Source organism: Lactuca serriola, chromosome 1 (assembly GCF_051521515.1).
Source record: "Lactuca serriola cultivar US96UC23 chromosome 1, Lser_US96UC23_V15, whole genome shotgun sequence".
Classification (NCBI taxonomy): domain Eukaryota; kingdom Viridiplantae; phylum Streptophyta; class Magnoliopsida; order Asterales; family Asteraceae; genus Lactuca; species Lactuca serriola.
This window is the reverse complement of record NC_136408.1, coordinates 63,643,517-63,715,605: the sequence shown is the minus strand read 5'-3', so window position 1 is coordinate 63,715,605 and position 72,089 is coordinate 63,643,517. Positions and strand designations below refer to the sequence as shown.

The 72,089-nt window shown below is 36.1% G+C and overlaps 2 protein-coding genes, 1 long non-coding RNA gene and 2 other non-coding genes across 5 annotated transcripts; 2 read left to right on the top strand and 3 right to left on the bottom strand.

Annotated features, from left to right (window-relative positions):
- Positions 1-17,665: 17,665 nt before the first annotated feature.
- Positions 17,666-19,215, top strand: LOC145068933 (uncharacterized). The gene is made up of 3 exons (XR_013689178.1): positions 17,666-18,205; positions 18,307-18,334; positions 18,446-19,215. It is a non-coding gene; the product is annotated as an uncharacterized LOC145068933 (long non-coding RNA).
- Positions 19,216-28,778: 9,563 nt separating this feature from the next.
- Positions 28,779-30,618, top strand: LOC145089799 (sequence-specific DNA binding transcription factor). The gene has a single exon (XM_079028195.1). The coding sequence runs from the start codon at positions 29,056-29,058 to the stop codon at positions 30,322-30,324; it is 1,269 nt and encodes a 422-aa protein (XP_078884321.1). The 5' UTR covers positions 28,779-29,055; the 3' UTR covers positions 30,325-30,618.
- A 19,369-nt stretch (positions 30,619-49,987) lies between these two features.
- On the bottom strand, positions 49,988-50,060 carry TRNAR-UCU (transfer RNA arginine (anticodon UCU)). Its single transcript has one exon. It is a non-coding gene; the product is annotated as a tRNA-Arg (tRNA).
- Positions 50,061-51,635: 1,575 nt separating this feature from the next.
- TRNAR-UCU (transfer RNA arginine (anticodon UCU)) lies at positions 51,636-51,708 on the bottom strand. Its single transcript has one exon. It is a non-coding gene; the product is annotated as a tRNA-Arg (tRNA).
- A 1,279-nt stretch (positions 51,709-52,987) lies between these two features.
- Positions 52,988-56,773, bottom strand: LOC145089794 (pyruvate kinase 2, cytosolic-like). The gene is made up of 14 exons (XM_079028190.1): positions 56,513-56,773; positions 56,253-56,349; positions 55,647-55,744; positions 55,373-55,528; positions 55,219-55,296; positions 54,969-55,100; positions 54,780-54,860; positions 54,599-54,670; positions 54,367-54,456; positions 54,092-54,236; positions 53,919-54,007; positions 53,672-53,835; positions 53,423-53,582; positions 52,988-53,346 (listed from the first exon to the last, which is right to left on the bottom strand). The coding sequence occupies exons 1-14, from the start codon at positions 56,579-56,581 to the stop codon at positions 53,194-53,196; spliced, it is 1,584 nt and encodes a 527-aa protein (XP_078884316.1). The 5' UTR covers positions 56,582-56,773; the 3' UTR covers positions 52,988-53,193.
- Between the last annotated feature and the right edge of the window lie 15,316 nt (positions 56,774-72,089).

The window sequence follows — 72,089 nt, the reverse complement described above, 5'->3', positions numbered from 1 at the left end:
GTACGATTGTTTGGTATGGTGATATGTTAGAACAGCATGCTAGTGATAGGCTAAGTATCATCAAGAATTCCGTGATAGAATTTCCTGATTATATGATGCTTGATAGCCTAGGGTTCTTGTTTATATTAAATTGACATCATTATTGTAGTTGCTTAGTGTATGAATCATAGTTGTACATAACTAAGACCTTATAGCCTAAGAATGTTTGGTTTGACCTTATTTCCTGTTCTTGTTTGATGAAGGCCTTAGGGTAGGATTAGATATTCGAATATCTATAGGGTCCAGCGTTATGTATGGCTAGTATACATGAGTGTTGCAGGGTTGATGAAAGTTTCATTGATGAGTTGTGCAGGGTCATTCGGCCAGTTGTGAGATGTTTAGCCTTCCTTTAGGAGTGAGGATTGAGTGCTCGCCTATGCTTATGTATATTGTGATGGGTTTTGAGCACAATAACAATCCTATGGTGCACATTCAACCCTAATGCTTTGGATCTAAGTTTTCCCAAGTTATACATGCAATTTTTATTTTTCCAAAGCGTGAACCCTAACTAGCATACAATATAGATATTTACAACATAAATCAAGTTAGATGAATACCTTTTTGTTGTAGCTTGTAGATCTTCGCCTTTCAAGAACTTAGTACCTCAAATATGATACCTCAAATAAGTCACAAACACCAAAAGCAAAAGGAGGATTATAAGAGAGAGTTTAGGAAGCACCAAAATCAGCTAGGGTTTCACCTTGGAATGATTGGTTGATTTTGGGAAGGCTAGGGGCTCAATTTATAGTGTGGAATCCGTAGGGTTTCTTACATAAAACCCTAATTTACTTAAACCTTTAAGTATTCCAATAATCCATATGATAGGCCATTTGGACTAACTCTTCATGGACTCTCACATAGATTTAGCCCATCCCTAATCAACATGGATCATTAACACAAACTATAAGTATTACTGATTTACCTAATCAGTCCCTGTAATTTTAATCAGTCTCTTTTGATCACTAAATTAATTCCAAATTAATTCTTGATTAATAACAATTAAATAATAAGATTTCTCAATTAATATATTATTCTTATAGTATATTAATAAATCACAAATAACCTCTTTCTCAAATATCCATCCTATCAAATTGCTCCGGTGAAGGCAACCCAAAAGGACCATGTTACTTTTGGGTCAAGTACACACCAATTATAGTTATGGGCTTAGACACCTAATCCAACATATTGTTAGGGTGATGTGATGATCCTTGAGACAAATATGGGTAGGTATGGAAGGTAGTATGGGCCCGTACTACTAAAAGCACAAGACCCATACGCGCAGCAAGGAAGTCATAACCCCTAGGGTTTTTTTGGGAGTTGGATCCTCATTATTATATGGAATGTATTATGTCTTCCTTGTATATTTTCAGTATGGTGACTACGAGGCGATTTGAGACCGGATCCAGGTCAGGATCAGGAGCTGGCAGCCAGGATAGGCCAGCATTGACGGAGGATCGCGTCAGTGAGATCATCCGTGATGAGGTGGTTGAGATTGTCCGGGATCAAATCCCGGAGATGTTCGGGTCTATCAAGACCGCGATGATGGAGTACTTTGATGACAAATATGTAGCCATTGTTGAGATTGTTGTTGTTGCTGCCTCTGTAGCTGTCGCGGCTGCGGGTGTTGGGCCAGTACGGGTGTTTCAGTATCGGGACTTCAATAACACGAAGCCCCAACCTTCGATGGATTTCAGGACCCGATTGTATCCATGAGGTGGTTGTCTGATGTGTTAGTGGATCCGCGGGAGCAAGCAGTACAGAAGGGAGCATATTGCAATCTTTCAAGGTTCTTTGAGTCATGTGAGTTTCGTCTCACTGTACCTGTGGGTCGAAGGCAACCATGTTGAGCCACTAGTTTTGATTATATTTAGTAGAAAGATGCCATAAGGATTGTATACAGTCATGTAGGATAGACTGAGGACTCTTGATTTACACTCTTTCACATGTTCCTTGTTTGGTTGTGGTTCAAGAGTAGGATCACCTGTCCGGGTATCTATCTCACCTCTGAGTATATACAGTTATGCATTCCTTGGATTATTGGTATTTAGTATGTTGCTATGTTGTGGTGACCTGTTAGATCTGTATCCTAGTAGTTGGTATGTTGTTATGTTGTAGTGACCTATTAGATTTGTATCCTGGTAGTTGGTATGTTGTTATGCTGTAATGACATGTTAGATCTGTATCATGGTAGTTGGTATGTTGTTATGTTGTAGTAATCTGTTAGATCTGTATCCTAATAATTAGGATGTTGTTATGAGGTAGTGATCTGTAGATTTGTATGTCTACCTGTACTTATTGGTTATCATCTGGTGGAGTGCCTTAGAGACTGTATGTGGTCATGTAGGATAGCATGAGAACTCTTGATCTAGGATTTATTGAATGTTACTTGTTTGGTTGTGGCTATAGAGTAGGATCATCTGTTCGGGCATCTATCTCACCTTTGGTTGCTTATGGTTACGCATTTTATGGAGGATAGTTGGTAGCGGGAGAGTGTGCGATATGAGGAATAGTAGGCGGTAGTGAGATGTATGATTTTTGTTCGCATGTATTATGTGTCTATGTGATCCTGATTGTTTATATGTCGACATATGGTAGTAGTGGGTTAAGGCGGTTGTCACACCCCCAGTCAGCGGCGGAAAAACCGAGCGGTGTAACGTCATCTTTGTATCACAGTTATATAACATACATTGAACAATACTAAAGAATTCTATAAACTACATACGTTTATTGATGATCGAAAGTTATATTATTATTGTTTCCTAGTATTTATTAAATAGTATCCGAACTATTGCATACGTCTTAAGGGATATATGTTCCATACGAACATAAAGGATAATAGTAAAACTTCTCATGTTCGAGAAATATTCAGCTTATCAAGTTCCTAAAAATACACACATTTTTAAAATACATCAACATAAAGTTGGTGAGTCCACATGTTTTGACTCCATGTAAATAGTGCTTTTCTGAGTTTAAAAAGTATAAAAACACAGTATAAAAAAGTCATCCTGACTCATATCTATCTCTAACATATAGTATATATCCTATATATATTAGTTTACTTATCAAATAAGTTATATACATAAAATCTCCATATACTTAAATCAAGGAAGGTTATTACGTATAAATCATATTTCAATTATATACGAGTATATATACTAGGTATAACTATTTACTTAGTGAATAAGTAAAATACCTATAAATTCCTTTTACCTAGTGTATGAGCGATTGGGAAACTTATACTTAACATTTATACTTGCATATCAACAAAGTATAAATTTTCTAATAATTTGATACCATGAGTCCGTAACCACTACTATGAAATACAAGACCTCTGACAAAAAGATCCCACCAATGGTTCCACGAAGGCTTTCCACCATTGATGCCATAAAAGATTATGTCTGGGCTACCACGAAGGATTTCACCCATATAAAAACATTGTGCGTTTCATCGACCCCGGATCAATAAACAAATAAAAGGACACTTCACCACTCGCTAAATATTGGGTTGTAGCTAACAACAACGAGTGGGGTTGTCAACCTGTATAGTTTTATACACGACTTCCTCGCTCACACGAGATTAACGGTTACAGGTCATAGGATTTCCCCTAAGATTCCTAATCTTAGTTGATGAATATAATAGCTCATGTTGACTTTTTCGTCCTCCTAAAGCTCTAATAACAAAAGAATATTCGTGTCTAAAACCCTAAATTACTAGACTATGCTTTTAAACATTACTCCTAATTTCATAATACTTAGGCAGTACAACAACTATAGCTTGAAGTAAAACCAGGTTTTAGCTTAACATAAAACCAATAATAATAACATACTTAACAAGTATATATAGAACTCCCGAATATAAATTTAGGGCTATATTAATAACATATTAGGTTTTATCTTGACATAAAACCAATAATAATAACATGCTTAACAAGTATATATAGAACTCCTGAATATAATTTTAGGGCTATATTACACATAATATATATAGAACTCCCGAGTATAACTCAGGGTCAACATTAGTATAATAACATGCTAATAATTTTAAGATAGTTGTATGTTTTCAATATATCAGATATATTCTAGGTATATATGATACAAAATAACTATATCCCGGTTAATATAACTATCCATGTTGATACGAACATACTATCATATAAGCATAATATTATGTAATGCCTGGTTCCTAGTACACATTTAAATTATAATTTATTCATTTTTGTAGAGCAACTCGACGAGTTGGGAGCCCCAAACTCGTCGAGTAGAAACCAGAATAGACGCGGGTTTTATGTAACCTACTCGACGAGTTGGGAACCCTCAAATCGACGAGTAGGGCTTCCAGATTGAAACCCTAATTTCGGGGTTTTACACCCTATTTAAGCATCCTAATACCCACTTGCTGGCCTCATTTCCAGCCTCCAAGTCCCAAACCCTAGATTCATAAACCCTAATGCAATTGTGAGCTTGTGAGCCATTTTTGAGTGAAACTTCGTGTGTTTTGAAGCTTGTGAAGGAAGGAGAAGCTTGGGGATTCAAGAAAAATATAGTAGATCCGGAGACTTCATTTCATCCTCATCATTTTCTGGTAAGCAATTCTCAAACTTTCTTAGTAGCTTCTTAGATCTCTTTATCATCATCTTATTGGGTTTTTGGTCCAAGAAGCTTGACCTTTGGGATATGGACGTCCTAAGTGAGTGAACCATCAGATTTGGAATCATGGACGGCTTTCATGGCATAAAGGTCCAACTTTATGACCATTGAAGCACCAAGATAGCCATAGGATGACATTTTGGCCTTTTAAACTCTAAAAGTCCATGCATGGAGTGAAAGGCGGAAGCTTTACATGTTCATGTAGTGTTTAGGGTCTAGATGTCTGTTTGTATGCTTTAGTTTGGAGTATGGATGACTTGTGGACCAAGATCTAGGTCCTAAAGAGTTAGGGTTTGAGCTAAACTCATTAAGTAAAGGTATTATTAGGTAAAGTTGGAAAATTAACCCTTAAAATGACATTTTCAGTGTATGTGGGAAGCATGAAGCTTAGATCTGAAGAGTAGGGGCTTAATCCATTAAGATGATCCAGACTTACTGAGGAACTCATCGAGTCCATAGAGGAACTCAACGAGTTTAATCGATTTGTCCCGATTCTGAATAGGGTAGAGCTCGACGAGTTTGAGGAGGGACTCGGAAAGTTTACTCGCTTTATCACGACTATGAGTAGCAAGGGAACTCGACAAGTCAGGAGAATGACTCGACAAGTTGGATCGCGATTTCAGGGCTTCTGATTTATGGAACTCTGTGAGTTAAGTCAACCTAGAATGTTGACTTTGACCAGGATTAAAATAGTCATTTTACCCTAAGAAGGATTATTGGATTTTGGCTAAGTGTTATTGTGATAATGAATTAATGATAGCCAGGGAGTCGCGGGAGCAGCCGATAGAGATTCCTTACCGAGAGGTTCAGCAGCCAGATTTGTGAGGTGAGTTTTCCTCTAGTAGGAACGGGTCGAAGGCACCAATCCCGACCCGTTTATGTATGTTAGCATATGTCGGACTTCGGTCCGATGCCGGGGATAGTCCGATGTAGGTTATACATTTCCGGAGTTCGGTTCGATGTTGGGGAAAGCCCAAGGAATGTTTGTATGCTTGTTGTCTTCGTGATTCTTGCATGTGTTTGTTTATACATTTCGGGCTTTGGTCCGCTGTCGGGGCAATCCCGAGGAATGTTTAGCTTATATGTTATGTTTATATGTTTCGGGCTTCGATCTGATGACGGGGAAAACCCGAGGAATGTTTATATGCTTATCTTATGTGTTTATATTATATGCTTTGTTGATATGTTATATGTATACCGGACTTTAGTCCGATGTTGAGTGGGGCCCGATGTCGGACTTCGATTTGATGTTGGGCGGGGCCCGAAGCCGGACTACGGTCTGATGTCGGGCGGGGCCCGATGTAGCGGGCTAGGCACAATGTATGTTATTATGTGATTATGTGTATGGTATGTGGTAGTTTGGGGAGACGCACTAAGCTTCGTGCTTATAGTTTTCAATTTTGGTTTTAGGTACTTCCGCTAGTAAGGGGAAGAGCTCGGGATGACTGCATTGCACACACCTTAACGTTTAGCCTGGGATGATTTACTCTGATATATGGACATGTGATTTTGATATGATGTTTTGAGATATTCTCACTTATGTTTTTATAAGATGATGTGGATTACTATGGTTTTATTTAAAAATTAAAACGAAATTTTTGGACTGTAGTTTTGGGATGTTTCATATTAACTTTTATATAATATTTAGGAAGCATTTTTGTAACATCCCAAAAATCAAGGCTAAAAATATCATTTTTAATTAAGTAATTCATAACATAATTTAACATTACCAATATCATATCAATTTATAAAAGTCATAACAACGTGTCTGAAAACCATATCATCGAAAGTAATAAAATCAGAGCACAATCCCAGAAACCCAATGCGGAAACCAAGTGAGTGTGTGTGATGCGTTGCTACACTGCCGGCTCCTTCCCCTTCGATGAAAACGTACCTGAAACCAAACCAAAAACCGTATGCACAAAGCTTAGTGAGTTCCCCCATCATACCGCATACCATATAATATCGTCGATATCTTTCAGCCGGTAACCTCCATTGGTATCTTTCAACCGGTATCTATCATCAGTATCTTCCAACCGGTAACCGCTATCGGTATCTTTCAACCGGTAACTACCATCGGTGTCTTTCAACCAGTAACTGTCATGGGTATCTTTCAACCGGTAACCGTCATCGATATCTTTCAGCCGGTAACTGGGGACTATTTCACCCCCTACCACTAGCATACAGAAGCAAGATATAAACATACAGTCAGGCATATCAGGTGCTGACCTACCCCTTGGTCCTAACGACCTATGCCAAGGAAAGACTATTCCATTTAACTACCACCGACACAGATATCATATCACGCAGACATATCTCATGACCAAATTCACATAATCAAACCAAGATAATTATCACAAAGACAATTATGTACTCAATACCCCTATTGGTGGGTCGGCATCGTGGCCTTATATCCACCCCTACTGAAAGGTAACTCACCCCGATGTCGTGTAGTGTCTGAACCGTCCTCTGCGCGAAGATCGACTATCCCCGACTCCTCAATTCTTACAAGGCAATTCTCAAGTCATCAAACAGAACATGCAACCCTAACCAGTGTCAATGCCTTAACCAATCGAAGTCAACCTTAGTCAAAGTCAACATCCAGTTGACCTGAATCGCCGAGTTGGCCTGCCAACTCACCGATTCCATTCTCCACTAATCCGATACAACCTCGACACCACTCGTCGAGTCTAGCGAGAACTCATCGAGTTTTCCTTTATTCAAACCATCGGGACCCTCTCCATCCGACTCGCTGAGTTCTTCCTTCAACTCGGCGAGTTCATCTCCCTCATAAGAACATGTCCAGACTATGACTCGCCGAGTCCATCTTCAAAGGTTGGGAGATTGCCTTGAAATCAACGAGTCTGTTCATATACTCATCGAGTCCCATGATTCTCATGTCCTTTTTTCACGTCTAAATATCTATTGGACTTTCCTCCCTAACAATTGGTCCATTCGTAGAATGGATTTGGTGGTGATTACGCCTCGACTCGCTGAGTCCCAAGAACAAGTCGGCGATTCCATCCTTGAACATTACTATGCAGTCGATTTAAATGGGTCTTAACACACCAAAACCATAGATTTGGCCTCCTAATGTCCATTTTATACGTAAAGTTCCAAACTTGGTGCACATACATGGGGTCTTTGGCTCAAAAATCCATAAAAGGTGCTCTACAAGATGCATGGGGATCTCATGGCCATAAAGTTGGCACCTTTATGCCATGAGACCCCTCTAATGGCCCATATCTGAAGTCAAAACCCCAAATGCCCTTTCACAATTCTGAAAATGGCTTAAAAAGCCCTAAAGATACTCAAAATCCAAGCCCTGAGGATAAATACACACATGGAAGACCAAGACAGGGGCATTTTACCTTGAATGAGCTGGAAATGGAACAAGATCTTTGGATCTCCAAGCCCCAACTCGGACTCCCAAGCTTCCTTCCTCTTTTCAAGCTTCACAATCCACCAAAATGCACCAAAAGTGGCCTTAGATCACTCAAAGCGGCTAGGGTTTCGATAAGAGGTGTTCTGGGAGCATAAGGGATAACGAACGCTGCAATAAGGCGTTTAACTAGGGTGCAAACCCTCGGATTTAGGGTTTCCCTCAAACAGCACCTACTTACCGAGTCAGTCTCCCTACTCGTCGAGTAGGTCACTTAAAATGTCCGCGGCACGACCCTACTCGACGAGTTGGGCCTCCAACTCATCGAGTCCCAGAGAAAATACATAAATACTTTAAATTAAATGCGTACCGGGAATCCGGTGTTATAATTTTCACCCAAAAACATTAAAAGTGGGGTTGTGAAACTCACCCTAGTAGCATAATTTTATAGAATATAACTAGAAACGGTCAGCGGTTCGTGATCGTCAGGCTCGGAATGTAGAATGCCTTCAGTAATCGAGAGAAAGGAAAGAGATTTAGTTGTAAGAAGTTTTAGGTTCGAACTTGCTATTTATAGGCTGCCCAAGACAAGTCCACATCATGAAATTATATGTCCACATCGTGGACTTATATGTCCACGTCGTGAAGCATAGCTGCATCACCTCAAAGACTTACCATTTGGGTGCTAGCTTCAGAAGGTGTCAAGATATTGATTTCACGTCGTGAACCTTTATGTACACGTCGTGGAGTCTTAACACCTCACTCCCGTAGACTTTCCATTTGCATTCTAGCCTTGAGAAGTTTCCTAGATCACATTCACTTCGTGAACCTTCATGTTCACGTCGTGGAGCATGGCTGATTAGGGTTTCTGCCACATGTCATGCTCTTAGACTGCTACATCTTCGGAAGATCATATATGTTGCATACGAACTTCGTTTTTGACTCTCTTTATATCCACACGTAGGTATTTCCGAGTAATACAACTTTCTTTTAGATTCCTATAGCTAACTCTCACTATATTTTAACTTTTTCTTATTATAGGGATTTATAGTGTTAGAGTTTATCATAACTTCTTCATGCGAAGTTTGGTTGAGATTTATATTATAAAGTATGTATGAAAATTCAGACTTGCATTACATAATAAGTTTATCACATTACTTGATTGACATAATCACATGTGATTGTTGTTGACCTATTTTGATTGGTGTTACAACGGTCCTGCTTTGTATTGTAGGCCAAGATACCCGGTGTAGGCCAGCTGTAATCCGTAGGCACGGAGGCTCGGGAAGAGTGGTTGGATTGAGGAAGTAGGCCAACAAACCATGGGTATTCCAGCCCGATGGCTAATTGGACCCGTTACATGTTGGCATTCCAGTCCGATGACTGATTGGGCATGGGCATTCCAACCGGGAGGTTGTGGTCCGTTATGCATGATTGTATGTTTATCGTATGAGTATCTTGGGTGAAACTCACTAAGTTTTATGCTTACCCAGTTGTTTATTGTTTTATGTATCATCGGTGGCTATGGGAAGGCGAAGGCGGGACTGTACACACTCAACAGCAACATTGAGGATTTCGCGTTCATTATAATACTCTGGCTTTTAATAATTGTAATTGGGAACAGATGGTTTTCTTAAAATGGTTTTACAATTAGGAAGTTTTACTTTAAATAAAATGAAAAAATTTAGTTCATGAAAATGGGACGTTACATTTAGAGCAGCTGATGATGATTCTCGGTTTTGGGGTGAAATGGGTGTCACGGATTCGCAGGGTGTTGGTGTCGGCTAAATCCACGGTGTTAGTGAATATTAGCCCTTCTGATGAGTTTAATATCGAGAGAGGTCTCCGTGAGAGTGGCATATTGTCCTCGTTCCTCTTCATTTTAGTAATGGAGGCTTTACATGTTGTCGTGGAGGATGTCATTGATGTGGGTTTTATCAAAGCATCTAAAATTGGTAATATGATGATTTCTCATCATATCTATGTTGATGACATTATTTTTTTTGTTGACTAGTGTAGATCCAATGTTGTTAATGTGATGTAGCTTTTGGAGTGTTTCTACGTTGTTTCTGGGTTAAAGATTAATCAGCATAACTCTTTATTATATGGAGTGGGGGTGAATGAATAAAATGTGAGCTTTTTGGCTGCATTGACAAGATGTAAACCGGGTGTTTTTCCTTTTTTGTATTTGGGTCTTCCAGTGGGGTCTTCTATGGCTCGTATTCAACATTGGAACCCCATTGTGCAGAAGTTCCGAGTTAAGTTGTCTCGTTGGAAGGAAAATATGTTATCGATAGGTGGTTGTTCTGTTTTGATAAATTCGGTGTTAAGTTCCATTGGCACACATTTTCTCTCTTTGTTTTGCATGCCTGTTCAAATTAAAAAGAAGTGGGAATCATTAACTTCACAATTTTTTTGGGGAACCACGAAGCGGACTACTAAAATTCCTTAGATTTCTTGGAATATGGTGATTGCATCTAAAGATAAGGTTGATCTTGAGTTTCTTAGCTTAGAAGCTTTGAATTATGCCTTATTAAAAAAATGACGGTGAAGATATTACCAAAGTCCTAATTACATTTGGGTTAAGTTGGTAAATGCAATCCTTAGTACAAAAAATTGAGATGTTTTCGTCTTCAAGTTGGTCGTGGTGGTGGGGTGTGGAATACGATGCATGAAAAAGGTATTATTTGTTAAATACCCTTAGGAAATATGTTGGAAATGGGTGTGATACGAGATTTTGGACATAAATTTGGGTGGGAGAAACTAGATTCATGTCGAGGTTTGATAGATTATTTGCTTTGGAGATCCATACAGAGTGTTCTGTAATCAAAGGTGGGGTGCGATGGACGTCTGACGATGGCGTCGACCCATAAGAAGTGGTGATGAGCAAGTGCAATTTGATGAGTTGAGGAGGATTTTGTTTGATGTGGTCATTTCTGGTGTCAAAGATAAATGGCGATGGGTTTTACAAGGTTCGATTGACTTTACGATTTCTCATACTAGGAAAATTATTGATCAAAGGCTGCTTCCGAATGCGGCTACTCCCACTAGATGGAACCATACATCCATAGAGAGTTTAATATATTTGTGTGGCGTGCATTATTGGATCGCCTTCCTACGAGATGAAATTTAAGTCGTAAAGGTGTTAAAGTGGCTTCTTTGTTATGTATGATTTGTTCTTCTTCAATGGAAGTTTCAGATCATGTTTTTGTTTCTTGTGAGCTTGTAGTGAGTATTCAAGAAAAGAATTTTTGTTGGCTTGATATGGTTCAACCGATTTGGACGGGAATGGATGACACTGTTAATTCAGAAGGTTCCAAGAAAAGGAGCATGGTAGAGGTTATTCTCTTTGTAGTTATTTGAAGGATTTCGCGGTTTTGTAATGACCTGATGTTTGGAGAGTTGGTGCGTCAATGAGATGAGATTTTTGACAACATTGGTTGATTTTACATTTAATTTGTTCGCATTTAGAAACTTAATTATACATTTCTATTAATTGGGTTGATTGACTTAATAACCCTTATCTAATTATTTCCTTGTAACTTCTTGTTTTTTCAATTTTTATTCAATTAAGCCGCTCTAAAAAAATAATAAAAAGAAAAAAATAAAATTTGTGAGAAACTCCTAAAAATGACATCTTCTTATATAGAGGGAGACCATTTAAAAAGAAGAAGAATTTGATATTTGAAAATCTTTACTTCAAGAATATTGTACTTTCGATACATTTTCATTTTTGAAAATCATGATTAGATAGTTGATATTTCCATAATACTTGTAGGCGGTTATAATGTTAGACACTATTCATACTATTGTTTGATGACAAAACTTTAAAAATGGTCCATATGGTTTCACAAAATTTGAAGTTTGGTTCCTAATTTACAAAAACCTCATGGATCGTCCATGTGGTTTCAAAACTTTTAACATTTAGTCCTTCCGGCTCACTCTGTTAGTATTTCACCGTTATCTCATTTTTAATATTATATTACAGGGGCAATTCATCATTTCAGTTGTAACCTTCTCTCTTTAATATGAAATGATTACCTATTGTTTGCACGTCAACTCCATTACCCGTCCCTCTCCCAAGAACATAACCAGTTACATTTGTAATCATCGGGTTCATTCCCATCGTAGAAGAAAAAATAGAAATTGGGATTTAGGGTTTAAGATGAAGGAATAGCAATGGTGCTATCAATATGGTGTTTTCGAGAAAAATTTGCAACCATGCAGGATTTGGGAAAAGGATACGGTACGATACCACAACAAAACTTGTTTTTTCTTGGTCGATTGTGTTCACGTAGAGAAATCATCGACTTTACCCTTTCTTTTTTTGTGTTTGCAGAAGGATATGACAACTATTTCACATTAAAGATACACTATAGTGGTGTCTTCACTAAAGCACCTGGAAGGAAATATGTTGATGGTGTTGTAGCATATGTAGATGATGTTGACATTGATTTAGTTTCAGTTCATGAGCTTGATGACATGGTCCGAGAACTAGGGTACAAAACTGAGCAAACCCTTTACTACCATTTCTGTATCCCTGAATACCCTTTAGACTATGGCTTAATGCCTTTAGGTAATGAACAAGATGTATTTAAAATGGTATCATATGTCCCTAAATACAAACTTATAAGGATGTATAGTGAAAATGGTCAGACAAGGGTAGCTAGTTATTACAAGTCTCCTTCTAAAGTTGTTAGTGAAGAGTTGGAGCCTGATAGTGTGTCACTTGAAATGAATAGAAAGAAACCTTGTAAGAGAGAAGCAGGATTATGTAGTAGAAAGCTTGATTTAAACAAGTCTATGAACCCTGATTATGAGTAGTCACAAGTATTAGATGTTGATGAAGGGCATGATTACTCAAAGAGTATTATTCTATTTATAAGGTCACAAGCTAACAAACAAAGTCATGTCATTCAAGAGGAAGTGGCCAATATTGGAATTGAAACTCAAGAAGAAGTGATCACTAGTGCAGTTGAAACCGAAGAACCAGTGGGAACTTACCATGTAGAGGAACCACGTTGCCAAGCTGATGATGGAGCTAATACTGCAACAGTGGATGACTTTGAACCATTTCTAGAGGATTATTCACTTTATGATGATTATGATACTGAGTTTGATGTTCAAACTTCATGTGAAAAACAACCAGAAGTGGATTATCTAGAGGGTATGGTGAGTGATGATAGTGGAGAGGCTTTTTATTCTAAGAGTGGACATGGTTCTGAGGGTAATGGAGATGATTCTGATGACAGTGAACACAATGTGGATGAGTCTAACATATAATTTGATGTAGATGTAGACATGAGTGAATACCATAATGTTGTTGATGTAGATGAACATGTAATCTTAAATAATCATTCAAAAGATGAAGGGAATGATATGTTTGATAATGATTTGGAAGTTAGTGCGACTGATGATTATCAATTTGTAGGATTTCATGAATATGATAGGAAGAGATTGCTAAAAGAGTTGAGTAAGTCAAGTAGATGCTCACATGGAAAGGTTCATGTAAAACCATTTCAGATTGGCCAGGTCTTCAAAACCAAGTTTGATGTTAAAAACTACATGAATTCACATGTTGTAGAAACAAGGAGGTCTTTATACCTAGCAAAAATGACAAAATCAGGATTAGGGTAAAATGTAAAGGTGTTATAAGTAAGCCATATAAAGCAGTTGATGGTGGTAGGCCCTCAACTAGAAGTCGGGCAAAGTGCAAGGGTAAAGATGTAATTGCCAATAGAGGTACATGTCCATGGGTTGTACAAATATTGAGGATTAATGAAAATCAGGATTAGTTGGTGAAAACAGTACAAGACGAGCATAAATGTTTGCAAACAAGGGCAGTTAAAGCTTGCACTTCTAGATACATAACAAACTTAATTGTTCAACAAATCCAGAGTAACCCTAGAATTCCAGTGAAAGCTTTACACAAAGAGTTGTGCAAGAAACTAGAGCTAGGAATGTCATTGCAAAAGGTTGCTAGGGTAAAGACAATGGCTTATATCATTAATGGGGACTACCAAGTACAGTATGGATTTTTGAGGGATTATGTGTTGGAGCTACTAAACACTAATCCTGGCACAACAGTTCAGATTGATGTGTATCCAGAAACCTCCCTGTCTATTACCACAATAACTTTTAGAAGAATATATGTTTGTCTGGGTGCATTGAAGTTGGGATTCAAAGTTAGGTTAAGAGATTTTATAGGCGTTGATGGTACTTTCATGAAGGGCCCTTACTCTGGGCAAGTGTTAACTGTTGTAGGGTTTGACTCAAACAATGGCATGTACTCTGTAGCATATGCAGTGGTAGAGACAGAATCAACAAGTAGTTGGTTCTGGTTCTTGGAACTGTTAGGAGAAGATTTGGATCTGAGAGAAAATTCAAACTTTACATTCATTTTTGATAGGCAAAAGGTATGTATCACCTAACTTTTTTTCTTAGTACTATTGCTAGATACATTTGGGTAACTGATGTTGCATACATTGACTTTTTTTAGGGAATAATACCAGCAATTTAAAAGGTATTCCCAATGCAGAACATAGGTTTTGTTTAAGGTATATCCAGGAAAATATGAAGACACAGTGGAAAGGAAAAGAAGTGACCAGCTATGAGAGTGTGGTAGAGCAACAACAGTCAATCACTTTAACAGAGCAATGGATGATTTAAAGAAGATCAATGAAGAGGCTCATGCTTGGGTGTAATGTCCCAACAAACACTTGGTCTAAATCTCACTTTAGTGGTATGTTTGTAGAAATGTATTTATAAATGTTAATCTTTCATGTTGTGTGTTTACTATATGTGTAATTGTCTTCTCTTAATATCTATTATTCAGGTAGGGCACACACTGATTGTTTGTTGAATAACCTTTATGAGGTATTTAATTCTAAGCTAGATGAAGGTAGGGATAAACCTATTATCACTTGCTTAGAGTATATTAGAGAGTATCTCATAAAGAGGTTATGTGTGGGGCAAAAGGAAATAGATAAGTGTGAAGGACTTCTAACCCCTACTGCAACTATAGTGTTTGAAAAGATTAAGACTGATGCAGCTAAGTATGTGGCTAAATACAATGGGGCATGAAAGCACCAAGTGGCAAGCACATGGCAAGTTCAGTATGTGGTAAACTTGAATGACCAAAGTTGCAGTTGTAGGTTTTGGGAGATTATAGGTTTCCCATGTAGACATGATGTTTGTGTTATATGGGACAAAATTGAAAATGGTGAAAATGCCCCACATGTTGATGAATGGGTCCATCCTTGCTATTGGTTATTACCTTGGAAAGCCATGTATTTCAACAAAATTGATCCATTGAATGGACGTTCAATGTGGCCAAAAAGTGATTGCCCATTCACTTTACTTCCACCAAAACATAAAACACAGGTTTGTATTTCAAGTAGACCAAATATATAGTATACATGTGAACATGTGAATTCAATTTTAACTATAGTATATCAATATGTGTAGGTTGGGAGGCCTAAGAAGAAGAGAAGGAGGGGTGTTGATGAGCCAAACAGCCAAGCTGGTAAATTGAGCAGGAAATATATGGCAGTCACTTGTTCAAAGTGTCATAACAAAGAGAACAATTCTAGAACATGTAAAGGGCAGGGAGGCAGTGGTGAAGTTAGAGGGAGCTGAAAACTATGTTTAGTAGTTATTAGGATGCTTGTGTTGTAGGTGTTTTGAAACTTAAGTCATGTGTACTTGTTTGAAGATGTAATGGTTGTATGTTTAGTAGTGTCATGTTTATTTGTTTTGAAACTTAGTATGATAGTTGTGTTAAGAACTTTAAAACTTTGCATGTATTGGTGTGTATGCACATTTTGGTAATGAATTAATTTGTTTTGTGTACTACCCTTCAACGATCAATTTATAACATTGTACATTTCAATTGCAAATCAAAACCATCTTAAAGATGCATTTACAATACACTTAACAATTGCATTTCAAAAACATTCAAGAAATTCAACAATCAACTATAACAAACTACATTCCATTACCATTACCATTACCACTCCATTACACATTAATCTGATACATAAACCAAATACAACAACACCAATTCCAAAATCCCCTACATAAACTGAAAGCAAAAAAATCCCTATTCGATTTAAATCAAAAAACCCCTACAACGGTTACAAACCAAAAACCAAAACTCCATTACCATCCAAACTTTCACAAGATACTTAGAGATTAAAATAAAACCAAAAAAAGAACACCCATGAACAAAACAACATCAACCGGTAGTTACACATTTCTGCACTCACAATAGCAACCCTCTCTTCTAATCGGTTCATTGATCTTATCAAACCTGGAATCATCACCAATGCCCTAGCACACATAGGAGGATCAGACCATCGAAGGAACCCACATCTTCTACAGTTCCAAAATTGTCTTCCAGGGTTACGATCCGTCCATGAAGTGATCTTCATTGCTTCATTCCCACATCTGCAAGTCACCATCTTTGAATCAAAAGCGATTGGATGTCGTAAAGAGTGCAACGATCGAGCAACAGTGGAAATCAGTAGAGAGATGACGATCGCAGAAAAGTAAAGGGTTTGCCCAAAAACCGGACATGCAATTTCTTTTAAAGAGAGAAGGTTACAACTGAAATGACAAAATTGCCCCTGCAATATAATATTGAAAAATGAGATAGCGGCGAAATGCTAACGGAGTGAGTCGGAATGACTAAATGTTAAAAGTTTTGAAACCACATGGACAATCCGTGAGATTTTTGTAAATTAGGGACCAAACTTCAGATTTTGTGAAACCATAGGGACCATTTTTGAAGTTTTGTCTTGTTTGATTGAACGGTCTTTTGGAGTTTTTTTTTTTTTTGTTTTTTTGTTTTTTTGTTTTTTTTTTTGTTTTTTTGTTTTTCTTTTACTTTGTAATATATACGATTTATTAATTACAAATAAAACTCATTTCATATGTATTAATTTGTCGCTTTGAATAAATAATATAATCTTATTATTAATATGTATTTTTAAAGATTAAATATAAGCTTATAGTTGTCATCATTTTTTTCATAGTTAATCGCTTAATCTTCGCTTTAATTTGAATAACATCATCATTTTTTTCATATAATCTACAAGTGTATATATGATCAAATGTTAATAGGGGTTGAGAAAGTATCAATAAATAGTTCCTCTACGACAAAATGCAATACGATATTGAATGTGTCTATGGCATTCAAGAGTCACGAAATGATATATCCGTGATAGTATTGCAATTTGGTAAATGGTGCATGGAATTTCATTTATCACTGCTGCTAATATTGCAATATAATAAATGGTGCATGAAATTTCATTTAAGCAATAATAACTAGAAAAATAAGACAAAATTGCAAAATATGTTGGTATGGTATGTATTTTTTTAGGGTTTTAGTCCAAATCCTGATTTTTTTTGGTTTTATGGTCTTTTTGAACTAGTTTTGTTGCATTTTTAGTTCTTTTGAATAATGAAATTACTGTAATACCCTTGGGTTATTTATTTGTTGTTTTTCTTTTATTTCTTTTTAAATATAATACTATTCTTCTTTACTAGTTTACCCTCAACTTTTTTTTTTCTCTCCATCACAATGGTCATATTCTTCCTGGAATTAAAAATTGGAAAATGTTTGAAAACTGAATTCCATCACATAAGTGATTAACAATCATTTTATATCGCCTTAAATTAGTGGATCTTCTTCTCTATCATCACTAGAGCATACTCTAATTCTGATTTAGGGTCCTCAATTTAATGGAGCTTCTTGGTAAGGATCTGTTTTGTTCAACATCTAGCCGACTGTGATCTGTTTTGTTCAACATCTACCCAACTTTGATTTAGGGTTTCAGAACCCAAGGCGGTGGCTCTGGTGTGTGATTAAGCTCTCCAAAACTACAATAATAACGATTGTGTTTCTGGGCATCGTGTAGTTGTTGCCCTTCTAGTGATGCCAATATTGCAATTGGTGGTTTTCGGGCCAGAGCATAAGATTTCCATCATATGTGTCGCCAAGAACAAAGAGTTAATTGCAAACTGAGTGGCCAATCTGGGAAGATCACCATTAACATATCTTGATTAGCAAGCTCAAGACAAAAACGAAGCTCGTGTTAGAGACCTGCCATGGAAACGCCTTCAAGAAAGCATCGATGTAAGCTACTGTAACAATGGCTAATTTAGGCATTTTCTGGTTTTTTTATTTAACGAAACAATAACAGTTTTTCTTGGTGGGTTCTTTATCTTGAGTTGCAGGTCCATGGTATTGAATCGAGGGTTGCAGGTTTGATTCAACAATAATTTGATTGATTTCTCATTTATTTCATCATCGTCGATTGAATTTGTTACTTGATTTCAACACCTAGTTTGTATCATAATTTCTTTTTTTCCAAAGCTTTGTGTAGGATCTAAGATTTTTGAGGTTTTCGAGCTCGGATTCAGCTTACAAGTAATTTAGTTTCTGCAAGCTTGTCGTCCTTCATCATCTCCAACTCCAACGAATTAAGGGAACAAAGGATGCAGACGACTCTAATTTGTCCTCCTCTTCATCTTTATTGAGTTGTGTATATATGTATGTGTGTGATCTTGTTGTGTATATGTGATGTGTTCTAACTTTTTAGTAGAGTTTAGAGAGATAAAAAAAGGAAATAGGAAGAAGATGAAGTAAAAAGTGTGCACTTGAGAGAGAGAGAGAGAGAGAGAGAGAGAGAGAGAGAGAGAGAGAGAGAGAGAGAGAGAGAGAGAGAGAGAGAGAGAGAGAGAGAGAGAGAGAGAGAGAGAGAGAGAGAGAGAGAGAGAGAGACCCAAATTAATTATTTATTTTCTTTTTCAATTAAATTAAATGGAAAAAACATAAAAAATATAAAAGAAGGGGTCATTTCAATTTTACGAGGAACTAAATTTACATACAAATATGGTTAAAAGGACTACGAAGCCAAAAAAATTAAGATTTGGACTAAAACCCTAAAAAAATACATAGTACAGTGACATTTTTGCAGTTTGGTCTCAAATAATAATGAACATTCTTTTAGATACATTCTTATGTCTTTTAATATTTCTTATTAGTTTGCTTATCCGTATTATTTACTCAAACATCACTTTTTATAGAGAAAATGACAAAAATAGCCAATTATACTAATTGCATTACAAAAATAGCCAAAAAAAATCGGGATTACAAAAATAGCCACCCATTTCGCAGGTGAGAAGGCCCCATCTGCGAAATGGGCATCTCATCTGCGAAAGTACAAGTGCCTGAAGCACAGCTGTGCTTCAGGCACTTGTACTTTCGCAGATGAGATGCCCATTTCGCAGATGGGGCCTTCTCACCTGCGAAATGGGTGTTTTTTAGGTATAAAAACGTTTTTTTTTTTTTTTTTCATTTTCACCATTCTCTACACAAAAACTCTCTCTAACTTTGGGCTTCTCTCGGAATTTTGGCTAGTTTTTGAAGAAAATGGAGGATTATGTCAACAATCCCGCAAATATGGTTAGATTTTAACTCTTTTAATGTTTAAAGTTATTTTTTTTTATCAATTGTTGTATTATTTAGTGTTAAAAAAAGGGTAATTTTGTTGTGTTTGATAGTTTTAGTATATTTTTAGTATACTTGAAGTTTAAATGCAAGTAGAGACAAGTAGAGACTACGTGGATAATGTTTACAATTTGTTATTTTTGTAGTTTTTTTAGTTGTTGTATAACCTGAAATCTTGTAAATTTTTATCCTATAATTGTTTATATAAACTGTATATATATTTGTCGTATAACATTTATAAGTTGAAAATTTGTCGTATATATATTGTTAGAAATTGTTTTTATTTGTCGTATAAGTTGAAAAATTTGTATAAAGTAGTCGTATAACTTGCAAAATTGTTAGTTTGGTTGTCGTTTTATTTTTAAATTTTTTTGTTTATATGGTTATGGTTATATAATGTTAGTTTTAATTAGAAAGATAAAAATTGTTTATATATTTGTCGTTTAAGTTGAAAATTTGTTTAAGTTGAAAATATGTTTAAGTTGAAAATATTTATATAATTATGTATGATATTGTGATCTATCGTAAATATATTTGTTGTATAACTTGGAAAATTGTTTATATATGTGTATGTTATTGTTTTTTATCGGAAATATATATATTAGTAATTAAGAAAGTATTTGCAGTTCGTAATATATTTAAAAAAAAGTATATTTTTTAGTTATCTAATTTGTTTTTGTGTTTTTTTTTGCAGCATGATTTTAGTTTAATGAATACGAAAGCCTTTGCGAACCTAAAAGGCTCTGGCGGTAACATATGGGAAGTCTTTGAAGTTTTAGATGATGCCCGACGTGCTATTTTCAGAAATACCGTCTTTGGCTATTTTATTGATGTCCCTCGTTTACAAGGGGACGCTTTATTGTTTCATAAAATGTTCCTTCATCAGATCCGGCCGGACCCTATTTTATCTCCAGATGGAATAAAACGTTTATATTTTCGAGTAGGCAATACCAAAATGGTTTATGGGCCGGAAGAGTTTTGTTTGATTACCGGCTTCAATTTTGGGGAGTATCCAAAAAACATTGGGAGAAAAGGGTCGGAAAAATTAATAAGCAGTAAAAAAAGATGTTTACTGCGTGAACGGCTATTTCCGGACCATACTAATAGTTCGGTGAAAATCGACGACCTGAAAAGTTTAATTTTAAATCAAACATTCCTAGCACTAATATGTCTTCGTTTTTATGTAGATTCGTACCTTCCTTAGGTGCATAACACTAATATGTCTTCGTTTTTATGTAGATTCGTACCTTCCTTAGGTGCATGATACCGCTGATATATGTAGGTTATTTACCCCTTCTTGGGAGCTTTCTGACAACAATGTACTTCGCAGTGGCTTTAGATGGAAATCATGAGCCACTACTCTTAGCACTTGGTTTGGGAACCTTACAGTGTGAAGAATCATGGAGATGGTTCATGATGAGGTTAAGAGATTGTTTAGGTGAGGACACAGAGGTTGGTTTCATAAGCAACATGTGTGATAACATAGACTTTGGTGTTGACAGTGCCTACCCGGATTCCTATCATGGATATTGTCCTAAAGATATAGCTCGAAAGATACGTGAGTCTATCGGACATAACAATACGGAAGTCGAATCGTTGTTTTGGAAGTCATGCAATGCATATAGCGTTGATGATTTTTACTTGTGTTTCGAAAGGTTGCAAAGTACATGTAGGCAACCACCTTTCTGCACCTTGCTTATGAGTCCAATTTACTGGCTTGACGATATACCGATTTCAAAATGGACAAGAGCATTTTTCCCAAAAATACGTTACAATGTTAAATCGATTGACGTCCCTGAAATTTTGCAAATTATATCCTCACGTGAGTTTCCTATAACAACGATAATTGAGTTAACCACCACGTCGATAAAATCAAAGTATGCTGAGCGGGCCGAACTGGCTGGTAAGGGAGATTGTTATGTTTTGTTTTTTTTATTGTGCTGCTATTTTTATTAAAATATCAAATTTTACAGGGAGGTTGTCTGGTGGGTTGACCCCTTACGTTGAGAGTAAGGTTCAAAAAAGTCTCAGCAAGTCTTACAATTGTAATGCAAAACGTTTGTATGGGGATACATTTGAAGTCCATGACACTTTTGCCACCAACAACGTACAACTTGAACGAAGGGTATGTAGTTGTGGTAAATGGCAAAAAAGCGGTATACCATGTGGCCACGCTATAGCATGTCTAAGAACCCGTACATCTGAGTCCATTCAGAGAATGGTTGAATACAAGTTCACTAATTATGTGTATCGAGTTGCATATGGATCTGAGTTGGTGAATGGTATACCATCATATGAGCATTGGGAAATACCAAATGAAACGGTGGTCCTGTTACCTCCCTCAATGCAGTAGTTATTCATGTAGCACATTTATGTTTTATGTAGTATTATGTATTAGTTTTTTATGTACTCCGTTTTTATTTTACTGTTGTGTTACGTATTAGTTATCCATGTACCCAGTTTATTTTTTATGTCGTATTATGTGTTAGTTATTTATGTACCCCGGTTTTATTTTATTGCTTTCTAAATATTGGCTATTGAGGGAACAACATACATTAAAAGAAATGGACGTTTATTAAATAGTAACGACTAGACACATACAACAAAAAGCAACTTAAATAACGAAAAACAATTAACTTAACCAACATGCATATTAAAAATAAGGGACATTCTTTAAAACATTCCATGCATCTAAGTGGGTAAACTCGCTACCATCGTATTGAAAGCGGTATAGTTCCAAAGCCACCTGCCGTAGAATGTCTTCATCCGTATTTGCATGTTCGTTATCCAACTCGTTATAAATACGTTGAAATTGTTTCACCTTCATTTTCATATTCAGAAACTTCGCTTTGACATCTCTTCTTCTTCGATATTGAGTGTGGTTCATTAAATGGTGAAACAAATGACAGACACGAGACCAAAATGATCCAGCACGAACTTGTGGGGGACCCGATGGAAAATCCACCTCTACAGTTGTAATCCAAGCTTGAACCAAAGCGACCTCCTCTGCGTTCCTCCATATATGTGGTGAGTCCATAATTGCAAGGAGGGAAGTAATAGAATACAATTACAACGGATATTGAAATCTATTTATAACGACTCCTTACTTTCCTGGTGCAATGAGTTGTCAACTCAAACAGCAATGTATTGTGTTGTCATTCAACTGGGGATGAATTGTCAACTCGAACAGTGATCTGTTGTGTTATAAGTATAGTACACTGCATTCGTCAGTTAATTTTGACTATGAATTGCAGACATATTAGAAGTTTGAACTGCGATTTTGTGTAGAAACTACTATAAATTGACCCTAAGTTACACGCAAAACGTTATTAAATTAACCAATATAGTTGTTCAAATATTGTTTTTTAGATTCTACCCTCTTTGTTTCAATCCAAATGACTTCTATATCATGGAGCAATGAAGAGTTCTTGGTTCTTACACATGCTTACATTCATGTGTACGAGACAAGCAAGTTGAATGATCCAATGTTTTGGAGTCGTCTAACAAATATTTTCAATGCTGCAAACCGAATGGCTACAAGAAACGATCGTGACGAACTAGACATCTTAGCAAGATGGTATGAAATGAAAACCGAAGTTCTATTATTCAACGATCTTTATACCAAAATTGACGACGCCCGTCTAAATGCTACTGAGGATGTCATCTTGGAAGCTGCTAAGGAGGAATACAAGTCATTAAGTAACGGGTTGGAATTCCAGTTTGAAGCCCCTTGGAATATTTTGAAATATATCCCGTTTGTTTAAAATCTATTTTAGTTTATTATTTCAGTACTAGGTTATTTTCATGTATTTCTTATGTATTTCGTATGTATTTCGTTTGTTTAAAATCTATTTTAGTTTATTATGTGAGTACTAGGTTATTTTCATGTATTTCGTATGTAATTCGTATGTGTTTCATATGTTTAAAATATATTTTAGTTTAGTATGTGAGAAACTCGTATGATTAAGTTGAGTTAATATATTTTAGTTTATTATGTGAGAAACTCGTATGATTAACTTGGGTTAATAAATGACCATTGCATTAGTTATCAAAATATATTAGAATACATTAGTAACAAGATTCCATGAACCATTAAAACATCACAACAATTACATGAAAAAAACGACATAATACGATCAAAGCATTAACGTAAAACACAAGTCCATGGCTTATTCTTAACACAAATTAGAGCGGTCTACTTGAAATACTGTTTATCTCTAACAACCTTCCAAACTTCCTCATATTCGAAGTCTCTGCCTTCATGCTCAAAGATGTAAAACTCTGTAACAACTTCCAAGAACTCTTCTTCGTCACGACAACGAACATTGTTACGTTTCGCATAACTACATGCTCGATTGAACCATGTCACTTCCTCCTTTACATCCGTCCACTTAGTAACAACATCTGATTTTTCTCTTTTTTGCCCTTCTCCCATCTCATGGTTAAACAAAGATGTGATGCGACTCCATTCATCACCAATTAGGCAATGCGGGGGAGCAAGTAACGGTTCACCATCCTTAACACTTAGCCAGCACCGTGTTAGAACTAACACCTCGTTTGTCGTCCATGGCCTTTCAGAATTGGAACCAGGTACTTCATTCGAAGAACTTGCTGCATTCGACGACATTTCTAATAATGGGAATTCGTTTCGTTTAGGTGATTTGGGTGTTTGGTTTATAGATCTTAAACATCTATTTATATAAATAAATAGACTATGAAATAATACTTTGACTACGAAATGGTTATATTTGGACTACGAATTTCAGCTTTATGCAGTGTTTTGTCATGTCAAACTGTCATTTATCTCTTGTCACTAAAGGGACCCACTGGGATGTGCAGGTTACTACAGTGACTTGTCATTACTGTCTAGTCATTTCAAAGTTGGACTTCTCATTACTGTCTAGTATGTATAAATACCACTTATTGCTCCAGTTTAATACAACATCGATTTTATTATGAGTTCCTCACACAAATTCGAAATTTGCTCATGCAACGAAGTAGATTGTTACTACTGTGATTCGGTAGACCCTTTTTTTACACCCTCTTCAGCCGGGTCATATATGTCACATGAAAATTTTGAAGAATTAAAGAAGGTTGAAGCACAACAAGAAGAGGACAAAGAGTCATCCCGACTTCTCACTCATCTTGCTTAAAGATATAGGTTCGGAATGAAAACAAGCTGAAGAATGGATTGACCTCAATAAAAACAAAATCAAAGAGCATAAAGATTGGATAAAAAAGAGTAAGAAGGCAATCAAAACGACTGAAAAACGGCTTGCTGAGAAGGATGAGCAGTTGATACACATTATGGTAAAAAAGGATCGTTTCGAAGACAAAATGAGAATTAGGGATGACTATATAACAATGGAGAAAGAGAAGTACCCGTTGCAGTTCCCTGAGTTTAAAAATTAGTTATAAAGTTGTTGTAATATTATCATGAAACATATTAGGTTGCCAAATGATCGTTTGTTGTTTTTTTAAATAACATGTTGTAACTGTTAAAATAAATCTGCAAACTATATTTTATAATATAAAGGCTTCATTCATTGTTATAATCAACAAACTTAACTAAAATATGAAAGCATAGCAATGTCTTGTAAGAGTTAATAAAAATATTACAATACATAATAAGCTAACAACTCGTCATTACTCTTAATTTCAAGGTTGTTTTATATCAAAATCAGCGTTATGGGTTTGTGAGCAACCCGCTGAACCACCAATATTATATGCCATTTCTGCAGTAGAAATTATGTGACCTGCTCTGCTACCAGACGCCCTTCCAGTACAATTATTTCTCGTGTGTCCTAGGTGACCACATGTAGAACACTCTTTTATAATTGGACCCTCGCCTTGGGATGGAATGCGGTCTGTGTTTCTTGGCCTGCCTGGCTGACGTTTATCTATTATAGGTGGCTTAACAATCATCAAATCATCGGGGATCTCCCATTCGGATGGCTTCGGCAGAGGGTTTACTGATTCCTCATATGTTTTCCTCAGTGTTTCGGTAAAGTAAGCATTTAATGCAAACCTCGAGCAGTCTTGGTAATTGTTCACTGTTAAACATCTTATGACATGACCACAAGGTATCCCATCAAGTTGCCAATGCCTACATGTACATGTCATATGTTGAAAATCAACAATCACATTTTGTGCCCCCTTTTTGACCTCGCATTTCGTATTTGAGATCATGCGAACATCCCATTTGGTAAAAATTTTCTTGTTTTCTTTTACAACTTCATCCGCCCAAGGGGTAAGTGTTGTTGTTGCTTCCGCTAAAAAAACAGCCAAAATGAAGAAGTTAAAATCAATAACATCGAAACTAATAAAACATTAATATTACAAATTTACGTAATACCTGCAAAGTTACGTCTTTGAAACCACCATTGTTGCATTGTAGCACGAAAAAAATCAATCAACATAAGTATTGGCACCTTACGTGCGTGTCTAGATAATGCATTTATAGACTCCGCACTGTTGGACGACATAAGATTGTATCGGTTCCCTTTAAAATGTGCCCTTGACCAGGTTTCTGGATTTATACTTTTTAAGTACTCCCATACTGGTTCTTTTGTCTTTTTCATAACATCCATGGCAGCATCAAAAGCATCAACTGTGTACGCCCTACACGCCTCCCAAAAAATTCCTTTAACCGTCTTACTCTTGCCGAATCTAGATACTATGTTGAAATACAAATGGACACCACATATTCCATGATGAGCGTGAGGAAAAATGTTGGCAACGGATGTTGCTATAGATGGAGACCTATCAGATATAATTGTAAGCTCCTGCATATTTCCTATGCAATCACGTAGTTTTTGAAAAAAACATGTCCAAGAATCAGTACACTCATTTTTGCATATACCATATGCAACCGGTAATATTTGATTTTGTCCGTCCTTAGTAACTGCAAGTAGCATGGTACCTTTGAACTCGCCCTTTAGGTGAGCTCCATCTACTACTAGGGTCGGCTTACAAAAATTGACAAAAGCTCGTACCTACAATACATTGTATATCTATTCAAATACACCAAAATAAATATTAAAAAAAAATTAGAACATGATAATACTAACCGAGCAACCGAGTGCGACGTACAAAAACTCAAACCGATCATCAGCATCTGTTTTAATATGTGTGACAGTACCCGGATTATGTTTGGCCAAGTTGTGACAATACGCCGGAAGTTTGGTAAAAGAATCCTCTTTCGTACCCCTTAACGACAACAATGCATATTGTTTCGCACGCCATGCCTGATGGTATGAGATATTGATATTCAATTGAGCATTCATATCATTAACAATTTCTTTTCCCCGATAAACTCTACTATAGTCTTCAGCCAAAACATCAGCAACATATTCACCCAAAACATATTTGTTTGCTTGTCGATGATTAGGTTGCAACAATGTTGAAGAACATGTGTGTACATCAACAAATTTATTCACTTGGAAAAGTCCATCAGTATTTTTAATTGCTTTTGCTCTTAGTAACCAAGAACAATTTTTCGAAACACACACAGCTTCATACCTTGATTTGGTGGATCTACTTGTCCTCCTCTGGAAACCTTCTCGAAGATATTTTTTACCAATACACCGCTTTAAAAGTTCTTTGTTTTTAAATATACTCTCACATTGAATCTTTTGAAGATTAATGTCTACCATCTGTGTTGGGATATCTTCATTATTATCAACTGGCCATGCTGGTACAGGGGGCATACCGTAAAAAAGGTTATCGGGATACTTAGCTTTAACTTCATCACCCAACTCATCTCTATCGGAATTACTTTGTAGCTCGGTTATATCTAAACATACATCACCAACATCAACATAATGCCCGTAAACATGATTTTTTTCATTTTTTTGAGTTGAATTTTTTTTCTTTTTAGTTTTATCTACCACACGCCTATTCATAAGTTTAACTTCTTGTTCGGCAACATCATCACAACGACCACCAACATGATTAAGATATGTACCAACATCATCATCACCAACATACTTGTAATTCTCGGAATCCACATATTGAATAGGTGAATAACTAACATTAACATTTTCAGCAACACTGTGAAACTGAGGTACACTAGGAGTATTGAAAGTACCTATCGGATCGTTGCTCCCTTTAAAACTACATAAATTACCAACAACTTCGTTTCCAATTTCACCGCCCCCATTAACCTCCTCAACTTCATCAACCACCACAAACACTTTCACAGCCCTTCCTCCACTACATTTGATTACGTTTATCAACATTCTAACATCCACGTCTTCAACTATAGCTATATAATAATTTAATTCAGGATGGTGGAAACGAAGACTAATTCTATATTTGTCTAACAAACCAATTTTGCTTCTTACCATAGATACAAAATCACTATAACTAATATACTCAGAAAATATCAAAGCAAATTCAGAAATACCTCCCTGTGGACATATGTATTCCAGATTAGTTCCATTAACTTGCCATCTCCCACCGGTTACAAGACAAACCAAATATTCAATCATTTTTTGAGCAAATTGTAGAGATAGAGAGTATTTCACAAACCAAATAACAACCAAAATGATATTTTTTCTACAAAAATTTTTATATAGCAAAGTCCATTTCGTAGTCAAACCAATTCATTTCGTAGTCAACCTTAAAAAAAATAAAAAAAAAAAAAAAAAAAAAAAAAAATTCATCATTTCGCAGATAGGATCAGAGGATTTCGCAGATGGGACCTATTCCATCTGCGAAATTACCCCTATTTATACCGAAAAATATTAAAAAAAAAAAAAAATTCTCATCTGCGAATGTACAAGTGCCTGAAGCACAACTGTGCTTCAGACACTTGTACATTCGCAGATGAGATGCCCATTTCGCAGATGGGGCCTTCTCATCTGCGAAATGGGTGGCTATTTTTGTAATCCCGATTTTTTTGGCTATTTTTATAATGCAATTAATATAATTGGCTATTTTTGTTATTTTCTCATTTTTATATTACGTAGTATATAAATGTCTTCAGAATTTACTTTCCTTTTAGCCTAATCAGCATGAATCGTACCTTTTTAGGGTGACAAGGTCAACTCTATTTTTATAATATACAAGTTGACTGATTTAGAAATTCCTGTGGACTCTCTTTATCACTCAAACCCAAACCCACCCATAATCTATAGATACATTATTTATGTACGTATATGTATATAAAAAGGGTGGCAGAAAAGAAAAGATGAAAGCAAAACAATGGGCAGATACTTGTCGGTGAAACTAGTTTTACAAAACCAACACCAACTGCAAAACCAGCTGCTCCGCCCCTTGCTATATCAGCCCCCATACGTACCTTTCTACCATCGCTCCTATCTTCATCTCTACGCAAAATAATCAATGAATTCGCAGTTTTAAATTCTGGGTTTCAATCCCCACATCATTTTAGCTGGTGGGTGTTTCTCAAAATCTGTTCTTGTACTAATTAGTTCTCGAAATTTTGATTAGTTTTAGAAGCTGTTTCAATGGAGACAAATGGTATGTTCTCTAACACGTCTGGAGGGTCGGGAATGTTAGGGCTTGAAATGTCGTTAAACCACCAGCAAAATCCCAACTTCCTTCACCAGCAACCTCCGTTCGCCGCGGCGGCGGCGGCAAAACAAGGGTACCCGTATGCAGCTCCAAAACAAAGAGCTTCACCCATTAGCGACGAAGAAGAGCCACATAGCAACAATTTGAACAATCCGTCAACTACTGAGGACAGCGGCGGCGATGGGAAGTTGAGAAAGGGGTCACCTTGGCAGAGAATGAAATGGACGGATAACATGGTGAGGTTGTTGATAATGGTGGTTTTCTATATCGGAGATGAAGGTGGGTCGGAGCAACCAAGTGGGTCCGACACGGCGGCGAAGAAGAAAGGCGGTGGAGGTGGGGTTTTACAGAAGAAAGGAAAATGGAAATCGGTTTCCAGAGCGATGATGGAAAGAGGGTTTTACGTTTCTCCACAACAATGTGAAGATAAATTCAATGATTTGAATAAAAGATATAAAAGGGTTAACGACATTTTAGGGAAAGGAACTGCTTGCAAAGTCGTCGAGAATCAAAGTTTGCTCGAAACCATGGATCATTTATCGGCGAAATTGAAGGAAGAAGCCAAGAAATTACTCAATTCGAAGCATCTTTTCTTCAGGGAAATGTGTGCTTATCACAATAGCTGCGGCGGAGGGAGTGGCGGAAGTGGTGCAGCCCACCATTCTTCACCACCGGAGGTCACCACAACCGAACAGCCTCCACACCACAGACAAAATTGCGTCCATTCAAACAACGAAGACGAAGAAGACGACGATGAGGGAGAAGATGATGAAGACGACGGCGATGGCCACCCCGATGAGGAGGAGGACGACGGCTTATCAAGCCGGAAAAGAGGTAGAACCGCAGAAAACGATGGGCATGACGGCATAATCCAACAATTTAATGGCGAAATCAGTTGTGTGATGCAAGATTTGGCAAAAAGCGTATGGGAAAAGAGGCAATGGATGAAGGTAAAGATGATGCAATTGGAAGAACAAAGAGTAGGGTTTCAAGGACAATCTTACGAATTAGAGAAGCAAAGATTGAAATGGGTGAAATTTAGCTGCAAAAAAGAGAGAGAAATGGAGGTGGAGAAGCTAAGGAATGAAAGAATGAAGCTTGAGAATGAAAGAATGGTGCTTTTGTTAAGGCAAAAAGAGATGGAATTGGTTGATCTTCAACACCAATACTCATCTAATCTTCATAAGAGAACAACTGATTAATCTTCTGTTAATGGTTGATGTCATTTCCTTTTCTGTAGATATATAACTTGTTTTTTTTTTTACTTAACTTTTGTTTCCAATGAATATCTACGTGTTTAAAATGCAAAACCGGGTTTGAGGTCATGGCGAGGAACACCATTATTGGAAGGAAACCATGCCCTTGGCATGGGTACGTGGTAGCCTTAAAGTTTAAAAGATGGAGAAATTGATCTCAAACATTAAAAATGACATAGTTTATGTATGTAACAAGTAATATACAATTAATTACAAAACATAAGTTTATAAAAGTCCAAATGCACAACCCAAATCTTCTAAAATTCCAAGTTTTACGTCTTTCATCTTCAACTACTCTGAACTAAGTTGGATACATATCGAAAATCAAAATAATAAGCTAGGAAATATGTTACATAGTTAATAATAAGTCAAATATTCAAGTTCTAAAGTTCAACTCTTAAATCTTTTAAAATTTAAGTAACCCGTAAATTCCCACATTGGGGATAGAAAATTTCAATCTTTTGAAACTCAACTTTTATATCAACAATAATAACATTAAAAAAAAAGAATACAAATGCAATATACAACTATTTCCAAACTCAAGTCAATCTCATAACCCAACTCACACAATTATGACAAAATTCGAGCACAACGTATTGTAAACTTCATATATGATATTGTCCAATGGCTCATTGTAGTACAACACGTAGCACATACACATCCTCCTGCCCATTAAAAATACTAGGGCATAGTATGATATTTCCCTGGACCACATGTAGGTTAGCAAGTCCTCACACGCATATGAGGTGTTCTAGACTAGAATGTAATCACTCATCACACAACCCTTAGCTAATTTTGTGGGATCACAAGTTCTTAAGGCCACTCAAGTCAAACACGTACTACATGATTGAAATCATTTTTAAAACACCAACTATTAGGAAATGATGTTTTTCAAGAGGAAAATGACGTTGTACCCTATAATGTTTTCGGAATTGGTCTAATTAGTCTCTAAACTATTTTTGTTGCTTTATGGGGGAATAAGGTGGATTTTGTCAAGTTTAAATGGTTATTTTTGACAAAATGAAAAGATAACCCAGTTATCCCCATTTAATAAAGTGACTAAATTCAGTAAATTGTACCCCTTGTCCACGTCTCCTTTTCTCTCTCTCTCTCTCTCTCTCTCTCTCTCTCTCTATATATATATATATATATATATATATATATATATATATATCACACACAGAGTTCGTCTCGATTCCTCCCATCTTCATCTTCGTTCAAAAGGACCGCCAGTGCAACATTCTCCTCCTCGATTTGTGCAACCCCATTCATCGGTTTCTACAAGATGGGTTATTTTAATGGTGAGCGGATACGTCGACACCTCGTTTGTCCTCAATTTTTCCCCTCAAATAAAGCCTCTCATTCCTTTAAAACGACCATCACAATCATCAGTTGCCTTGTTTTCAGTTAAAAGAGAAGAAGGGGTAGGGAGATTACATTGTTGCCTTAAATGGATCGGTTGACATTGAAAGATTATATGAATCTAGAGGAAGTAGTTCAAAAAATAAATAAACATGATTTATTTTTATTTGGCTTTTAAAAAAACAAAAGAAAAATATAGATAGGATTTACTTTTATTTGGTTTGTAAAACTATCATGCTCATCATCTTCTTCTGGTATCATTATAAACCCACTGCCGAGGTGTCACAGCCCCGAACCAGGACGGCAGAAACGTCTGGAGACGGATGACGTCATTGTATAGTATCATAACAATTGAATATGAATGAAACATAGCAACAAAACATCATACATTAAAAGATACCAACATACATTGTTTACAAATTGTATTTGTTCACAAATTTACACAAAAGTGACATAAAATATGATGTTCCAAAATGTAGCAAATATCCAAAATCCATGGCCCAAATATCTGCTCACTGTGTTCCTGAGAATACAAGTCATTTTGAAAAACATCAACTAAAAAGTTGGTGAGTTCATAAGCATATTTGTATAAAAAAATTTGTAACATATTTGATTGTAATAATTTGTAAGACTCCAGAAAATCCGATATTTTCTGTGAAAAATGTTTTGTAAGTCTCGTTTTAAAACTGTGAATAACTGCATGTGTGTCCTTTGTTTTCTTTTGTACGTAATTGAAAAGAGTGTGTTCCCAGAAAATCTCATATTTTCTATTTTATGAAAAACTGTAGTCTTAAAACCCTAAAACTTGGGTGGTGATAGTAATGTACAAAAATAAAGTGTAGTTTTATATTTTATAAAACTAGTGAAGTGTATAATTTCATAAATCCAAAATAACATTGTTAATCCCTATATGAGTCGTTACAACCATGCCTAATTTGACTGATATGTCTATCATGGCGTTCTTCAAGTGTCGGTTTCGGCAAGATATTTGTCACCCTAGACTGGCGTTGTCTAGCTGTAGCGAACAACTCAGGTGTGGGGGTGTAAACCTCGTATAGATCTATACACAATTGCTTCGCTCTCCCTCCAGGAGAGACTCTGGTTATAACTACAAGACTTTCAGTATACGTTAGGTAGGTACGATGAAGGAAAGTCTCACAAGTGCTTTAACAGATTTACGTGAACTTTGACTCCCGTTATTGAATCATGAAAATAACATTACTAATGTAAATTCGTGACTGAAGTTTTATGACACGCGTTTTACAGCTTTATGACATATAGGTTATAACTTGTAGGGGTGTTCAAAAATATCCACATCCAAAATATTCGATCCGAAATTTCAGATATCCGAATTTTCGGATATGCGATTTTTCGGATTCGGATACGAATAGTGAGTGAATTTATAAAGTTTCAGATATTTCGGATATCCGATATCCGAAAAAAATAATTTTTCTTTATTTTTTTATATTTTAAAATGAGAAATTAGAAACATTGACATGCTTAATGGACTAATGTTCCCCATCATTTTCAAGTTTTTCGTGACCATTCTTTCCAAACTTTTATTGCAAACCTTTCCATTTACAATCGTTATATATTTGTTTGTTATAATCCTGGTTCGTTGGCTTATAATAAAAAACTATTAAGTAAATGCTACATATATTTATTTGTTGCTATCGATATCCATCTATGTCGCAAGATTTAACATAGTTGTTATTATTAATTTTAAGAGTTGCGATGATTTTACGGATCAGATGTTCAGATGTGGATATTTATTTAAAATTAATGAAATTCGGATATCCGGTTTAATATCCGAATCCGTATCCGTATCCGTATCCGAAATTTCGGATACAGATTCGGATATCAAAAATCAACTATCCGAATTTTCAGATATCCGAAATTCGGATATCCGGTTTTGAACACCCCTACTGACTTGTACTTTTAAAAGCTCTATGATGAACAAATTATGACACACAAATTTTTCTGTCGTAATAATTCTGTTTTGTATACCGTTTAGGGTAAATTATTTATAACACTTTTTATAAATAATCATTAATGGACTTGTCTACTTGTAATATATGTTGTGTAAATAGCATAATCCTCCAAGTTTTGTAGTTTGTTTAACGCACCAAAATTTAGTTTAGGAGTTTTGTAACACAAAATCTTTTATTTTGTTGTGACCCTAACATGTCACGATTTCCACAAAATACACATTAAATCTTGATATTTATTGCATTCAAATATTTGGACAAGTATAAGTATTAAAAATGCATATGTCCAAAAGCTAACCATTTTTGAGTGTAACACCCATATTTTCGCCATTTAAGGTGAACAAACATAGCCACAAAAAATTTTATAACACAAAGATGTTATTAACATGTTCTTTATGATTTTTAACATCTTATTAAGAACCTTTTTAGTTGAGAACTTGTTTCATCTTCAACCCATGACTATGGTACACGAAATTATCCAAAGGATAAACTTAATCCAGCAACATGAGCCTTGTAATTTTCGAATTCATGGTGGGTTAACATGAAGTAATCAACATTTCAACCACAATATATAAGATGCATGTTATTACCTAAAGGTTAAACGCATTACACACGGTACATGCAATTATCCAATGGTTAAACGAGATTGGACTTGTATTCCCCCCCCCCCCAAAGAGTATGAAAAACATGAAAATGGTGGGGTATAAAGCTCACCTTTGTTGATTTTGAGTGGTAGAAGAAGAAGGAAATTTTCGAGCCTAGCCTTGCCTTGGAGAGATTCTCGAAAAGTTAGTGTTTCTAAGAGTTTAACACACAACAAAAATGTGTAAAAAAGGAGTTGTTATCATAAAAATGTTTAGATTTACAAAGGTTACATGCAGTTCTTACCAAGTTCAAGAGTTGTTGGAGAAGAATCCTTGCAAAAGTGTAACACCCAAAGTCTTGAAAGCCCAGAAAGTAAAGGAAACCCTAGATTTAAGGGGGACTCGGCGAGTCCAAGGAGGAACTCGACGAGTCCGAGCGGGATCCGAGTCGAGGAGTAAGTGACCAACTCGGCGAGTCGGCCAAGGCGACTCGGTGAGTAGGGTCTGTGCGAGGAAAACCCTAAATCTGGGGCTTGGAGCCTATTTAATCGTCTCATTCTTCTTCCTAGGGATCCTTTACTGTCTCTCACACCCAGAACGCCGCAACCTAAGCCTCCATTGTGCTCATTCAAGCTTTTAGCCATTTTTGAGTGGTCTTAAGGAAGAAGAAGAAGTGGGAATCTTTGAAGCATCAAGGAGTGGCCTTGGATCCGAAGTTTGGGGAACATTTCTGAGCATTTGAAGGTATTAAGTCGTTCCTCTCCTTTAGATCTTATTTGGTTATGAGTTTTGGGGCTTTTAAGCCATGTCTAAGATCAATCTCGAGCTTGAGGTCCAGATCTGAGGTTGCTACCTCAGATCCATGCTTGTTTTGGTTTAGAATCCCGTAAAGTATCGGCCATTGAGTGGATTTTGGAGCATCTTGGTCTTAAACCCTAGTTCATGGTGTATTTTGCCTAGATCTCCCTCTCTACACGTAAAGTTTGCAACTTTACGTGGGGGATAGGCTTGGGAAGGGTAGATCTATAGTTTGGAGTCCATGCATGACTCGAAAGTCCTCTGCATGAATGTAGATCTGAATGGACTCGGCGAGTCCTTCGAGTGGACTCGGCGAGTAGCTTGAAGACGAGGAGGAACTCGACGAGTGGGATGAACAGCTCGTCGAGTCGAATGAAGATGGGCATGAACTCGACGAGTTGGATGAACAACTCGGCGAGTTGGTTGAAGATGGCCTTGTGCTCAGCGAGTCTGTTCTTAGACTCGATGAGTCAGGTCGAGTGGTCCCAAACCCTTCGAGTTACGACTCGAGTCAGCGAGTCGAGCCAGGACTCAGTGAGTGAGACAGGACAGGATTCGGGAATCAGTAGACTCGGCGAGTCAGGGGCTGACTTGGCGAGTCAAGTCGCGATTGGAAGGACTTTGATCATAAGAACTCGGCGAGTCAGTAAGTGGACTCGGCGAGTAGGGTTGACCTGGAAGGTTGACTTTGACCAGGACTTTGACTTGGACCAGAGTTGACTCGGTTGACTGCCGAGGGTCAGTTAGACTAAGTGTGGTATTGATATTGGTAGCTCGGGGAGCTAGTGGAGCAGCAGTCGGAGTCAGTGGTCAGGTAGCGGTCAAAGGGTTAGCAGCAGCAGTTCAGCAGTATCAGGTGAGTTTCCCTTTGTATGAATGGGTCTACGGCCACAATGTCGGCCCATGTAGTTATGAGTAGAAGACCCGGGGGTTAGCCCTAGGCACAGTATGCTAGTAAGATATTCGGACGAGGTCCAATGATAGAGGGCGGCTGCCCAAGGAATGGTTTATGCGATAGTTTATACTTGTTGTCTGTGTGATACTTGTATGTGCTTGGTATGGAGGTGAGGGTGGGCGAGGTCCCGTATCTCACTAATAGCAGAGTGTGGATGGTGTTCCACATCTCAGTAGCAGCAGTCCAGGGGCGAGGCCCAAGTTAGGAAATGAGTGAGGGTGGGCTGGGCCCGTATCTCACTATCAGCAGGAGTATGGACGAAGTTCCATGACTCATCAGTAGCAAGACACGGGCGGGGCCCAGAGATAGGCGAGGCCTTAGAGCAAGAGCTGTTAGTATATGTTTAGCTTATGTGATGTTATGTGATACATGTATGTGCTATTATATGTTAGTGGGCGGGGCCCTGTGACAGGCGAGGCCTAAGCGAAACAGATCTGTATCCGAGCGGGGCTCGAAGCCAGGCGGGGCCTGGAGCGGCGGGGACGTTGTAGCGGGCGAGGCCCGAGGTAAGGGGCGAGGCCTATGATAGCGGGCGTGGCCTAGTATTTGCAGTATGTGTTAGTTGCAACTAGATAGAGGGCGTGACCCAGTATGTGCAGTGTGCAGTTATGCGCATGGTATGTGGTAGGGTGGGGAACTCACTAAGCTTCGTGCTTACAGTTTTCAGTTTTGGTTTCAGGTACTTTCGGTAGCGGATGATGGAGCTCGGGATGATCGCATGGCACACACCATAGTTTATACAGCCTGGGAATGTTTACTCTGATAACGAATATGTATTTTGGAAACTAATACTTTGTTTATGTTTGAAAACGATGAATCTACTTAACGTAATGTTTTATTGAAAGAAATTTTTAGTCTTAAATTTTGGGATGTTACAAAAAGGCACACCCACACACAAAAATTTTGAGAGGAAAATGAAGGAGTCTGGAGAGAAAATGGAGTGAAATGTGATCTTTGGTGAGGGTATGAGGGAGGGGTGGTCGGCCGAAGTTAAGAGAGAGGAGGGAGAAAGAATTTGACTTTCTTTAAAGTTGTTGGGATGCATGCATGGATATATGGAGGTCCAATCCTAGGTGTATGTTGGGTAATAATGAGGTGGCAACTCCTTTTTCCATTCCTTTTTCCTTTTTTTGTTCATCCCTAACCGACCCAAAAGGGTTCTCGGTCCAAAGGGTGACCCAAAAAGAGATGGGTTCCGATTTTTGGCTTGGCCCAATAGGAGTTTCCGGCCCAATAAGGCCTAAAGAAAAGGTTCTCTGGCCAATAGGGTTCACGGAATGAGTTTTCGGCCCGATGAAGGGTTATCGTCCCAATGGAAAGCCCAATAGAATTTTTCAGCCCAATAGGGCCCAAAGAAAGGTTTTCGGCCCAATAAGGCCCAATAGAGGAGTTATCGCTGTTGGGCCGAGAATTCTTGGGCTAAGGCCCGAAATTGATTGGGCTTAGCTATTGGATCTAGTTTTTAGGGCTTACTATAACATCTGGATTCCCAGGTATTCTATGTCATTCATCTATGTTGAGTTAAAGAGGGGACTCGACGAGTCGACGGCTAGACTCGTCGAGTAGGATCGCGATTCTGCTGATTGGATTAATGAATGGACTCGACGAGTCGGAGAGGTGACTCGACGAGTCCGTGCTGGCAGCAGAAACCCTAAATCTTTGGGCATGTGCCCTACTTAAAGTCCTTATAGCCCTCATTTGCGGCTACCAGACCAGAGAGAGAAACACTAGAGAGCTTGAGCGAGGTGTGTGTGTGTGAGAGAGAGAGAGAGAGAGAAAGAGTATTTTTGATCCTTTTTGGTGTTGTTTTGCAAAGAAGAAGGTGTTTCCAGCTAGAGGAGGTCAAGAGGGTTGCTAATCCGTGGTTTTCAAGCTTGGATCTTCAGTATTGAGGTAGCAAATCGATCCTTTCTCTTTTTGGTTTAAGATCCTTGAATTTTAGGGTTTTCTATACCCTTTATTGGCTTGATTTGTTGAGTATGTTGTCCCTTTGAGTGTTAGACTCTGGATCTGGATCTCTAGAGGTCCATAGGGCTTTACCTATCCAGCTTTATGTTGGTTCATGGAGGAAATGAGTCTATGTTGCCATTTTAGAAGCCATTTCACCAAGGAAAGCCTTGTGTGTGTTGCATGAATGTCAAGACTGAACCTTTACGTGATTATCGTGGTTGGGAAGGTCAAATCTATAGGTTAGAGAAGCATATCTGACCTCAGAAGGTCATTTGAATGTTGCCATGGAAGCAACTCGCCGAGTTCATAAGTGGACTCGACGAGTCGAGTCGGGGTTGCCCTACGATTCGTATCAAGGGTATCCCATCGAGTGAAGGGATGAATCGACGTACCAAGAGAGGCTAGAAGGGTTCAGAGGACCCGCATGGACTCGTCGAGTCGTCCATGTGCATTCAACGAGTCGGGTCAAAGTTTGACCATTGATTCCAGTTGACCTTAGGGTTTTGGTCAAGCTGATTCAGGAGAGTTCAGGGAGAGGTAGAATGGCCTTCTACCCAACCTGAAGAGATGAGACTATGAGAGGGTATTGATCAGGTATGTTTTCGGATGATAGGAGGAGGCTAGGTCGGGACGTCGAGCACGAGAGTTTATTCGACTTCATTCAAGGTGAGTCTTCTCACTATACATTACCTAGAGTGGTATCTATGTGTAGACTAGAGGGTGTTGTATGCTATATGTATGTAGGAGATTATGTGCATTTTGTTATATGTATGTCATGTGTTGTATAGACCAGATCGGAGAGTCCAACGATATAGATCGGTCCGAAGGGTCCAACGAGCTATGACCGGACCAGAGGGTCCAACGGGCTATGGGACTGGAGGGTCCCGCTGAGACATATCGATCGGAGGGTCGTGCTATAGCCTCGAGTGGCATATGTGTTGTATGTGGTATTTTGGGGAACTCACTAAGCATTTATGCTTACCGTGTTGTGTTATATGTTTCAGGTACCAGTGAGGATCGCGGGAAGGCGTCGGCATGATCTGTACACTGATGGGTTTTAGCCATAAGAACATCCTATGTGCTCATACAAACCCTAATGCTTGGATCTAGGTTTCTCTATTGTACATGAAGTTATCCAAGACTATAAACCCTATATCTAGCATATGATAATCAATATAACATATAAATTAGGGTTTAGATCATACCTTGATTGTTATGTAGCAATAACAATCTCAAATCCTCCTTGTAATGACTTTAGAAAGCTTAGAGTCACAAATGGCACTCCTCTAATGGTTCACAAACACCAAGATCAAGAGGATGAAGAAGAGAAGAGAATGAGGCTGCCCAAAACGTGTGGAAACCCTAATCAACAAGTTCACCACGTTTTTGAGCCATAAGGGTTCTTTAAATAGTGAGGCTTTTAGGGTTATCTAACAAGGAAACCCTAATTTGGATGCTTAAGCCCTAAGCAACCCATGGGCTCCTTCCTTAAAGGCCTTGGGACGATTTCTAATGGTTTTCCCCATAGAATTCGTCCACCCCTTTAATATGGAGTCCATTAGCTCAATATTCAACTATCATACAATTGACAGTTCTAGTCCCTTAAGTTTAATTAATGTCTTTTAACAACAAAATTAATTCTCAATTAATTATTGACTAATATTAATTAAACAATATGATTTCTCCTTTAATATATTATTCTCATAATATATTAATAAATCATATTTAATTCTTTCTCTCCATAATTTATCCTATAAAGTTGCTTTGGTGAAGGCAACCCAAAAGGACCATGCACCATCGGGTCAAGTACATACCAAAATAGTTATGGACTTAGACACTAATCCAACAGTCTCCCACTTGGATAAGTCTAATAATTATTTTGCGTATTACTTCAGATCATGATCTGCAATCGTAGCTTTCTAAAGCCGTTGTCAACTCTGATCTTATCAAATATGCGTGTCCTTTAGATAAGGGATCATATATTCCTCCATTCTAGATATTGTATAGACTGAGACATGGATCTAAATCATTCTCTCTGTCTATGTGTTGTTTCCCAAATTCAGATTTATGACGACTGACAACAAACTATAATTAAACACATCAATTTAGTCTCGGGTTGGCCAAGCACTTAGGTGTCATCACTAAATCATCGAGGGGCCCATAGAAATCGCTTTTATCCTACTTTGGATAAAAGGAACGGATAAACTTTGACTCAATGCTCGCTTGCACTCACTCACCAAATCACACACAACAATATGTTTTATAACACCAAGTTACTGGTGCGTTTACATATTATCAATGTGCAACTGACTCGCAAGATACAACTCACACATCTCGGTTTACAGAATATAAGATATTATCGTCTCACCAATCACTCGTGATAAAATCCATGAAGTGATCCAAGTGAGCGTGGGTTTAATCCAATGCTCAAATCATATTCATAAGCACTCATGAACGTTGCAGCAAACATTTGCTTATGTCTAATGCTCTTTAGTCAATCCACACACCAATTCACAACAGTCTTCATTCATATCTACTTCCAACATATGAACGACTGTGGTCCGTTCGAATAATTTGACTATTCTGAACCAATTAAATTATTCAGGAAGTCAAAACATGCAAAGTAAAACACAAGAATAATACTAATCCCATATGGCCTCAAACCTCTAAGTATAAATAAAACACCTTATATTTATCACCATATCGATTACTCATTATTTGTTGTTTCGGGTAATCAACTTCTTACTTGAATTATTACAACACTTGTCCCATGCTCTTAGCATGCACACAATGTTTACCTATGGTTCTTACTTTGTGAAATAGATCAAATGAACACATTTCCAATCATACTCATTTCACAACTCCTAATCCTTTTCACAAGTGAAAGAATATCAAATTCTTGCCATTTATAGAATATGTTAGATTCTAACATTTTATGCAATGATCCTTTCGTAATGTCATAGCACAAAAGTCACAATGACTATTGCCAATGAAATTATAAAGTCCTCTATCGGAGATTGTTACAAGACAATTCCATAGATGTGATGTCTCTCACTCAAAGTACATTCCTTTGAACATCCTTTTGCATAAAATTTCTAATCTAGACATAGACTCTCAATATCCAACTCCCAATATGGAAACATTTCCATACTTACCATATGACAACTCATTCTCAATAGAATCTTATCTATTCATAATAATGTCGATATGGTCCATCCAATATCATACTTCCAACTTCTCACAAGCGACCAATCCTCATCGAGCTTTGGATCGTCCTTTGATAGTTGTTTAATTATCTTAGTCAAGACCGATTCTTGTCCTTTTCCCTCTAAATGCGCTAGACATTTGGAAAATTTTAAAATGCTCAAATATTATAGCATTTGCAATTGATCCTATATCCGACGCATATGGGACACGATGCATAATGTCTTACATAAAGATTTGATACTTTATCAATCTTCTGCCATAATATTTTATGTGCTACGTTCTCACAATTCGAACTATGAAGAGGAATGTCGTAATCATAATCGAAATTTAAGAACACACTATGTGTCCTTGACTAAATTTATTAACATTCCACAACCTAAGCCTTTAGATTTGAAATGAAGCATAATATTCTCTCCCTTAATTATAGAGAAACAACTATTCAATCCTTACAACTTTGCAAAGTATGACTCTTGTTTTCTATAATTAATACTACTAACTTGCAATACTTGCCTTAATAATCATACAAGCACAACATTTATGCTCCCACTATCACGATGATTATTACAAACATAACACTTATGCTCCCACTAGCTTTGACATGTATTCAGAAACAGCTTAACTTTCAGAAAAACAATGCCTATTGAATTTCTTTAAGTTCATATTTCTAATACCCAATGCTTTGATAATTTTTTATCAAGGCTTCTTAAACTTATACACCTTTGCCTTAGATAGTTTATATGTGTGTCTTAAACAATTTAGACTAATTGCCAAATCTCATAATTCGAATCATGGAAAGGGATACCGTAACCATAATCGAATTCGAGAATACAATTTTCACAATCACTATCTTCTTAAAATCTTCCTTAGTGAAAGCATTTCCTCACGGTCATTTTCATGAAGGAGGGAATCTTATGACACTTAGATTTTAATGGTGTATGTGTTCCTATCCATGTGAATTTGTCAAAACCCAAGTTTGCGACAAATCCAAACTCATATGGATCGAACCTTCTCAATCTTGATTTCTTACCTTATGGTGACACGGCTGCCCACCATGTCTTCCAAGTAGTTAAGCAGCTCACCCTTTCCTATCAATGTACTTTTCATTGATCAAGGTCCTTGCCTTTTATGCATTCAAATGAGAACTCATAGAAACCACATGCATAATTAACTCGATTGGAACGACATAGAAACAAGATAGTGTCAACACGATAGGTTGTAAACCTCAACTCGTGTGCTAGTGATGATCGATAAGGTTTATTTTGATTTGTTCTTGAAACCTTTCAAGATCATTAAGACTCCCACTGACTCCTTGACATATAAGATTCTCTTGTCAATAAACATTTCTTGACAAACAAATATTCAAGAGTTAGTGTAGCCTTTATCAAGACAAAACATTTCATAAAATTGGTCCTAGTTGGTCTTTGTCTTATCCAAGACATCACAACTTTCCAATTTCAAATGTGCGAGAATAGGAAAGCCTTTTTTTTCAAATTCTACATTTGATGAATGTTATAAACCTTCTTAAGACTTGTCACTCAATATTACAATCTTAACTCTAAGACTTGTTTTGGAATGAAGTATGATTGACTTCTTGATTTAACCATTTCTTCAATTCTTGATTCATCTTCTTATACATACACTTGTACTAAGACTTATTTAGAGGATCAATATGGTTCTTAATCATTAAGACATATCATAAAGTATAAAAGGTACTCTCCCTTCTTCTTAGAATAGATAAACTTTTATCTTTCTGCCTACTTGATTCTTTTATTCGTTCTGCTATTGATTTAAACCTTTTTCAATCAATTCATAATTACACTTAATCTTATAAGTATAATCATATTTACTAACCCTTTAGTAAATCATGACGAATATCTTTGTTACCCTTGTGGTGGACTTGATCAACACACAACTTTGTGTACTCGATCTCCTAGTCCTTCACTTGACACTTTGTCAATGAATTAGTCTAATTTCCAAATATGAAATTTCTCATTCATCGTGCAACCAAGTTGCATGATTCCAAGTTTCTGTCCACTTGAAACTTGGGCAATGAGAAACTCTCCTTATTTGGTAACTTCTTGACATTTCCATAAATAACATAATTGAGAATCACATCCATTTGTTGTAGAAATATGTGAACATCAATTTTACATAACGATTTCATTGCAAGGAAATAAATAAATAAATGAGTCAAAACAAAATTTATTTTATTCATAAAAGCAGCGGAAAACATTTGTCCTTACAATGCAAAATTAACTGAAAAACTATGTAATCAAATATTCCTAACAACTCTATCATAACTTTCTAAGCTCAAAATCTAATCTTCACGTCCATGCGATCGAGATCCATTTCTTTGTGATTAGATTCATCTTGCTCTTCCATCAAGCTTCCTCTCTTTTCACTGATCCTGCAAAACATTCAAATGCAATCTTATCACATTATGTATTAAGAATCAACGAATAGGAACTTAATGGAGTTAGATAGTGGATTTTACCTGAAGCACAACCATACTCTTTAACTCTCCCATCTTCTGGACTCTTTAGGCTCTTAGGGCAGACTTGTATCCAACGCCCTTTCTCTTGGCAACAAACACAGGTCGGTTCTCCTAGAACGTCCTCGGAATCATGGTTGGTTGACTTTCCCAACAAATACGCTCCATTGCTTTGCCAAATCATTTCTGATTCAACAGCAATGAGCATGTAAGTTAGGTCAATGAGGTTTTCGTCATGATCCATCATATAATACTTTCTTTTGAACTTATTATATGATTCAGGGAGTGACTGCAGAACCCAGTTCACAGCCAACTTATCAGGGAATGACGCACCCAACATTATCAACCTATCGATGTGTGATTTCATTCCTAGAACGTGGGCGCACACGGGTTTACCATCTTCATGTTTCATTTCCAATAGGGCTTTAGTGACATTGAACCTTTCAATTCTTCGATCTTGTGGGTTAGGGAGAATAATTGGAGGAGGTGGAGGAAGTGAAGCATGATATCTTGTTCCTCGATCGAGTCGTGGAATATCATCTTCATGTGGAATGCTTGTTCCACGGGATTTGGGAAGACCATAGTTGTCGTACTTTGACATCTACAAAACGGGAGAACATAAATTCAAGTTAGTTGATTGATTGAGTCCTTAATAAATCACCCAAATGAGATATTAAGGCTAGGACCCAACACAATACGCTACAACCTAGAAAAGGGATGTCGTAATCTAGTTGCAGAATATTTGAAAGTAAGTGAATGACGATTCACTAATTTCCACCATGAAAAACGAAAAAGAAATTTAAGTTTTAAATCTATGAAACTCCTAGATCCTTTGAGATTCATTGAACATTTCAATGGCATGTTTAAATCTCGATATGCCCCTCTAGTTTGTGACTGGGATGCCGAAGATCACAAAGCGGGTGTGAATAACCATGCAAGCTTACATGGTGCCCCCACATGTTACAGTCACCTATTCGATGTGCCGGTAAACCACACACGCTCCACCGAACTATGACAAACATTGAGTCACCCTTTGCTACCTTTGCTTAGAACCATTTAATGTGCCGGTAAACCACACACGCTCCACTAATGTCTTCGCAAGGGCACAAAGTGTAATTTCTTGGAATTGAATCAATTCACTTTTGCCTAAAGTAACTAAGATTGGGAATTTGTAAAACATTTAGTTACTTTTTGTACTTCATTATACTTATAATGGAAAGTTCTATCCTATCCTACCCGTTCGGCTAACGACCCTCCACTAGTCAAGAGTGCGGTGGGTAAGAGTGGATACCCATTCAATCGCCATTTTATAGACAATTTCCTTAAACACCTCTTATAGACCAGTTTCGTGAATGAGGCCTACTAACGGTAAGACTGACTTTTACTCATACATATATATAATGTTAGACTTTTAATGTTATATATAGTATAGGATGTATTTTACACTTTTAAAATACTAGGTGGTCAAATTTAACAATTATACTTTTAATTCAATTATATTGTAAACCAAAACTTTATGGATTTATTAAACCTCTTTTAATTATACACCTTAATTAATTAATAAAACCATAAGGGTGTGGTTTGAACTTTTCAAAACAATATTAGGGTTTTAGAATTTAACATTCCTAAATTAAACTTTTAATCAACTTTTAAATTCCAAAACTTGAGGGCAAGATTTGAAACATTTCAAAACATTAGGGTTTAGAATTTAAATGTACATCAAAATTAAACTTTTAATCAAAATTTAAATTCCAAAACTTGAGGGCAAGTTTTGAAACCTTTTTCAAAACATTAGGGTTTTAACTATTTAAATTTCAAAACAAAACTTTTGAATTCAAATTTAAACTATAAAACCTAAAGGGGAAAATTGAAACTTTTCATAACACAAGGATCAAATAACAAATAATATAAATTAAACAATTAATTTTATCATTATCTATATTTGGCCTAATTTCAATTTCTTGCAAAATAAGTTACCCAATTAATACAAATAATCAAACTTTATCATATAAGGAAGTTATTATCTAATCAATTGGTAATTATCTTTTGTTTAATCAAGGATATACTCATAAATATGTATAAAATCGGATTTTAATGACCTAAAACAGATAAGACATGTATCCATGAGAAAAACAGCAAGAAATCCCGAAAATAGCTCCATCTGACGCTCGAACTCGCCGAGTACCACACTGGACTCGCCGAGTTGAGGCCTACTCGCCGAGTACACTGTGGTACTCGCCGAGTTCATCAGGCAGTGAGCTCAAAATTCGATTTTGCAACTTGAACAAACATACAAGGCATCAATACAATAGAAACCAATCAAGGCTCTGATACCACTGATGGGTTTTAGCCATAAGAACATCCTATGTGCTCATACAAACCCTAATGCTTGGATCTAGGTTTCTCTATTGTACATGCAAGTTATCCAAGACTATAAACCCTAGATCTAGCATATGATAATCAATATAACATATAAATTAGGGTTTAGATCATACCTTGATTGTTATGTAGCAATAACAATCTCAAATCCTCCTTGTAATGACTTTAGAAAGCTTAGAGTCACAAATGGCACTCCTCTAATGGTTCACAAACACCAAGAGCAAGAGGATGAAGAAGAGAAGAGAATGAGGCTGCCCAAAACGTGTGGAAACCCTAATCAACAAGTTCACCACGTTTTTGAGCCATAAGGGTTCTTTAAATAGTGAGGTTATTAGGGTTATCTAACAAGGAAACCCTAATTTGGATGCTTAAGCCCTAAGCAACCCATGGGCTCCTTCCTTAAAGGCCTTGGGACGATTTCTAATGGTTTTCCCCATAGAATTCGTCTACCCCTTTAATATGGAGTCCATTAGCTCAATATTCAACTATCATACAATTGACAGTTCTAGTCCCTTAAGTTTAATTAATGTCTTTTAGCCACAAAATTAATTCTCAATTAATTATTGACTAATATTAATTAAACAATATGATTTCTCCTTTAATATATTATTCTCATAATATATTAATAAATCATATTTAATTCTTTCTCTCCATAATTCATCCTATCACGTTGCTTTGGTGAAGGCAACCCAAAAGGACCATGCGCCATCGGGTCAAGTACATACCAAAATAGTTATGGACTTAGACACTAATCCAACACACCTGCGGAATTTTTATGTATTGTGATCCTGGGATTTGTTTTTATGGAGTTGTTATGTGATACATTGAGATTTGATAATATTATAAATGAAATTATGTTTTTAAAGTGAAAATTTGTTTGGCAAATTTACGTTGTAACATGTACGAGGTTGTTTCGACTTGAATCATAATGTACGTACGTATGAACTCAATAACATTGTAGTTTGAATTTTGCAAATTTGATGTTATAAAGTTACATAGAAGGAATGGTTTTGCACATGAATCACTCCTTTCAACCCTAATTTTGCTAGTTGTGACACGAGGGCTACCCAATTTAATCTCATCCATCTTCGCCCATTGCAACAACCACATCACACCACCACCTCCCTACCGAACAACTACGACCCTTCGCAGCTTCCTTTCCACTTAACCAACTCCGACCACCACTAAGTTACATTATACCACCACCATTAGTTACCGTTATCACAACCTGCGTGCTTTCAAAACCACCATATAACTTCACCAACTATCACCACCATTACACCCTTATACATCCGTTGACACAAAACTGCAAACACCAAGACCTCCTTCAACCATCACTCCGAGCTTTCAAAATAACCATATGACTTCACCAACTATCACCACCATTGCACCCTTATACATCCGTTGCCACAAAACTACAAACACCAAGACCTTCTTCAACCATCACTCTGTTACCAACGGTTTCTTTTGGTGATGGGATCGTCTACGTTGAGTTTGGATCTGGTAACAAACAAATGATTAAAATGTGATGTTGACTTTCTAAGGGTATCCACATCAACATATATTTGTTTCTTTTTCTAGGATATTTGGATTTAATTTGATTACATGGCACAAAATTGGTTATTATATGTTACAGTGACTAAGCAGGTAAAACCCCATCTTATGACCATATAAAACCAGATTAATAGTTAAGGGACTGATTAGACCAATTTTAAAAATGTTGTAAGGCTACAATGTCATTTCTCCTTTTCCAAAATATAAATCATAAAACATATAAAATTGATATCTTAAATGAAAGCATGTCAAAATCTACAAAACTATATAGTGACATGTATCCATGGGTAGAAACTCACCTCAATTAACTAAAGATGCTCAACTTTACTACTTATGGTGGGTGGATGGGTAGAAACTCACCTCAATTAACTAAAAGATGCTCAACTTTGCTACTTATGGTGGGTGGTTGTATGCTAGTCACATAAACAAGAAATTTAAAATTCATCATTTAACCATTAATTAATTTCTTAAAGATATCACTTTTGGATTCTTGTTGCGTCTATTAGGCATGATCCCCAAACCAATAGAATAGTAATGAAGTGGTTTGAGACCGAGCAAAAGTTACTAAATTTACAAGAAATTGGGGAGACTACTACATGGGTCCTGTAAAATTTTTCATGTCAGTTACATGATCGTGTAATGCCCAAGCTACACCATTTCAGGGTTTTTCCCCATTACGGTATTATACTTTGGTTCTTATGACCTCAACTATTCATTATATCGTCCATTTGACCATCAAATGCTATACGAAGATAACTTAGCTTGTTTTCCTCAATTAACATCAACAATAATCGAATGATGTATAATCCTGATTTGAAGATATGGCGACTCATAACATCAAACTCATGATTAAATTCAGTATAAGTCACAAACACCTTTAACTAGGACATGAACTTCCCTTAATGATCGATTGATTATTATGGATTGTGACTCAATTTGAATAATTAATATAGATTTATGGTGCAACATTAAGTTATAATAAGTTTAGAATCACATCAAACCACAAACAACTACAAGCATAAACTCCATTAAAACGCCATTAATTGCATGAATTCTAGTTAATAGTTTAAATAACTAATGATAGGAATATGTTTTTGGATTCACTTACTTCACTTGAACATCTAAAACAAATGTATAAGCTAATTAATTCATAAATATCATTTTTATAAGTTAAAGTTCCATAACTCATAAACGTATTTTTCATAGATAAAGGTACCGTCGGCAGAAACCATATAGCCATACTAATTATTTTATTTTCTAATATATTTAATTAGTTATATTTTTTACAAAACAGGGCGTCGTTTGGGCATTTCCATTCGGTTTTACATTTTTCGGTTTTTATAGAAAGAAAAACCATATATAACATAAAAAACGAAACCTTGGTTTCTCAAAACAACTCAATGTGGTAGGTGTGTTGATTTTGGTATTTATCTAACCCAATAAACATGTTAAAGTTTTGACTTGTTATTTTAATTTAATAATAAAAGTCTTTTTTGTTTCTACGATAAGGCTAAAATATACTTGAAACAATTATGTTCGACGTGGATCATAAAACTTGACATTTGATGTTATCGTCACATCACACCTCATATTATTTTGAGCTTTGTGTATATATAATATTATGTTAAAGTATAATATTATTTGAATTATACCGTTAATTAATTTGTGCTGATGTGCATTACCTTTTTTTCAAATAAAATCAAATATTTCAAAAATAAGATTAATTTTTTTGGCAAATTATAGAAGAACACAAAGCCTAACATACATTTTCTAGTCTACTACTAAAATTACAACTTTTATCCCAAACAAAACATGAACCATCCATCAACATATGTTTTATAAGCATCCTTCCATCAACACCAAGCTACAACCTACAAGTCATTAACCACTAATGCCACATCATCCACATCATTGGTGGAGCTAGTAGGGGACGGGTGGGTATTGAGCATCCCCTCCATACAACCAATCCATATCTATTAACTGGACTACAAGTCCAAAATTAGTTAAGGCTCACGATAACTAAAGTTCACCATGCAAAGCCTACTTTATTCTAAAATAGATATCTTTTAAACCTTTATTCAAAAAAAAATTGATCCACATTTGTCATATCGCTTAAATAAAATTTATTTTTATGATTTTACCAAAATTTTGGATAAGATTTATAGGTAAAAAAATTGTCTCTTTAAAAAAGAAGAATAATGTATGGGATTTCTTAATAGAAATGCATGCGCTGATTAAAAAAATAAAATAAATAAATGTTACATTGTGGTTATATTTTTATTAATAAGAAAATAATAGAAATTAGAATGGGAGAACACTGAGTTACAAAAACTATAATTTTCACGCCCAGTGGGACTCGAACCCACAATCGCCTGATTAGAAGTCAGACGCCTTATCCATTAGGCCATGGGCGCTTTGTTGATTAAAACTAGACTTGTAATAATATATTGGACCTATCGTTATATAAATTTATGCAACTTACTTACTTAAGATGGGTGAAAGCTGAAGTAGGAGGATATCACTATTGGCAGCTTGGCACAGATTACAGAAAGTATATGAAGTTTTATCGTAAAGTTAACAAGAAAAAGATTTATGTTATTTATCAATCTATTAAGACATAAAGGATAACAGAATGTATCTCGTAAAACCAAAAATGTGATGCACCCAAACCCAAACCTAATTTTTAATCTTTATGCTAGATAATTTTAACAACAAATGCATCTCCAACCTTTTGGCAAACCACAACTTGATCATGCGACTTAATCACTTTAGACGCTTTCCCAAAATCCATTGCAACCTTTAGAACCGACTTATTTGTCGCACTATTAGATTCACCATGCATCTGAAGTGGTTCAGTGATCAAGGTGGAGCTTAGGCACACCATGCCCGGGATTGACCTGAGCTAGAAGGGTTAGAGTGGTCAGGCCCCGAAACCTTTTCTCTCTTGGGGTTCTTGGGCACACCATCCCTACATGATTGTTGACGGTGTGGGGTGGTGATGTGGAGATCATGGTGGTGTGGGCAAACCATTCTTGATAGCTTAATAAATTTTTGTTGCTAAAAAAACAAATATTAAATGAAATTTAGGTCAATTAACCCAAAGGTATGGATAGCAATACCCAACCAAAAGTAGCTGGTTCGCCCCTTGCTATATCAACCTCATACACGTAACATTCTACTATTACTCCTATCTACAAATTTTAATAATAATAATAAAATTGGAGATGAATTCTAGGATTTCATTTCCATGTGCTAATAACGAGTAGATGTATTTCAAATTTTAAATCTGGATTAGTTTTAGAAGCTATTTTTCAATGGAGACAAATGGTATCTTCTGTATAAGATGTTTGGAGGTCCGGAATATTATCGCTTGAAAATTTCTCATACAAGTCTCCATGATAGTAGAATAGCAGTTCAAGAAAATGATTGGTAGTGTACTTTTATGTAATAATCATACATAACAATCCTTTACATTAATATTTTTAAGCAACCTTTTAAAATTAATGAGTGTGCTTACGGGCCTTTTATTACGTTCTACTTATAGTTGATTGTTAACAAAACCAATGTACTTTTGAATAAATAAAACCAAACACTATCATAGCATAAAAGAATGGGAAATCAAAAATGACTTCATTTCATTTGTTGGCATCTAATCATAAATTCATAATTACGGCAACTCTAACATTGACACCATAAATAGCATTAAAATGGTGATTTCTTAGGTCTATTTTCCTTTCAACTCTTGCTATATATATAAAAAAGAGAACATCGAATTAACATATAACAATAATAATAATAATAATAATAATAATAATAATAATAATAATAATAATAAAAGAAAATTCACACGCCCAGTGGGACTTAACTCTATAAATAGCATTAAAATGGTGATTTCTTAACTCTATTTTCCTTTCAACTCTTGCCATATATATAAAAAAATAACATCGAATTAACATATAACAATAATAATAAAAATAAAAACCAACTTGCACGCCCAGTGGGACTCGAACCCACAATCGCCTGATTAGAAGTCAGACGCCTTATCCATTAGGCCATGGGCGCTATTTTTGTTTGTAAGTTGGTAGACGCATATAGATACTTTTGGGTAACGAAGTATTGTTTTCCATTCATGCATTACATATGGGATATTTTTTCTCCGAACAAAAATAAATAAAGAAGGAGATTTTGTTTGTTCTTTAACTTCCACATAAGCTCTTAGTTATCTTTTTTACAATGTTTTAAAAATTGGTTTGATTCGGCCCGTTGGATCGGGAACCAGATAAGGAAACGATTCAACCAGTACTGGTTTTATATCTATTTCTGAATCGGAATGAACGGACTGGTTTTTACAAAAATCTGATTGAACCAATTAAATTAAATAAAAACACATGGAACTGAATCATTTTTATAACAAACTTTAGTTTTTTTTTCACGTCTATTTAGATTTTTGAATAAAAACACATTATAATTGTTATAATGTTTTTTAATACATTTGTATTTATCTTAAACTATATTTTGTTTCTGTATTATATTTTATTTTATTTTTGTTATAGATAGATTGAGGTAAAACTTACAGTTATGTGTTTTTAATATATTTTGATTGGTCTTCAACTTGTATTTATATTTATTTTTAATGTTAAAACTTATGGATGTCTATGTGTCTGTAGAAAAAAAATAAAAAATATAGAAACCAATTGAATCGACGGTCAAACCATTTAAACCAGTTGAACCAGAATGATTTCTGGTTCAATTAAAAAACCGGTATGCAATATTTACAGACAAAAGTACTTAGTTATTGGGGAAAAATCAATATACTTCTAATGTCGAATCAAGATCAACTAGGACAGAAATAAAGTATTGGGTCGAACTCTTCTAACCATAATGATTTCTGATTCAATTAAAAAACCGGTTTTTATTGAAGCGCCAATAAAATGTTATTCTGAAATGATTTAATCCTGTCCAAATAATTTATCTGGCATAAAAAGATGAGCGCGGAAGACATAGCAAAAGTAGGATATCATTATTGGCACAGATTCAATAGGAAGTTTTTATCTTAACGTTATAACTAGAAAACCGAAACCACCAAGGCACCAAACCTGAAATTCATATCCATAATACAAGTATCCAAAATTGATTTCTCTTATTTGCCTCCTAACATAACTTCTAACCAACTTCCGAAATCAATCTATAAAAAATTGAAGACAAATACAACAAATAAATGTTTCAACAATTTTATTTCACCCGAAGTCCCATATGATGATTTTTTTTATATATATTAAACCTAAAGGAAGGAGGAGGTTACATACATTATATCAAACATATAATAGCATAAAAATAAAAATAAAAACAAAACTAAAGCCCTTTTTATTCTATTCTTGATAAAGCTATTGAGATATAAAGGTAAATGAATAATCGTTGTATCTTTATCTCGTAAAACCAAACCAAAATTTGTCCCACGCCGGAACATTTATAAATATAACATACAAGTTTTCAAAAAACTGAAAAAAGAATACCACGTCAAGTGAAAGATGTACCAAAACCCAATTTCTAATCTTCAAGCTCTATGATTTTAACAACAGAAGCATCTCCAACCTTTTGGCAAACCACAACTCGATCATGTGACTTAATCACTCCAGACGTTTTCCCAAAATCCAATGCAACCTTTAGAACCGATTCATTTGTGGCACTATTGGATTCAGCCTGTATCAAAATCATTTACAACTTTAGTAATAATAATTCCATTTTATTATGTACAAATAAAAATAAACAAACTTACGGGATGTCGGGGATCAGCAAGCATGGGGAAAAGACCTCTGACAATAAGCGACTGCCTTGCCTCAAATGCCCCACTGAAACTCCACTTCAACTGATTACTTTTTAGCCGAGGAATCACAACTGATAAAACCGGCATTGTTGGTCGATACTTTGCGATCAATCTGTGCACATTTTTTAACATCATTCATTTCGTTTAAATAAGTAAAAAAAATTGGAATATGAATTTATGTAACTCAATTATGGAATATACCTTGCAGCTCTTCCGGAAGAAGTGAAACAAATAATAACAGATGCTTTCACTTTAATGGCTGCACGAACTGCAGATGAAGCAATTGCTTCCAAGTGAGACATTGGTTCTCCGACATATTTCACTGTTTTCTTGAAATATAAATCTTGGTTGAAAACCTTTTCTGCCTGCAATAATTTTATATATAAATAAGTCCAATGTGTTATCAAAATTATTAATGAATAATGTAATGAGATGTTTGGTATGTTACCTCTGCACAAATTTTACCAACAGTGGATATTGTCTCAACAGGGTATAACCCACGCAGAGTCTCCGCACCAAGGAGAATTGAGTCACTTCCTGAAAAGATTCTCGTCATTTATTATTTATTTATAAGGATTAAGATTTTTTTTTATTTAAAAGAAAAAAGGAAAAGAAACTAACCATCTAGAACAGCATTAGCAACATCGGTTGCTTCAGCACGAGTAGGTCTTAAATTGTCGGTCATGCTATCCACAACACGAGTAACCACAGCAGGTTTTCCAGCCATGTTGCACTTGTAAAGAGCAGTCTTCTGAAATAAAAACACCTGCAAACGCAAAATGTACATTTCCTCAAGTTAAGCCCTTGCATATTTTACAATTACAAAAAAGGTCCCTGTGCTTTCTTAATTTATTATATTTTTTACAACATTAAAATGGTTAGCTTGAAAAACTCACCTTCTCTGGTGGAAGATCAATGCCAAGATTTCCACGAGAAAGGATAATACCATCTGCCTCTTGTAGGATCTCATCAAAGTGAGTTAGACCCTGTAAACAAAATGAATGCGGAAAAGGTGAAACGTCGTCTCTGTCAAATAAGCTATGATACTCTGGTAATATTGATGGATCTAAACTCAAAATATATTAAAAAAAAAAATTTAAATCATATGAATGAAAGACAACTAATCACCTCTATATTTTCAATTTTTGCAAATATTTGAGTTTGACTGAGATCACCAAGCTTGGAAAGATATTCGCGTGCCTGCAGTTAGTTGTAAACCAAAGGGTTAAAACTCTTGGCATAACTAGATAACATAAAGTAGTAGAACATAATAACAAAAACAAGGGCATATTTGTAAAAGAACACTTACTTCACGAACATCTTGTGCATGGCGTGTGTATGACAATGAGAGAAAGTCAATCTTGTTTGGAACCCCCCAAGCGCTAATGTTCTGAAATAGGAGACAAAAATCATCATAAAAACAATTCAGTCAATAAAAACATGTTGCTTTTTAATGGATAACTATAATTTAAAAATCATCATAAAAATCAAAGCTAACCTCTTTATCTTTTTCAGTGAGAGTAGGCAGATCAATATGAATTTGAGAAGCATGGAGAGTGAACAATGCCCCTGCTAGAGTTGCAGTGTTTTTGATCTTGCAATTAACATCATCCCCTTCCACTTTATCAACCTGATCACATCCAGTCATGAATAAATTATACTTGGTTTTCTATACAGAATTTATGCTTTTCTCTAATAAAGAGACATGCAACATCTTTCTAAAATACATGAGAAAAAAAATGTCTTACTTCTAGCCAAACAGAGGTTGTTTCACTTCCAGTGAACAAGTATTGGCCAATAAAAATGGTATCTCCCTTTTTCACAGCCTGAAAAGAGCACATAAACAGTGTTAAAGGCAATATGTGTAAAATGTAAATGATGACATGGCAAGGGTGTTCTCACCTTAGCTAGTCCATTGAAGTTGATTGGTAGTACTTGAGAAGAAGCTTCTTGACCTTTATCAGGGGTCAAGATAACATTATCATCCTGCTGAAGGGAAATGGACTTCTCACTCTTATTAACCACCTGCATCTCAGCCCCAACTGTATCGAGCATTACCTGGAAGTATAAGAAATCATTTAAGTTCTTAAACAAACTTTGATTATGTTGTAGTTATTCATATAAAGATGATTAAGATTAACTGAAGTAGGTTAAAGGGATAGAAATGGGAACGTACTGCACAAAGCTTCTTAGTGCTCTTGATAGCAGTCTTTAGATTATCCAAAGTTTCTTGGTGATAAGCACAGTCTCCCCATGAAAAATCAAATCTAGCAACTGCCACATGAACATCAAACAAACCAGGAAAGATGTTATGACATTTAACAACACACCAAATGATCAGTATATAGATTTAACTCGTTCTTAAGTAAAAGTAGCTGTAATTAGTTTTGGAGCCAAAGCATATTAATTTACTCTCCAGCTTCAAATTGAAACGAATTGCAGGTTTATTAGAAAGCAAAAACAATAGTTACATAGAAAGCATACTGGAAATTGAAAAAATCTTGTGGCGTAAATTTGAACGAAAGTCATAATCATATATATTCTGGCGTTTGAAAAATACAAGGTTTGACATCGCTATACGAGCACAACGAATTTTCAAGTCGGCAACATTGACAATAATCGTATTATACAAGCGATTGAAAAAACGTTTTGACATCACATGCATTAAATGGCTCGTACTTGACATCATTATACGAGCATAACTGCATAACAAATCGTCGATGATCGAATTCAAATCAATACCACACACGTATACACTGAAAAAATTATAATAACGACTTACCAGACATGCCAGCTTTGAGGCAACTAGAGATAACATCCACAGATCGTGAGCGAGGACCTAAAGTTCCAACGATTTTGGTCATCGCGGGGAAGAAAGACTGCAAATACGTAAAACAAAAACGCGAATTCTTTCAGAAAATCTTAGATCAGAAATAGGCAAAAGAACATATACTATATATCACGTATGATTACTTGTGTAAATACGAAAATTAAAGAAAAAACCAAAAAACGGATCCATGAATTGAAATTTACTGGACTTACAGCTTTAGAAGGCTCGAGGATGGATGCCATTCTGATAGGTTCTTCGAGAAGCAAGTGATTGGAATGCATTTTGACTGATAAACGTCAAGAAATCTCAGAAGTCGTCGAAAGAGAGTTTACAGAGCGAAGAGCGATGGGAGTATGGAGAGAAGAATGTAGCGTGAATCAGGTGAGGAGTTTGGTAGAAAGAAGAGGAATATGCCGAGTACCGAGTTTTATTTTCGAGCACATGAAACTAGGAGAACCCGGTTTTCTACCAAGCCCGCCACCCGGTTTCGTCTTCCCCAAGCTACTTTTGTTTTAAATTTTAATTCCAAATTCGAATATATAATATAGACTTTTTCTAAATACTAGACTAAATTACATTAATGGTCCCTGTGGTTTGACAGACCGGACAAGTTCAATCTAAGTTTGTTTTTTCTTAACTGAAACGGAAACCAACGGTGCATTTTATAAAAAACGCAAATTTTTGGTACCGTATGGTTTTTTTTTCAGTAATTGTAAATAACCAAACCGTAACTAAATAATTATACAGTATAATATTTATTGCAGGATATTGAATATAAAGTTGGTAGTAGGTATATGACGGGGTGTTTAAATAAATTAGATTATAGTTTATTAGCTTATTTGCGGTAAAAATAAGCAATAAACAATAACCACCCTCTTTTTCACTATCCAAACACCTCCTAAAATTAGATTTAGAACTATCAAAACTATATTTTTTTATAAAAAAATAGCATTTCCTTGATCTTCTCTTTTGCGAGTTTTCTAAGGTCCTGTTTGATATACGTCTGACCGAGTTTGGCCGGACATTTTTTGCTGACTTGGTCAGACAAAGTTGTTTGTTAAGCAGATTTATTGATGTCTGACTTCGTAAGACATATCCGAATGAAAAAGATATGAGATATCTCCTTACTGAGAAAGATTTCAAACGTGCCCTTGCCCTCGTTCAAGTTTCAACACCTCCATCTCGTTTTTTTTTTCTCTTTCAACTATTGACGATCTGAGACTAGGGGTGTCGAACGGGTAAAATTTTCGGGTTTCGGGTAGAACGGGTATTTCCTTAAGAAAATAATACCCGATACCCGACCTATATTGTAATTCGGGTTTTCGGGTTTTCGGGTTTGAGGTCGGGTCAGGTAATTATCAGGTATATCCGAAAATTTCTTAAATTACACTTATTGATAATTTTTTATTTTTTTTATTTTTATATGTTGGTTGGTTTAATAAAGAATCGGGTAGGAAAATACTCCATACAATTAACAAGTACATATATAATAACAATACAAATCATTATAATATGTTATGTACTTTTTTAATTCAATTCCATGCGATAGTGAGAAATTGAGAATTGTGATGACGGTTTAGGACTTCAGCTTCAGGGTAGTATTCCCTTTGCAAGTTTGCATCGACTGTCGAGTCGTCGTTCATAAGAAGGAAATGAAGGGTTTTGTTTTATTTGAAGTGTGCATACGTGGATGCATTGTATATTCAGTATTATTTAAAAAATGAATTTGGGTATTCGGGTATACCCGAAAATAAATATTCATACCTAAAACCCGACCTATATTATTATCGGGTTAACCTATTACCCGAATGTTCATACCCGTTACCCGTTCTACCCGACCCATTCTACCCGAATTCGGAATGGGTCGGGTGGGTAGAACGGGTTTCGGGTTTTTTCGACAGCCCTATCTGAGACTACCCCATTACTGATCGACGTTGCCCCTCGACCGATCGAAGTTCTCTTTTACTCAGGTATGATTTCTATCTTCTTAGTTTCGTTTTTCCTGTATATATCCGATTTTTTTTGTCGTGTTCCGATTTCTTGCTGTTTATCTTCCTATTTCTTGTTCATTGTTATTTCTCTTCCGATTTGTTGTTAATTCTAATTTCTTGCCTTTGCCTGCCCTTCCCCTGTGTTCTAATTTGCTATTCAATTTGATTTTTCTTGTTGAAAAGTTATAAGTTTGATGCAAAATGTTCAATTTGATGTTGTATTTGCGTTTTTTTCTCTATTCACATTGAGATTCTTAAATTTGATGCATATTCTTTTTACATAAAAATCTAGTGCATAATTTTTGTTTGAAAGAGATATATGGTGCAGAATTTGCATTATGTGATTTGTTATCTTGCTTATTAACTTCTTTGATTTGCTAGTCATGCTTTGATTTGTTGGATTCAAACTTCGAACATCATAGCTTTTGTAAAGATGTTTTTGCTCTTGAATTCATAGATACATATTTGTTAAATGTTGATTTTGTTGTTAAATGTTGGTTTTTGCTGATTTTTGTTGTTGAATGTTGATTTTGAAGTTCAACTTTTATGGAATGATTTCTAATTGATGTTAAGATCTTTTATGTCCATAAACAAACGATTTCTAATTAATGTTAAGATATACATGTTTTTTCTATTGAATGTTGATTTTGCTCATAAACAAACCAGAGGCGGAACCATGATGAAAGTAAAGGGGTAACCCAATATTTTTTAGGATAACCCAAATTTTTTTCTAAGGTACTTGAGTTTCCCCGGTTCAATTTCGGTTTTAAACCCAAACCTTAATCGAATTTTTAGCTAACCTCAAGTATTTTTATATAAACATGAAGTTGAAGTATATTTTGATACTTGAATGGATGTGGGACTCAAAGTACATATCAAATGAAGCATGAGCATAACAGGTTTATATAATAGAAAAAAATGATTAAGTTTATATGTGTTTGGCGATGTGAAATAGAATAGTTAGAAAAATAAAACAAAAGTAAATAGCAGGGAAAATAAAACTAAAGTAAACAAATGATATGTAAGAAGCTGGAATCAATCCTGAGACCTTTGCTTCAATAAATCAGCACCTTAACCAATAGACCAACTGTTTTTTTTTTGTGTTTATAAGTGAAGGGATGCATATATATACACTCTACCGAAAAAAAAATTAGGGATGCGCAAACAAAAATTACAGTTTAGGGATGCGTATATATACACTCTACCTTGGATCCGCCTCTGAAACAAATGATTGCTTTCTATTGATGTTAAGATCTTCTATGTCTTTTTTATTTCAGTTTATTTTTAGTGGTTGATATGGAGATAAGGGTGGAATGGTGGAGGTAAGAAGTTTTATGGATGGATGGGTTATAGTAGAGGTTCAAGATGGGTGATAATAGAGGTTAAAGTAGGGTGAAGAAGATGATGATGCAGTGATAGCGATGTGAAGAGGATGATGGTAAAATGGTTATTTTTCATAAGTCAGCACATTCGGTCAGATGTACAATCAAACAACATGGTTTCTTACTCAATCAGGATTTCTTACCCATACAGACCTTTCTCAGTCAACACTTTCTCAGCCAGCAACTATCAAACGGGAACTCTATCATCTTCCTTTTTTATTGATTATCTTCATCGGGTCTTAAATGCATATTTAACAGTGATGAATGCTCAAAAAAATATTTAACATTGTTACTGTTCTTCCTCCGCTATTTTCCATTTAGTTTCATAAAATCACGAGAAATTATATACCCTCTTATATTTTATTCCTACTTATCTTTCTATCATATCAAATGTTGACATTTGTCATATTTAATGAAATTGATTTAGTTTTAATCCACTTGTCACGGTTTAATATGGGTATTAGGATTGTAGGAATAAAATATAAGAAGATTTTTAATTTATCAAAAATCATATTCAGACCAAATTAATAAGCGTAACTATCATATGAAGTCGACGTAGATTACTATTTTGATATCCATTTTTGTTTTAGTATCCATTCAACCTGTTATATTTTATTGTTTATTATACTGCTACCATTAATAGTCTTAGAACTTTTAAAACCACAAAAATACCAAATCCTTGTACTAGAAGTCCGTACAACAAAACCAAACGAAATCCATGTGGTAGAAAACTGCAACCGTAACCGCAATAAACCGAACCACATAAAATAAATGCATAAGCGAACCGCTACATTAACCGCATTATTCGGTTTCTTAAATTTAATAACCATATTTGCGGTTAGGGCTTCGGTTTTGGTCAATAATTATACCAAAAACGCATTGCGTTCATCCCTACCGTTTAATCCATGGGATGTTAGATATAACGGATGATATGTTAATCTTTCTTAAATCTCCATTTTTATCGTTTTTTTTTCTTACTTTTATCTTTCTGTCCCTTAATCTTATTATTATATCATTTAAATAAGAACTACAACAAAAATTTGTAAACTGAACAAAGAAGAAATTAAGAAGGAACTTTTATTTTCACTATTGTCCAAAATGAATATGAGGCAAAATACGTTATAACTACTATCTTCTACTTAACTAATGTCATGTTTGATATGCGTCTGACAAAGTCAGGTCAAACAATTTTTTGTTGGCTCAGTCAGCTGAAGTTGTTTGGTAAAACTTATGATTTGGAAATGGAATCCAGGTCAATTAATAAAAACGATCACCGACCGATTCATCATCGGTCTACACACCCTTTTCATGAGATCCATGAATGCTGATGGGGCATTGGTGAGTCCGAATGGCACCACCACAAACTTATAGTGCCCGTACCAAGTCCTGAAGGTTCTTCGGTATATCCTCATCCCTAATCTTCATCTGATGGTACTCGACCGAAGATCAATCTTGGAAAACCAAGATGCACCCTGCAGGTGATCGAACAAATCGTCTATCCTCGGGAACGGATAACGGTTTTTCACCATTAGCTAGTTTAGCTCTCGATAATCAATACACATCATGTGTGACCCATCCTTCATTTTTACAAACAGAATTGGTGCTCCCCATGGGGAGCTACTCGGACGAATAAACCCTCGGTCCAGTAGCTCCTGAAGCTGTGTAGATATCTTCTGCATCTCGGGCTTGGTGCATTGGCTATTGGAGCGGCATTCGACACCAAATCAATGCGAAACTACACCTGCCTCTCCAGAAGCACTCTAGGCAACTCCTCGGGAAAGGCATCCGGAACTCCTGTACAACCGGTACACTGCCCACATCCGTCGTGGTCTCAGCCCTCGCATCTGAGATATAAGCCAAAAATCCTAAACAACCATGATGAAGCAATATCCTATCCCTCACAGCTGAACAGAGGGTTGGCCCCTACGAGGCCCTCTCTCCATGAATAACCAGTTATTCCCTAATTCGAACCCTCACCAACTGGTGCTCGCAATCTATCATGACCCCATTGGCTCCCAACCAATCCATCCTGACGATCACCTTCAGCCCTCACAACGGTATCGGGACTAGATCAACATGAAACCTCTCCCCTAAGCACATTCATGACACAGTCCCGATACACCCTCGCAACACTCGCGGTGCGATCATGTGCAATCTCAACCTCAAGCGGGGAATCCAAGGTCCCCGGAGCATCCCAGAACTTCTTGCTAAGCGCAAGAGATACAAACGATCGGGTAGCACTCGAGTCGAATAGAACGTGAGTCGACATACCATTAACCAAAAAGGTCCCTATACATGAGCACAAATATACACATAAGCAATGCAAATAAATATAGAGCGGGAAGATAAAAATACGTACCAGCCACAGCGTCTGGCGTTGCCCGAGCCTCCTCGGTGATCAACCGAAATGCACAGCTTTTCACCGCTGGAGCATCCGCCTTAGCGGGGCGGCCATCAGTGATCCTCAATGTCGTGGGAGCAGGCACCGCCGCTGCTCCTCCCCCTCCCTGCAACATTAGACAATCATCCCGTTTTGTGGTCGGTCTGGTTATAGTGAATACAAATCAAGCCCTTCTTGGGGTCTGGTTACAGTGAATACAAATTAAGCCCTTCTTGGGGTAATCCATGATCACGTGGCCCGACTTGCCACATGCGTAGCATCTTGAGCCTTCCGTCTAACAAGCCCCACTATGCGGTTTACCACACTTGGCACACCGGCCACGACCCTGCTGGTCCCTACTGGAAGAATCCAAGGTCTTAGGCTTTTTAGCACGACCTACTGCTGTTTGTGCCTGCTCATGCTTCTGTTTGGTGTGGAAGTCCAACTCCATCTCCCGCTCACGGGCCTTATCCACCATCTCATTCAGGGTTTTGCACCCTATAAAGCTCACAAACTCTCAGATATCATCCCTCAGCATGGAATGATACCAAGCGAACGTAGGGCGTTCCCCAAACGCGGTGCGTGGGAGCGGGGTTCCGATCCTAGCCCTCATCCGCTAAGTCAACATCGACATGGCCACTCCGGAGCCAAGCACTGAATGCAGGGCGTTCCCCATAGGAGCGCAGGGCGTTCCCACTTTGGTGTGTGTGCCTCGAACTTTAGATATTCATAACTTCCGCATACGATCTCTGTTTTCGACGTTCTTTATATCCACGCGTAGGTGAGATTATGCTCTACAACTTTCGTTTAGACTTCGTCATTTAATTTTGACTTTTATTTTTATTATATTATTTTAGTAGGCCGAGACAGGAAAACTCTGTTAGAAGTTCATATCTTCTTCATCGGACATCCGTTTTCATCTGTTTTTTTACCGTTGGACTACTATCGACGAGATCTTCGATTCTCGTTTAGATTGTTTCAGCTAGAAATCCCTCGATCTCAAATCCGAACTTTGGGCTGCATACCACTAAGTCGAAACTTAGAAAAATCATAACTTTCTCATACGAAGTCAGATTTAGATGTTCTCTTTATGCACACTCTCGATTTAACGTATTCTACGACTTTCGTTTAGATCACTAAGTCTAAATATTGCTCTATCTTAAATTCGTATTTTACGTCATTCAGCGTCGTGTCGGTTCTGTCGCGAAACCTCGACAGGTCATAACTTTTTCGTTATAACTCGGATTTCGGCGTTCTTTATATGTACGGAATCCTTGTAACATATACTAGAATTTAGTTAAGATTATTCATTCTAAATAATCTTCTATCAAAAATTCCTTTTGACGCTCATCGTCTCTAAATTGACTAGCCCTGATCTACGGGCCTTACAGAACCCAACTAACAACGATGATTTGAGTGTACGATCACCACCGTCCACCGTACTTTCATCGCCGCTGCACCATCAAGCCGTCGTCGTCTTCGTCCATGTCGCCATCTTCCTACGATGCCGTCAATTTCATTTTTTCTTCGTTTTAGGTGTAGTAACAATGAAGGTTTGTATCGCAGGGTGAATGTAAACGTAATTTCTGACTGTTGAGTGAGAAACTTATAGGAAAAAGTTAACCAATTACTAATTTGCAAAGAAAAGAGGTCGATATCCCCTAAAATCATATCCACGGTCTAAAGGTACATTATAATCGGATTTCCACCGTTATTAGGGTTATTGTTTCGATTATATTATACATGATTTTTGCATTATGTAATTAAAGTTGTAATCGATGAAATTGATTCAACAAATTGTGGATTATTGATCTGAATACTATTTATTGCAGGAACTGTTCGATTTCATATCATTAAATCTAGCATTGTCCATATCAATAAAACCAAAAAGAGATCCCATTGCTCCAAAAGGAAAAATAGGGTTCATTTAAGATGAATTAAATGGAGAATTGTTGATCAAAAAAATGTTATGTCTGCTGCCATTCTCTACTATCATTCCCGACAATGTAAGATTCTACGTCTTCATTTCTTCAATTGATTGATTTTCTGAACTTTTATATGAGAATCATGAACAATCAGACATCCATCTGCATCATAGTATATAACTAGTGCATAATTTCAATATGACCTTATAAATTTTCTTCTTAAATGTCGATTTAGGTTTTGATCAATGCATATATTCAACTTGGTATGACAATTTTCCTTTAGTTATAACTTACATTCTGAGCATGAATAGAGCTTAAAAATACTCATTAATGTAACCATTTGTCAGCATCAAGAATCTGCTATTTAATATTGTCTTTCTGTCCTTTTTTCCATTAAATACCACCCCAACGCCAACAACAAAAGCATAAGATCTTGTTTCTTTGGAACTGAACTGGTATTGTATGCAATGGAAGTGGTTTGGTCTCTAGGATTCATCTCTTTAGTTAAAAACTCCAATAGTGTCATTGTGTGTATCTGGGCAATTGCAACTTGCAACTTTCAGGGCCACAAAATTATGGCGTTGATTTGTTTCATTCGTATCTCTACAAAAAATTATAGTTTCATTGTTCTCCCTGTATATCTATTTCATTCACATATATACTATAACAACTATTGAAATCATTATGTATGTGCATCATTTCATCCGCATCTCAACTATATTCTCTGCTCTTACCATAAACAGTGGTTGAAAGAGTTTTTTTTGCCAGTTTAACTCCTCAAAGCATAGATAATCCAAACCCAAGAATATTACTCAATGTCAAACTTGTCTTCATTTTAAATGACTTTGATGGGGAATTGGTAAGATTGATAGCAATGTACTTTCGTGGGAAAACAACATTTTTTTATACTTTTAACCATTTTTTTTCTTTTTATATTTTGTTTAGTTTCCACGAACCTAAGTTTTGTGAAAGGTGTTTTCGGCTCCAATGATCTTCCCTTGAATGTAAAACGTGAAATCATCCAAGAAAGTCGTGTTGTAAGTGCATTTAACATTATTTTTTCTATAGATTTATTTGGAAATAACTCAATTATTGAGTTTAATTTTTCCAAAAAAATGTAAGGGTAATGAGGAAACGATTGGCCTGAAAGGCGTTTGGCTTGATTCTTGGCATATCCATGATTAGAACCGAGAGGTAATATTTTTTTATAAAGTTCATATTTTTGTTTACTTTGTAAATTGTAATATTTTTTATTTTTTTTTTTATTTAATGATTACGAAAAAATCCAGGAGAATTTCAGGAAGCATTTGAAATTAGTCTATAAATATGGAAAAATGTATTTTTTTTATTGTTCTTTTATAAAAATAATAACCACCAAGCACAATAACAATTATCAGGTTTTTTGTCACACTTTCAAAGGGTTAGATGCCTCTTACATGTAATCTATGTATACAAAGCTATAAAAAGTTGTGATTAACCTATATTTGTGGAATTTGGTCATAAAAATACATGACATATTTTAGATTGGATATTCTAATGGGGCTATCTTTATCATTTTAATTAACATTTGTATCTTGATGGCAACTTGATACATATATAGAGACTCATATACACATCAAAGATGATGGGCCTAAAATAAGGTTAGCAACTATGCAATTTATTTTAGAGTAACTTTTTAAATAGCAGAATATAAAAAATAAAGTATTTTTTGTTCACATTTTCTCTTGTTTCATAGATTGCTTCTATAAATTTTTAAGATAATGACTAATATTAATATTACTATGGAATTAGCAGACATTGATATTGAGTATGTTAATTTTTTTCCCCTTAATGTTACTTATGTAAATATGTAGAAAATAAAAGGACCATTTAGCCACTTTCTATACTTTGTTTATGGTAAAGGGGTTGATTGTCAAATACAAATTTCACGTTAGCTACAAAGGGGAAGCTTTAAAAGTTTTTTTTTTTTTTTTTTTTTTTTTTTTTTTTTTTTTTTTTGTCTCAGGTAACAAAAATGGTTTCATTCATTTTGGAGTAAAAGTGATATCATACATACTTATAAAGTTAGCATTTTTTCTTGAATCTCATGCATTTGAAACCCCCATTCTTTTTTTCTTTCTCCACATTCATTTGAAACTCTCATGACTTTTCAATTTCTTTATAATAATAATTATAATTTGGTAATTAGGTTAAATAAATATCAAATCTAAAGTGTATTCATATATAAACTAAATTTCAATATTAAAATAATATCTTTAATTCTACTTATAAAATTATGTTTTTTTTTAACTTTTAACATATCATACTTAATTTATTAGTTTTAATATATTGTTGAATGTAAACAATTATCATTTTAAAGGTATAATTTTTGAGCAATTTGTATAAAATACTTAAATTATTAATTAAAATATAACATTATAGGCTCAAATTAAATATAAATTTTATTTAACTTAAACAACCCAAAGATTATTTTATAAATAATTAAAAGTGATAAATTGTAGTGTCTTTCTAATAATGATTGTAAGTTGGTTAATAAGGTTAAATAAATATCAAACCTAAAGTGTAATCATAAATAGACTAAATTTCAATTTTAAAATAATATATTTACTTCTATTTATAAAGTTGTGTCTTTAAATTTTAACATATTATACTTAATTTATTAGATTTAAAATGTTGTTGCATGTAAACCATTATCAGTTTAAAGCTACAATTTTTTAACAGTTTGGACAAAATACTTCAATTGTTAATTTAAATATAATATTACAGTATCAACTTAAATATAAATTTCAGTTCCACTAAAAAAACCAAATAATATTTTATAAATAGTTAAAAGTGATAAATTATAGTGATAAATGCAAAAATTAAATTGTAATATCAGTTTATCTAAAATATTTCTTAAATATATTTATATAATCGTTAAAATTTTTCAAATAAGTAGCTTAAAATAACTTATAATAACAATAGTTAAAATTAACTCTATATAAATGATTATATTATTACCTTTAAAATCAAAAAATATTGTTTGGTGTTTTAAATAATTATAATGATAGAAATTAAAACATTAAGCAAATCTATTTTAAAAAATTAGTTAAAAATAACAACTATATATAATATTAAACCATATATAATATTTAATTTTATTGATGTGTAACTCGCAAGTAGAAGTCATTCAAACGATTGAGATTATGACGTTATAATAGATTTATATATTATCATATAATTCAAAATATTCAATATATTATATCAAATTAATATACAAATTATTATATCAAATTTAACAACAACGTTAATGTTATATTTTAATATATATATATATATATATATATATATATATATATATATATATATATATATGTAAAGACTTCAACTATATAGGTGTTTCTGCGCATTACAATGTCAACTCAAATATAAATTTCAGTTCCATTTAAAAAAACTAAAGAATATTTTATAAATAGTTAAAAGTGATAAATTGTAGTGATAAAAGCAAAAACTAAATTGTAATTTCAATTTAACTAAAATATTTCTTAAATATATTTTTATAATCGTTAAAAGTTTCCAAAAAAGTAGCTTAAAATAACTTACAATAACAATAGTTAAAAACAACTCTATATAAATGTTTATATTGTTAGCTTTAAAATCAAAAAACAATGTTTGATGTTTTAAATAATTATAATGATAGAAATTAAAACATTAAGCAAATAAATTTTAAAAAATTAAATAACAATAAAAACAACTATAAATAACATCAAATCATATATTATATTTAATTTTATTCATATGTAACTCACAAGTAGAAGTCATTCAAACGATTGAAATTAAGAAGTTATAATAAATGTATATATTATCATATAATTCAAAATAATCAATATATTATATCAATTTAGTACATACAAATTAATATATCAAATTTAACAACAACGTTATTGTTATATTTAAAAAATCATATATTTGTAAAGACTTCAACTATATAGGTGTTTCTGCGCAACGCGCGGACACTCGACTAGTTACTCTTATACTCTCTGTAAATTGTTCAAATGGGCAGGTGTTGACAATTACCATACATTATTACCAACGAAAGTCAGAAACTGATGAAGACATTTACTAGGGAAACACTTCGAGTTCGACACATCTTCCATGCATGTTATTTGTAAAATTACACATATCTCCATGTGCTTGCTTTTATTCATATTTAAGAATCATGAATGTATTCTAGAAGATAACCATTTTCATAAAAAAAAACTATCATATTGTGACTAGTTTATTTTTCAATAAAATATTAATTCACAAATTACATATTAGATTACTACAAATATTATTATTTTGGAAGGCCAAGATTATGGATATTAATGAAAGGTCTAGCAAGAAGGTAGATTGTCTTTAAAAGGAGGGTGAAAGGGTTATAACAATTTTTTAAATTTAATAAACATTTAATGACACAAAATATGTGTCACAAAAAGTAGCATGTGTTTTAAAATCAAATAAGCATTTACTGGCATAAAATATGTGCCACAAAAAACTTTATTTCTATTGTGAGAAATAAAAAGAATGTCACTAAAAGTCGAAAAACTGCATCGGCAAACACAAAAAGTGTCACTAAAGAGTTTTAGTGGGAGCGTTTGTAGTGACACTTGTTATGTGTGCCGCTCATTCCCTGAGAAGTATTTAGTGACATTTTTTTTTTGGGTTTTCAGTGGCACTTTTTGTGTGCCACTAAATGACATATTTTTTGTAGTGCGTCTTGGAGACTAGAATTTTCAAGCCTAGAGGACCTATCATGTAACGTCCCAAAATTCAAGACCAAAAATTTCTTTTAATAAAACATTACTTTAAGCAAAGACATCATTCCAAAACATAATCTGGGTATAAGTTTTCAAAACACATGTTCATTATCAGAGTAAACATTCCCAAGCTGACTAATCTATGGTGTGTGCCATGCGATCACCCCGAACTCCTCCCTCCGCTACCGGAAGTACCTGAAAACAAAACTGAAAACCGTAAGCACGAAGCTTAGTGAGTTCCCCACCTTACCACATACCATGCATAACCACATACTGCACATACTGGGCCACGCCCGCTACTTCGGGCCTCGCCCGCTACAACGGCCCCGCCGCTCCAGGCCCCGCCTGGCTTCGAGCCCCACTTGGATACAGATCTGTTTCACTTAGGCCTCGCCTGTCATAGGGCCCCGCCCACTAACATATAATAGCACATACACATATCACATAACATCACATAAGCTAAACATATACTAACAACTCTTGTTCTAAGGCCTCGCCTGTCTCTGGGCCCCGCCCGTGTCCTGCTACTGATGAGTCATGGAACCTCGTCCATACTCCTGCTGATAGTGAGATACGGGCCCAGCTCACCCTCACTCCTTTCCTAACTTGGGCCTCGCCCCTGGACTGCTGCTACTGAGATGTGGAGCACCATCCACACTCTGCTATTGGTGAGATACAGAACCTCGCCCACACTCACCTCCCTACCAGGTACATACAAGTATCACACAGACAACAAGTATAAACTATCACATAAACCATTTCTTGGGCACCCGCCCTCTATCATTGGACCTCGTCCGAATATCATACTAGCATATTGTGCCTAGGGCTGACCCCCGGGTCTTCTACTCATAACTACATGGGCCGGCATTGTGGCCGTAGACCCATTCATACAAAGGGAAACTCACCTGATACTGTTGAACTGCTGCTGCTAATCCATTTGACCGCTACCCGACCACTGACTCCGAACTGCTGCTCCACTAGCTCCCCGAGCTACCAATATCAACACATTACTTAATCCAACTGATCTTCAAAGGTCAACCAAGTCAACCCTTGCCAAAGTCAAAGTCATGGTCAAAGTCAACCTTCCAGGTCAACCCTACTCGCCGAGTCCACTTACTGACTAGCCGAGTTCTTATGCTCAAAGTCCTTCCAATCGCAACTTGACTCGCCGAGTCAGCCCCTGACTCGCCGAGTCTACAGATTCCTGAATCCTGTCCTGACCAACTCACTGAGTCCTTGCTCGACTCGCTGACTCGAGTCTTAACTCGAAGGGTTTGGGACTACGCAACCTGACTCGCCGAGTCTAAGAACAGACTCGCCGAGTACCAGGCAATCTTCATCCAACTCGCCGAGTTGTTCATCCAACTCGCCGAGTGCAAGCCCAACATCATCCGACTCGACGAGCTGTTCATCCCACTCGTCGAGTTCCTCTTCATCTTCATGCTACTCGCCGAGTCCACTCAAAGGACTCGCCGAGTCCATTCAGATCTCCAAACATGCAGAGGACTTTTGAGTCATGCAGGGACTCCAAACCATAGATCCATACTTCCAAAGCTCAATCCCTACGTAAAGTTGCAAACTTTACGTATAACTAAAGAGATCTAGGCTCAAAACATACTAGGGTTTGGTTTTAGGACAAAAGGGCTTCACCAACTACTCATCTCCTGATGCTTTATGACATAATGGACCATCCCAACAATAGATCTGAAGTGGCAACAACATATCTAAGCCCCCTAACCCGATTTGGGTCTCAAACAACCATAAAACCCCCAAATCTCATGGCAAAATAGATATAGATGCAAAGAAGGGAAAATGGCAGCTAAATACCTCCAAGATGAACACAAACTGAAGTAGATCTCGAGCACACACCTCTCCTTTGAAGCAACCTTCTTGATCTACAACCTCCTTTCCAGAGTTTCCTTCCTCCTAAGCTATTTCTCTCAAATGATGGAAGCTCACACGAAAATAGGGTTTACAGGTTCTCTGGGATGATATGGGGGCTGAGGGAGGGACATAACACCCTTTATATAGGATACAACTCCCGGAATTAGGGTTTTCCTCGCACAAACCAGACTCGCCGAGTCACCTTGGCCGACTCGCCGAGTCGGTCACTTACTCCTCGACCCGGATCCCGCTCTGACTCGCCGAGTTCATCCTTGGACTCGCCGAGTCGCCCCTAAAAATTAGGGTTTTCTTTCCTTTCTTGGCCTTCAAAACTTTGGGTGTTACAACTCTCCCCCACTTAAGCTAAACTTCGTCCTCGAAGTTTGCTATGGCCCACCGCCTGCGATCTTCCTCTAATACCCTGCCAATTATTCCAACACCAGCTGGCTACCTTCGCTGGTCTTCCGCCCGATCATTCTGACTAGCATCAATCCTTGCGGTTAATCATCTCGGGTCAACCCTAACCCTGAACATTCTGGAAACACAACTTACTCAGCCGACAATCCTTCTGGTACTCTCCGAGTACTGCAACTAAACCTATAGGGGTTCACCCCTTCTTTCCCCACGCGATTCCCTTGCCTTCCCAAGGCGATGCTCCAAAAACAACTATTTCCTCTGACAATGTGAAGATCCTATCTTCACCATTCCATTATTCCCGCTAAATTCAGTACAGGTCATCACCGCCAGTAACCACTGACACTCCTCTCTTGACATAACTTGGTGTCGAGCATTCCTCGACTCAACTAACTAAGTTCCACCATAACCCGCTTTCCCGCACTACTACTGACCGGATATTTCTGCCTTTCCTCATCTGCCTTCCGGATAAACTGAGACCACTCTGGTCCCTACCAACCTATCGATATCTGGATTACCGGCTCCCACCGGTAGCTGGTCCCAACACCAACACTAGTCGCTCTCGGCGACTTCCAAAGAAACCTCGACTACCTATAACTGCTCAAACAATTCTGCCGCTCAGGCACTATAAACCTGGGATCCCCGATCCCCTAACTTGACACTAAGGTCCCTACCAGGTCCCACCTGCGCTACTAAAACTCACGGGTCCCACCCGCCACTATCCTTCTAGTCCTACTAGTCTATTCACCCTCGCTCGGGCCTCGCCCATGGGTCCCACCCAACCATATCCTGGAGCGGCCTCTCCCAAGGTTTCACCTTGCTAGGGCTATACAGGCAACTCCCTATCATCCTCATCCACTATCCATCCTGATCCCCATCTGATCACTAGGAAATAAGGGCCTCGCCCCAACTCCGCTAACGAAGCGACTAAGGAACGCTACGGCTTACCCATAGTCTTACATCACCATCCATTGCTGACTGCTAGTGAATGCTACGGTTGCCCCGTAGTCTCACATCACCTCCTACCACTGACTG

Coding starts and splice junctions, on each gene's coding strand:
- LOC145089799 (XM_079028195.1), top strand. CDS start 29,056: ATGGAGACAAATGGTATGTTCTCTAACACGTCTGGAGGGTCGGGAATG.
- LOC145089794 (XM_079028190.1), bottom strand. CDS start 56,581: ATGCATTCCAATCACTTGCTTCTCGAAGAACCTATCAGAATGGCATCC. Junction 56,350..56,512: donor TCCTCGAGCCTTCTAAAGCT/GTAAGTCCAGTA, acceptor ACGTATTTGCAG/TCTTTCTTCCCCGCGATGAC. Junction 55,745..56,252: donor CCTCAAAGCTGGCATGTCTG/GTAAGTCGTTAT, acceptor TTCATGTGGCAG/TTGCTAGATTTGATTTTTCA.